At 37.5% G+C, this 72,089-nt stretch overlaps 1 protein-coding gene across 1 annotated transcript; it reads left to right on the top strand.

The window, feature by feature from the left end:
* The first annotated feature begins 31,746 nt into the window (after positions 1-31,746).
* Positions 31,747-49,799, top strand: LOC124172295 (zinc finger protein 271-like). The gene is made up of 7 exons (XM_046551725.1): positions 31,747-31,781; positions 32,506-32,625; positions 33,700-33,831; positions 39,300-39,431; positions 40,872-40,997; positions 42,011-42,083; positions 46,612-49,799. Exons 2-7 carry the CDS (start codon positions 32,557-32,559, stop codon positions 48,723-48,725), a joined length of 2,646 nt encoding a protein of 881 aa, XP_046407681.1. The 5' UTR covers positions 31,747-31,781; positions 32,506-32,556; the 3' UTR covers positions 48,726-49,799.
* Positions 49,800-72,089: the final 22,290 nt, after the last annotated feature.

Here is a 72,089-nt window from a genome sequence, read left to right as displayed (position 1 = left end):
TGGAAATTTGTGGACTATACTGGACAAGGTGATATGGACTACTGAGCATATGATGTCACAAGCTCTCCAAGTCGTGCACATGGCACCAAAGCCAGAGAACAAAGCCCGAACTTTGAACACAGAGGTGTTCACTCTTGACCGAATTTAAGTATGCGGGGACTACCCACCGCAATAACCTAAGCAGGAGTCAACCAGAATGCAAAAATTGTGCGAAAAATCCACAGAGAAAATATTCGCACAGTTTGTGCATTATGGCTTACTACCTGAAATGCTCCTCTGATTGGCATTCAGGTAATGAACTTCACTCACCATGTCTCCTTGTAAGTATCACATACACCTAAATTTCATTATATTAGATGAAAGTCTTGCATACCTTGGCAGCATCTTTCTCCTCTGGGGATGGTTCTTCCTTAGCCCCAACTAGCTTCAAGTCAAAGTCTGTCACGATGGCTCCTGTGCTTTCAGCCATACATTCCAACCCTTCTCCTTGGGAAGGGGTAGAGGCCAAAGGCTGCACAAGAATCCACATATAATGAGTACACAAATAATGAGAGAGTTACAAAAATGAGGAAACACATTGTTGTGTCTGTCACAGAAATAAAATTAGAGGTTGATTTTTATGTATAGTGTTTGTCTAAATCTACAGTCTACTATACAAGCTGCCTCAAGGAAGTAAATGTAAGGAATTTGACTGCTTAAAAATTGGTTTGTATGTTTGCCATTTGATTATCTTTTGCCATACTCATAACGCCTCTTTTCTGCATTTCAAAATTTGTAAAAAAGCCAAAAAATGACCCTCAAAGCAATATTCTGGAGATGTCCACATCCGAAAGTCTTTTGCGGTGGACCCCTCAAAATCTCACTTTCATAGTAAACCCAGCTCTCATCACTCCACCCCCTTCCAACGACCTACTTGTTTTTGCATCTCCTCTTTCGTATACAGACATACTTTCTTATTGTCGTTGAAAGGAAAGGTTAGGAATTTAAAACAATTGACGTATGAAGAGTTTTTTTTACCTTCATAGGCCTTTTATTTCACAAGGGAAGTATTCCTTTAAACAATATATCCGACTAATGGAGCATTGATATCTTGTTTGACCTGCCTTGCTTTCAGAAATATATAATGCATAATTGATTCTGTAGCATTCTTCAAGCCCTCATTTTTCACCAAAAACCAGCCCAAACAATTCAGTGCCAGAGTACTTCCTCTAAAAAATCCATCCCTTTTAGGTTCATTTTACATCCCCATTGATTCCTAATAATTCCTTCCCAAAAGCTATGCACGCTTTTTCATTTATCGTGAACTCAGCGAAAAGATTTCCCTTCATAAATTCCGTCTTTCTGTTATTAGATCCTTTATCCTTGCATCCTACATTCATTATTCCAAACTGCTTTTACTATCAATATCCCAATCTCACTTCTCTGAACTCATCCAAGAGGAAGGTGGCAGAAAGAAGTATTGACGGTGCAAGTATTGCACTATTGCGGTGCAAGCACTCTTCCGCGTAGGAAAGAGACAGCATATATCCACACTGGCTGTTAGGATTCTCCTCCACTCTGTCCCAAGTGCTTTTCTCCCTTTCATAATAAGGCATAAATGGTATCGTATATTTTAGTATTGTATGTTGTAAATAGAATTAGAAATTAAATATGTTGTTATAAAATTTTTGAGTGAGGTACTTTCTGAATTAGTAAAACATACATGACTGTATGTAATTGTATATAATATATATGTCACCAGAAAATAGGATCTGTGTCACAGAGTCAGATACAGTCATCCTTTCGATTGTACTGAATTTTGCGGGTAAATATAATACTTTTTCACGACATGAAATTCCTTTTTTCAATAGACTAGAGCTTGTAACGTTGTCATTAATTTTCCTTCTCTAACTTAACAAATAATTTAATTACACTTTATAAACAACTTTTATAATTTAAAATTCGGGAGCAAAAAATACACATCCACCTGTCATGACTGTTACAATCCCTTTTGTACTACCACTCACTGAGCCACTGCCATGAACTGCACCAGTGGGGATCTTGAGTTCTGCCATATCTCTTCCTCCGGTCTCTCAATACAACACTACGTTAGCTTTTCTCCCGATCTTTTTATAACACGTCTATCTCTTCCTCCTCTCCATACACGACTCCCTTATTTTTCTTTCTGGATCCCTCACTACCATTGTTAATTTTAATTTATTCATTTAAAAAACAACATGGCGGGTTGTTTACGGGATAAACATTTTTACGGTAATCATTGTTCAATGTGGAAATGCTAAATGAGGATAATTTGTACATTGTTCTCTAATGGAATGAACCAAGACCACAGAAAATAAGTATTAAATGCAGAAAAACATTAAATGCGAAGATGTTAAATCAAAATCCGCCTGAGTAGTATTAATTTTATAACTGATAACTTCAGGCTTTATATTTGGAACTCACCAGTGCAACAGCAACCGCACTGCCATCTGCAGGAGCTGCTCTCACATCCATTACTTCATCTAGTTGCCCCTCCTCAGCAGTGTCCTCTTCCATCATTTCCTCATAACCCCCTTCGTAATACTCATCATACGACTCTTCCTTACCAGCCGTCCCTTCAAACGGCCCCTCCTCTGCACCCAATTCCTCCACATACTCTTCCTTCAAGGGGGCATAAAGAGGTAAGCGATTATATTATGTTCCAAACATGCTAGATAAACAATGTACAGTAAAGTTAAGTGAAAATTATCATTGAGGAGCTTGTGGAAGGGAAGAATGGCAAATGTGGGCCTCAAATGAGACACATACAAGGACTGTCCAGATAGTAACAGAAATTTTGAAATAAAAAATATACATTGAAAATAGCAATTTTTATAAAATACGAGGGATATCCAGTAAAGCAATTCCATTTTGGTGTGTAGATCGCTAGGGGTGCTTTTTGACAAAAGGGTGGTTTTCAATTTTTAGAAATTGCTTAAATCAAAAGATTATTTACTCCTGGAGTATGTATTACACTCTTTTAGATTTTTTAATGACGATATTTAATTTTCACGACTGAATGAAAAGTGAAAATTTTCAAGCACCCGAAATCGCGACGGCTAAGTATGAATGCTGAGAAAAGCCCGTGCCACGTCATTCTGGTCTCAGCTGTATGAGGCCACCTTGGTGCAAGGCTATGAATGCTTCTACAATGCAGGATGCTAGCAGGTAGCAGAGTGCCCTGCCTGCAGGTAGCACTTGGGTTGAATAAAGGTTATTAACCCTTTTCTTCCCAATGTTGCGTGAACGAAACGCAGACTTTGCGATTTTTTTCCCCATGTTTGTCGTTGATAAGTAGTTAATATTTTTAACATAGGTAGCTCAATGCTCCCTAAAATGTTATGAATTTTTCAATGGAAGAGTGTTTATAACTTTTGTTTTTACATTGACCTTTTCACTTATATGTAAGTTATTATTTTACATTATCTTCTAAGTTAACATATTATGTAAATTCTGACGCTCTTGATGATTATACCTCTCTGCAAATATAATGATGAATTTGTATTCTAGGCCATTACAACAAATTGAGTGAATTTGACTTAGTGGTTTTCAAATTATTAAAGAATAAAGGAAGTGTTGCGTTCACGCAAAATTGGGAGGACTCCAGTAATCTAGGGAAACGGTGCGCCACGGCAGTAGTCGTTTAGAGTTTTTCTTTTTGGAATGAAAAATAAAAAAGTTATCAAGAAATTGTTACATTTTTAAGGTGACACTATAGTTTCAGGCAATTGTATAATATTTTAGTCCTACATATACATCTTCATAAGTTTTGAAGGGTGTTTAATAGAATGTTTGGCAGGTGGTGGGTTTTCACAGAGTTGTGACTGTTTGATATTTTTAACTTCATGTATCGAGCAAGATTAAATCAGCGTTTACTTACGCTATACTGGGAATTTACTGTGGCTTAAACATAAAAGAAGCATAAAAACTTTGCTATAGAGTTGTCGAGAAAATATAATGATTTCTGTAAGCCTCTGCAATTCCAAGATATGCTGGCATCCTAAGGTAAGAACGATCATTTTACCACAGTTGACAATAATGCTAAAAGAAAGTGAGCACATGAGAGTTAGGAAATATATCGTAAATTCGTATTTACGTGGTGTTGTTGATAAGGATTCAAAGAGAAGGCAGTGGGAGGGAAAAAAGCATAGCTAGGCTGGGTGGGGATATCCCGGCACCAGTGCGTCTCCATGCACAGTGGGGTTTGGCAAGTAAGCAAAAAGAAGGCAGAGTCAGGAGGGATCACATTATCGCAGTATTTTCTGAGAAATTCATGCCCACTGGCCACTGACGATAATGAGCTGGTAAGGCTCCAAATGGCAGTCTCTAATGGGATATTTCAAAATTATGACTAAGAATCCCTTGTAGTGCGAGAGAAAACAGAGTCATAAGGTGCCCTCTTCGCACTCAAAAGGAACTGTCCAAGTGAAAGTAAGGATCTTTTGATCATATGATCGGTAAAAAGAATTCATTATTCTTTGAGTTGTCATGATATGTAACTGAACGTATTACCACATTTTGGTACACTGGATACATTTGCAAATTTGAAGTTGTGATTGGATTAACCATCAGTTACACATTTATGTTAAGAAATAGTGTTGTTACCTAAAGAAAAAAGAAAAAAGTGAAGGAGCAATTACTCTTTATCAATAGCAGACACTAAGTTACTTCCGCGATATAAAAATTTATATTATTTGATCGGTTGCTTTATATTTTCTGTACTTTATAATGGTGTAATAGCCAAAACTGGTCAAATAGTTTAATTTTTTACAAATACTTAGTGGAAGTCACAAAGTCTCTCTTATTGATAACATGGAGACTTCCACCACGTACAAGCTTCAAGTTTTGATTTGAACAACTACCGACATAGTCACTAAAATTGCCATAATATAGGACATAATAGATTAAATAATTTGTGAAATACAGTAAGGAAAGACAGGTTGGCCACAATATTGATCGTGACGAAAAAATTAACAACAAAGATGCCGAGTTCCTAGCAGCCAGAGGATAAGTGATTACCAAAAGTGCAATATTCATCAACATGCTGATTGCTCTTCTAAATTTCAAGAACAATACAAAATTTAATAAATATTTTAGGTTAATTATATATTTTGGTTATAAAAAAAAGAATTATTTGCAAAAATAATTCTTTTTTTTATAACCTAAAAGTTCTGAAAAAAGTGCAACACGGCTCATTTGACACGGGAAATCCCAATGTTGCATATGCGCAATGTTTCACCAACGGCAAACTAAAAACAATAAAAATATATTAATGGATAATTTGCCTTATTTGAGTCTGTTTTATTGCTAATTCATCAAAATATTTGGAATTTTTAAGTTGTTAACATGCTTGGGATTTAATGAGTTAATACCCTATCAAAGGTGGATACTTTCTGACCATAGGCAATTTTATTAGGTGATTATTAAGAGATGTTTCCCTGAGCTCTGTGCCTCATGCATGCATTGCTAATCTCAGATGATGTAAAACTTCTGACACTCGCATAGCATCTAGGCCCCTGTGACGTTACGTGGAGTGGCATTGCATGGGTGCCAATCTGGCCTTTTTAATGTGAGGTTAAAATTGATCATTAACATTGATCTAAGCTGGGATTTCTAAAATCAAACAATTTGTACACCATGAATGCACTAACGGTGGGTAAAAAATCGCAACCAATGCCTTCTGCTTTCTTTGATAAAGGAAATCACCCCATTGGTTAGTGATTTTTGCAGACGAAAACCTTTTCACAACTGGCTGGATACCACGGCTGGTCGCATATGGAGTATAGGAGCACTTGTACGCGAAGAAAGTGGCACTAAGCCCACCCACTCATGTGCCATGTCTAAAAATGTTATTTTCTGGAAAGGCATAGTATAGAAAGGTGTAGAAGGATGTAAAGTAGAAGAGTTATGCTAGTGTTAAAAGGCTAGGTGATACAAGAACAACTAATAGCAGAGCTTCGTCAAACCAATCTTAGAATTATGTGGCACTATGTGGTGGAACAAGATTTGGATGAGGCATGTTTTAAGAGGGATGGGGATTTTAAATACAGCAGTTAGGGAACAGTGGAAGGAGAAAAGAGAAGAGGAAGAATAGGACCGAAGATGGTGGACAAGGTGAGATTAGGATGAAGCGAAAGGGGAACCAAAACAGAGGCCTTGAACAGAATGAGGTGGCGACCTCTTTGGTGTTTGGGAAAACTATGAAAGACAGAAAACCAGCTGATGATGATGTGGTGGAAGTTATTAATTAGAGATAAGTTCTGGTACCTGATTCTTGCCCTGTGGAACTGGTATCGATAAACAATCACACAGTGTCGGTACTTTGGAATCAGCTTAGAACGGTCAAGAGTATTTGAATTTGGTGCTGAGAGTGGAAAAAAATTTAGATGCATGCATTACTTTCTGATTGCGCGGAGATCATATTCTTTTATTTTGAGAGCTGCTGGAGGGAGTACCTGGCATATGATTTCAGTACCCATGCATTAAAACATATTTACAGAAAACAAATATTTTCAATACCAGAGAATTTAGTTAGAGATTTAGTGCATTTCGGGTTATACTTCATTTTATTACCATCAATTTTGGCAAATAAAAATAATACTCATTTTCATCAATCTAAGTCGTAATTTCACAATGGCCATTTAGTAAAATTATAAAAATGGCCTATTTTCTCATCCCAGGGGAAACAGTCAGTTTTCACTTGTTTATAAATTTTGCAAAAGTTACACTATAATGTTGGAAGATTCTTGTAAGAGATCAATTTGTTGTTACTTTCAGGAAATATTATTAAAGAAGTTGAAACTTCAATTAGTTGGGAAATATATACGCTCCAATTGTTTGAAAACCAGAAAAAAGTGCCAACTTCAACATTTTTTAAAGCAATAAAATACTTTTTACTGTTCAGGGCAATGAGTTTCATCAAAATTCATGGTATGTGGGGTAGGTGTGACAAATTCAGCCTTAACTTTGTGGAACCAGAATATTGGAAAAAATCTCATTTTAAAAGATATTCGACCATAATTATTAATATTCAGTGACAATTATTGCCTCAATTTGCATCTCTTAATATGTTAAGCCCCCCTCATTCATCCTACATTTTGACTTTGCTCTTGACCCATCTGAAAAGAAATTCTTGTAGCGAAGATAGCCACTGCGTGCTGCTCTGCAACACTTCTGTCCAAAGTATCTTGGAGTGAATGTGGCATTCATTGGATCGCCCCAGCAATGAGCAAAGTTGAGCGGCAGTACAAACCTATTCTTTTCATTAAAATGCACAGTTCGTTTTGAAGAATGCAGTCACTAATGATACCTCTGTACTCTATGATTCAACTTTCATCAACTTAGGGAAAATGTTGGTTTCCTGCTGAGGGGCATTGGGAATATTCAACCATGGAGTGAATTTGTATGATAGTGCAACTTTACCGACCCATGCAAGAGTACACTCACCAGTTCATCAGTTGCCAATGGATCTGTTACATCTCTTGAAATTTCCAGTGGATTTGGAGTGTACATCACAGGATAATTCCCTTCACTGAGAGGGTCCTCGTTCTCCTTTTTCACATGAAACTAGAATAGAATACTAGGTGTCACTAAATAAAGGCAAAATAATAGTACTAAGACCCTATTTAACACATTCAATGTAGGCCTGATTTTCATTAAAGTCATCATAATTGGCCGATATAATAAGAAAGAACAAAAGCAGGAGGTTTCTGCAACATAATTTCCGTTCAAATACTGCTTTTACAAACGGCGCACATGGTTCGAAAGAGGGAAGCTTGCTGAAGGCCATACACACCATCGGAAGACTCGGAAGTGGATATTAGTTCGTTAGTGGATATTAGGGAGGCGGAGAAAGGGCTCCCGACCCTACCAGCAGAGCACTTCAATTGAGGTGCTCTGCACTGAATGTGTTGAATGATAACTATAAAACTTTCTCTTTCACCTCAAGACCACTCAAGCTGACCAAATGCATGTAATCATGAGATTCTTGTCTCTCCCACTTCAAATTCAGGAACATTTAGTTCAACCTCTGCAATAATTTTACGATCCTTTCCATTATTTGTAATTTCATACAAATAATTATGCCCAATGTCATTTCTTTTTTTGATCTAAATTATGAGATCATAAAAATCCAATGGGTGAGAGAATGAGTTAATGCTTTTCAAATTTTGATACACTTTTTTTATTTAGAGTATGACCTTTAGGAGGAGCTTAAGCATTGTTTCCAATTATTTTAAGAAGAGTTTTTTTATTGGAATTCCATAACAAAGCAAAATATTCAATTCAGGCTCTAACCAGTGCATTTTTCGGTATTTAGGCGTTAAAAACACTTACTGAATATTAATTACTGTTTGATCCAAGCTGCCAATAGATCTGTAAAATAAAGTTAATATTTCTGATGTCATATTCCACCAAATACTTAAGTTTTCTATGATATATCTTAAGAGTTGATCCAACATATACTTAGATCTGTAAAATGAGGTTTACATTCCGGCGGGCAAAATCCACCAAGTTCTTAAGTATTCTATGCTACTTCTTACAAGTGACAATAGATACTTAATATAATGATATCCATCTTCAATCACAGTTTTACACCTGCCTCTTGAAAAACAAAACTTCATTCCATGGTATGTGTAAATTTGAGCTTTCTTACCATAATGAATGAATTAAGTGTGAATAACCCATATATTTATCTTCACCACCCCAAAAACAGTGCCTTTAAAGGAGGGAAATCTAGCAAATGTTAAGAAAAGATGATCATAATCACCAATATCCCGGATATTAACAACTTAACAACAATCACAGGAACCCACGACCTTCAGTTAGTCAGGCAAGTACTTTATTCTGCCGCCACTTCTGAGACCTGCATTTTAGGTAACACTGCAGTAAGTGCAGATTGTAAAATTTCTACTCAATACTGGCAATAGAGTGTTTAAGGTAGCTAGAGAAAGCATGGAAAAGCTATGAATTGAATTACCTTTGAAATGCACCCCGTAGTATTTATAGAGGGCAAAAACCTAACAATCTTCCTCAACCCTCATATGGATTCTCTGCACCTCAGAAGAGCTCATAGTTTTCCTTCTTTCTTACCATCTAAAACCCATACTTTCTTTATCTCCCACCAATCCAGGAGTGAAACCTTATCTGCCACACTACACCACATCACATTTACCCGTCCATCTCTAAGGAAACGTCCTCAGTGAGGGAATGGGGCTCTGCGGTACGAAAAAAATACCAGCTTTTCTAGCTCCACTCCACGGCGGCATTGGGTTATTTGACACGTTGCTTATAATCCCATATTCTTTACATTTCAAAACCCATAAGACCTAATTTTTTTAAATTGCAGGATATAAGCTCCCAGAATATTCATAAGATTTGTCTTGATTGCCAGAATCACTGCAAAAATCACAAAAGTAACACTTGTCTCTTCTCACTTCACCTACACCTGTTCGATTATTAATGTTTAAGATCTTAGCCTTCTATGTACACTGCTAAGATATAACATATAAGGGGACACAGGGAAGCAAAATTACATATCACATGGTCACCTAAGACTTATTCGGTCCTCATTTTCAGCGTAAAAAATAAGACAATGTAAACATTAAAAAGCGGAGTTTTTCCAGCACTGCATATCAGAAAAAGTATTCCAAGCATCCATCACACACAAAATTAACACTTTGCGTGCCATGAACGTAATAATACGTCCTGCTAATCTTTCTGAAGAATGCCATTGATGTAATATTATGTCTGTCTATTTTATTGACTTTGTTTGCGTGAAGCCATAATATTTCCTCGCGGTCCTTTTCCAATTTACTGCTTAGTGGTTCTGTTTTTTTCAAAAATCAACAGCTCGATGGAAAAAGAGTTCACCTCATGTCTTGAGGATGAAAAATCCTCCGTAGCTACTGGCATCCTTATCTTAGGCCACATTGTGCAAAAATTCTTTTGTGGAAAGAACCGTTCGTTGAGGGTGCAGTGACCCTTTCTGTCATCCTGGATTTATAATGCTTTGCTTGGAACAATGCTTTTTTATGATTTCCATGCTTTAAATAGTTCAAGTTGAGCATAGTAAAAAAATACTATGCATGTTATGGCGGTACATCATGTGTTGCAACTTTTTTATTTTTCAAAAACAGTAGGTTTTCATTGTTAAATTATATATATAAAAATTTGAGGTAAATGTTACTCAATTCATTCATAGAGAAAAGTCCATTTTTACTGAAACCCACATTGATGTAAATATATTTTTGATACTAATGTTTTAAAAAATGTACAAATTTAGTAAAAATGGCTGGATTTTTCAGTAGAACTTTAAAATTAGCAGCTGGAACTCAAAGTGTTAAAACTTTCATTCTAAAATAACAGAGAAGGGGAACAAAAATAAGCATTATGGCAACAAATGGATGACAATGCAGCATTCAAGATTTTTTGCTACAACTTCCCCAATAACAGGTTAAATCTAGCAAAACACAATAAGAAATGAAAATAATAGATGTCACTACCATAATGTATCAGACAACATGTAAATTAAGGTTACCTTTAAAAGACACTTTAATAAAAAAAAATAATGCAGTGCTGCTGCAGCCCCCTAAATCCGACAACGTAACTAAATTCCTAAATCCATATAAGGGTTAAAGAGATTTACTGATCACATTCACCTTATGATGTGAGATAGGTACGCATCATTGAGCCCAGGAGGAATATTAGGCACATGTAAAAATGAAAATCAACGAATTTAATTTTTAACTTTAAATTAACGTTAAAAATATTTTATCTTTAATCACCTATGAATGGCCACTTAGCTTCCCTTAGATGATTATACTTGCCACTCACATTGCACACCAATAGTGTATTGTTTGCTAATCTCACAGATGTTATGTGAAGCAATACAACATTACAATTGAGACACTCCAATTGTGCTGGGATCTTGGTAGTATTGTCACCTGTCATATAATTCTATCCTTACTCTTAACAATACGTTTGAGGCTTGGATGGTAGCAATGAATGGGATTTAGAGTAAGATTAACATCAGGACAATTGAAATGAGGACTCAGGATGGGCTTGCGTGGTTACTCTTCCAAAGGCCAGGTCTGTATGCCTTTCCTTTTCACCTGCCCACCGTGGGAGCAGAAGGACAGTGAAGGAAAAAGAATAGGAGGAGCCACCTCGATAAGAGCCTGACAATGCCTCCAGGGAGAGGATAGGGATGGAAGGGAGGGGATGTGGAAACAGAAAACCATCTTAGGGGCAATGAGGCCCTAGGAAAACCATAATTAGCTGTTTCCACAGAAAGGAAATATTTTCCAATGAGGAAGAGAAAACCTTCAATATTCCATAGATAGTCATTAGGAAAGCATAAAGAAAGGCCCCATTCCATCCTGTAAAACCTTGATTTGTTTTCATTAGGATGCCTTTAAAGGGTTTTCAAAATGTGCACAGCATAGCAATAAGTGCAAAGAGCTCAATTTAATCTAAATATTTGCTCATAAGGAAAGGAAACTATGAATTATCCATGCACATTATTGAAGCTGCTTATGAATGGAATTTCAAACAATCTACCATGAAACTGTAATCTACAGTGATGGTAAATGAATCATTTACACACATACTCTCTCTTTTTAATATTTTACCATTTACAAGCAAATGAGGAGATACCCATGAAAAAAATCCCTTGATATTGATTGAAAACGAAGAAAAAGGGAAGAGATGGAAGGAATATCTGGAAGATTTGTACAAAGGATGTCGCCTCAGAACGAATGCAATCGAAAACGAGAGGGAAGTGGATGCCGATGACATGGGAGCCCCAATTTTAAGATCGGAATTTGATGCGGCTGTAAGAGGCCTCAGGATAAATTAAGCGTCTGGCATTGATGACATTCCTGCAGAACTAATCAAAAATTCAGGAAAGAAGATGTTGAACCAGCTATACAAAATCATTAGTGAAATGTATACGACAGGTGAGATACCAAAGGATTTCGAGAGGAACATTATAATTAATGTTTGGAAAGGAAATTGCTTAGCTTTTCTACAAAACACACTCTTTATTGCCGACTAGGTTCGGTGATCGTTGATCAAATCGTTGATCAAATTGATCAAATTGATCAAATTCGAAAGCAAAAAGAGAAAATTCTTACTCAGAGGTATTTACTCTACCACCCCCACGGATCAACAGTCATGGCGACGCATAAAATATTTAGGCCAACCTTCTATTAAATAGGAAAAATTACTCAAAGTAATCAACATAAAACCGGCCTTTTACAATAATTCTAACCTGAAGAGCATGCTACCTTCAGTCAAGGACCCCACTGATTCAGCCCTCAAGAGCGGGGTCTACCAATTAAGGTGTGGTGATTGTGTCTCCAAATACATAGGACAAACAGGAAGAAGTCTGACCGTACGAGCGGAGGAACACCGGCGCGATTACTACAACAACACTGGGATGTCCCAATTCGCTACCCATCTTCGGGAGGAAGGCCACCAAGCGGATTTTACCCCGGAATTGCTTCACCGAGTCAAAAAAGGAACACAGCTGGACATCAGAGAACAGTTGGAAATTTTAAAAATTGTTAAGAGGAAAGAACCCATTGCTAATGACCACCTTTTCCCTTTCCACTCCCCCCTTCTAGACATTCCACTATTACACCCCAAAAAATCCTTGTGACGCCAACCCACGCTCTACTTTGTAACTACCTCTGGTTTTTCTCCCTATCTCTTCCCTCCTTCACCTTCCCCGTCACTTACCTCTCCCCCCTCCCCTTCCCCTCCAATCACCCGACCACAGAGTATATATACCGGCAAATTCTGATGTGTATCACTAGTCTTGATAATGGTACAGTGTAACCGAAACTAGTCGGCAATAAAGAGTGTGTTTTGTAGAAAAGCTAAGCAATTTCCTTTCCAAACATTAAATATGGAATTCTACAAAGTGAAGGCCTCAACAATTGAGTTCGAACATTATAATCCCTATTCCTAAGAAGAAACGAGCGGAGAAGTGCGAAGATTTTAGGACCATAAGCCTTACTACACATGCATCAAAGATACTGACAAGGATCATCTATAGAAGAATAGAACGAAAAGCAGAAGAGTACTTGGATGAGGACCAATTTGGATTCAGAAAAAACAAAGGCACAAGGGAAGCAATATTGGCCCTAAGACTGCTCATAGAAAAGAGAATGGAAAAGAACAAGCCAACATTCGTTGCGTTTGTGGACTTACAGAAAGCATTTGACAACGTGGATTGGAGCACAATGCTTGGAATCCTAAAGGAAATTGGGGTTCTTTATAATGACAGAAGAATCATCCACAGTTTATACAAAAACCAAGTAGCCGTGATTAAATCAGGGCCCAGCTGCGAAGAAGCAAGAATTAAGAAAGGAGTGCGACAAGGCTGTACATTGTCACCCGTAATTTTCAACGTTTACATTGAAAAAGCCATTAAGGAAATCAAAGAAAAGGCATTGGGAGTGAATATCCATGGAGAGAAAATAAGCATGCTAAGATTTGCCGATGACATAGCCGTTATAGCAGAAACAGAGAAGGATTTGAAAAATATTCTGGTTAAAATGGGTAGAGTAATGAGTAGATATCAACTGAAAATAAGCACGAAGAAAACCAAGATCTTAGTATGCAGCAGAAGAGAAGAAGTCAAGACCAACATTAAAATAGGGAGGCAAAAACTGATAGAAGTGGATGAATTCTGTTATTTGGGAAGCAAGATAACTAGTGACGGGAGAAGCAAGAAAGAAATTATCAGCAGAATAGCCCAGGCGAAGAGAGCATTCCACCAAAAGAGAGACCTGCTTACAGCGGGAAACTTAAATATGGATGTAAAGAAACAATTTATAAGAACCTACATCTGGAGTATGCTCCTATACGGAAGTGAGGCATGGACAATGACCGCAGCGGAGAAAGCAAGGATAGAGGCCTTTGAAATGTGGTGCTACAGAAGAATGATGAAAATCAAATGGATCGACCGAGTTAGTAACGAGGAAGTCCTAAGAAGGGTAGGAGAGAAGAGAAGCCTCATGAAAACCTTAATAAGAAGACGGAACAACCTTTTAGGCCACATCTTGAGACATGATGGCCTGATGAAGACAATCGTCGAAGGACGGGTGGAAGGCAAGAATGGAAAAGGAAGACCTCGAACAAAATATATCGAACAAGTAAAGAGAGATGTGAAAGAGAAGAAATACGTAGGAGTGAAAAGATTAGCTGATAGGAGAACTGAGTGGAGAGCTGCGTCAAACCAATCCTAAGATTGTTGACCAGTGATGATGATTATATAGTGTACCTAATACCGGTATCCAACACATAACACAAACATAGCAGTATGACTTACATTTTCTGTGCCATTGGCTGGCTTTTCTGGAGGCTGTTTCACATCCATAGCCATCAATACACTTGTTACGGCACAGTGATTGAAAATCCAAGAGATCATGATATGTTTAGAGCACATCACTTCATAAATACATTTAATTGTGTTCTTCTTACCTTTTTCGTGCTTAAAAAGAGGTGCCATGAGTTTTCGCCAGTTCCTTAGTTGAGGTAAAGCAGGAAGATGAGAAACTACATATCAGTTTTCCTTGATATCACACAATTACTTATACTGCCTATTTTTTACGGAGCGCAACCTGGGTTTCAACAGATTATCATCACCTTCAGGTGCAAATTATGATTTGTTTATCTCATTATTTTTTCCTTGTCACTCGATGAATTTTAAAATTTACACCGGAATAGGGGAAAAGGATGGGTAGGGATTGAATTATATGGAGAATATTACTTCATATCAGTAGATATACATAGAACTGTGTTCCACTTTGCTTTTCCTATGCCTATAAAGAGGTAACATGAGAGTTTAGGCACGTTTCTTAATCAAGGTGAAGCGGGAAGACTGAACAAACAGGCAACTATCTTGAGACCAATCAGTGTTATACATAAGAATATTTAGTAGCTTGCAAGCAGACTCAAGCTATCTCAGTTCAGGCCTACATTGGATAAGCAAAATCTCTGCCATAAGATTAACACTGTTCCGCAACAAACATCGCCACAGGTGTAAATAGATAGTACTGATTAGGCTATTTGACTCGCATAAACTTGCTGTTCCGTACAACTGAGAGTTGTAGAATAGAATTGAGAATAGTATCTATTCATGTCAGGCACACCCATTTTCATTATACAGATGAGAACTTTACACAACACAAGGTCGTAAAACTCAGGTTTTACTGCAGGTGAGAATAAAACTTACCAAAGCATCTGGTCTCGTTTCTTGGCAGTCTGACACAGGAATGTATATTTCAGTAGGTTGGAATGCACATGGGAGCTGTGAAGTGCCTTCATTCGCGCTTTGCAAGCAGTCCTTTGAGTCAGTAGAAGACCGTAAATTGTCATTACATGTCCCCTCTTCTTTGATACTCTGCAGAGAAAGTAATGGAGATAAACAACTCACCTTCTTCAAAGTCAACAAATTAGGGGCACACCTAGATATAATGAAACAGGATTATTGAAATCATACCTCTAATACTAGAAAAGATTATGTTAGATTGAAGGGCCAAGCATGCATTGCTAAGCCACTCCACTTGAACTGCATTTAAGGACAAAAGACCTAGAAAACACTGTCATGAGGCATTGGTGAGGATATTTCAGGGTAACAATAGTACACGTACAGAGGTATGGTTAGAAAGGTGTACTCTTCAGCTAACATTTTATTCTTTGGTTTATTTAAGAATTCTACCCAAATAACTGCTGAAGACGTGAAGCAGAGAAGGGTCATTTTGGCTGAATATCTGAGCCTCTTCCATGAATTACCAAGCAGCAAAGGAAATTTCAACATTGGGAGAGAGAAAGAGATTGAACACTATTTTAGAAAAATAGCTTTTCCCACCGACCGGGTAACAGGATACATATTGGAGAACAACACACTCCCTGAACACTTAATAGGCTAGCAATAAAGAATCTTAATATTTCCCCAATACTACGCACTATTGACTGCCATCAAAATGATCCCTCCCTTCTCAGATGACCTCTCAGCACTAAAATCTGTTAACAAAATGGAGTCTCTTGCGGTAAAATTAGAAACAGTTAAAGAAGGTTATGAAAACAAAATTAAGTCTCCTAACTCTTTAATAACTTGACCACATGTTTTCCACTTAACTTCACTCCCACCTTTTCCCTGGTGCTCTCAACGACTTACCAGGCTGCCTCCAGGATTTGATGCTGCTAGCCACGGTGCATCCATCAGCAATATACATTCTTTGCACTCTACATCAGAACACTGAGCTTCAGTGATGGCCATACTAAGCACAAAATCCATGTCGTCCTGTACTTTTCTAAGACACTGGAAGGCCTCATTGTTCAGTAAGTTGATTGCATGATGACATAAATCAAATCCAAGGAAAGGGTTAATGCAAGACCCTATTATTTTACAACAACAATTTATGTCATCAGGTAACTTGGACATGAAATTCACTGTCACATTCCCACCAGTAGAGTGAGTTAACCTCTGACCAATGACCAAATCTTGGTTTTGTGACGGCAACAAGTTTTTCCCACCAAAGCTGTTCATAAATCGATACTCCTTCCATGTTATAGAGGATGGTAGAGAGGTAATTACACATTCCTGAGATTTTATCAACACTTTCACCGTTTTTTGTTCACTGATCCATTCAGGAAGTCTTCCCAGATGCACTACCACATTATCAGTTTTGGAGTATAATGGTGATTTACATTGATTCATGATATCCTAATTCAAATTTATAAACACTATAGACAAATCAAACAGAACTATCTGCTTTTTAGTCAACAAATAATTTGCATAAAATTTGGGATGATGTTCGAGATCAATCTGGCACTAGTGGCAATGTAAAATATGAACATCAACAGCTGTGCATCAGCTCCCAGGAAGGGTATCATTAAATGTCCATGGCTTGTATTTTAATAGCAGTAGGCCAACAAACCCTGAAAAAATAAACGTTATTATACACATTTAGATCAAATAAATTCACAACAGTAAAAGACACTGCCCAACATAGTAATGGAAACCCATAGAGACACTGTTATCTTATTATGATACATGTTATTATATCTTGCTAATCCATTGCGAACAATTCAAAAATGAAGAAGTGGGAAACCTTCCAATGCAATGAGTGGATATCAAACGACGAGATTTATGACCAAAGTTTACTAGGAAAAAGGTCCTCATTCAAAGAATTGAACATTACATTGTACATACCAATGTGATAAATTTAATTCAAAGTGTATAACTAAACAAGAAAACCAATTCTGAGGAGCTCTTTTGCCTGAACGAAGCAATCAATTTCAATGCCACCAGAAGCATGAGAGAGAGTACACAGTTCCGATAGGTCATAAAAATCCTCTGTTCCATAGTGCTTCATTCATTACATGTTAGTTTATTCTCATTATAATTATTGCACTTAAATTCATGTTACCCAAGTTTGCGTGCCTTAAAGTCCCTTATTTTTCATTCCAATGACTCACAGTTTAGATGCAAGGACGCTAAAATTATTCCCAGCTGTTTTAGAGTGACAAATTTTAAAAACCATGAAAATTGAAGATGATGCTTTAACGATGCAAATATCTGCTAGTTTTAGAACCAATGGCTCAATTGAATACCTATTGGTACTCTTATGCAATGCATAATGTCTTCAATGCAGCTGGTAAGAGTTTATAAAAGAGAGAATCAGTCAACCTTAACCTTCAGTTATTTTAGGTAAAAAAACTAGTGCTGTTGCTGATCACACCATCACCCATGGAATCTCATTTAACATCAGGCATACTAAGGCATAAACAGAGAGACCAAAAATAAACCCCAATGCCTGCTACAGAAAGAATGCTGAAAAATTAAGCCTAACTCATTTGGCTCAATTTCAATGATTCAGGAGCAGACTTAAGCATTTGGTCAATCTAAACTGGAACTGAGCATGTCACCATTTCGTACCATTGAGCATATCATGCTGCGAATGGTGGCTGGTGAAAAGTTGTTTTGTCTGAAAGCTGCTTTAATGTAGTACTGGCTGCATTTCACGCCATAGACGGCACACCATTGGGCCAAACTGAATAAACATACAAGTTTTCTAACAACCAGTACCCAAAGTATTTGCAACCGAGTAATCTCCCAAATATCTGAGTGTGGATTTGAGCTGTAAATGAAAGGAATTTTTAAAAACTCTATCATGAATTATTCTTCAAATTTCATAGCAAAAAATGAAACATTTACAACTAAGTCCGTATTCTCGTTTTAATTTTTTCCCTTCTCATGAATAAATCAGACCATGCAAATGAAAAAATTCCTCCCATAATATTTTTGTTTCTATTTCAGATACACCTCACTTAACTATAAACATGTTGCTAAAGAGTGTCATACAAGCACATTTCATGGTAAGTGAGGTGTTTTTAATGCAGAACAATATAATTTATATCCTGTGCACCAAGAGATGACTTTTCTGGGGCTATTTTAGATTTTAGAGCAAAGTTGCTAATGCACATTGATAACAAAATCCAGGTAATTATTATCTTTTGTAGAACCATTTACTTCATTAATACATTGGATTGTGTTCTCCTTTGCTTTCCCATTCTAATTAAGAGGCGACAGTAGGTTTAGAGTTAGTGCTTTAGCTGATGTAAAGCATGAATTTTGCTTGAACATTTACAGAACAATCTTTCATTCCAGCCATGTTTTACCAATTACTATTGCCTTGAAAATAGAATTGAGATTGTTTACTATTGGCCTACTACATTAGATACAAGACATTTCTCCTAGGAGATTAGCAGTGTTTTAGTGATTTAAAACTAAGAGTGACTTAAATGAAAATAATAATGGTTACGCTTTTTGATCATATCATACAAGTCATACCCCTGAAGTTCGCACAGTTGATAGTGACTTCCCGCAGAAATATTTCCACTAGGCGAACCCACTTCCTTTCTTTCACCAAGAACTTAGTGCATCTGGAGGTTTTTTATCTCAGGTTTCACAATAGATGAGAAAGAAACTAACCAACACATTGGCTCTCAGTAGATTACAGTCCGGTACAGGAATGTGTGTCACAGTTGTAAGGACAAAGCATGTGAGCTGTGAAGTGCCTCCAACCGCATTTCGAATGCAGATGCGATTGAAGGCACTTCACAGCCCCCATGCAGTCCTTTGTCTCTGAAGAAAAATCCAACTCGTCACCAGCCGCCTCATTTCCTTTCCGAGAAAGTACCTGTGATAAGCAACTCACCTCCATCAAAGTAAAAAAAGGAAGAGATGCTCCTAATCTTGATGAAACAGGATTTTTAAATATTCTTTATACACAGTCAACTAAATATTGAGTATTGTCCATCGGTTGCTAAATGGCTTGAAAACTACCAAACCAAATGAAATTAATTTTGGCAGGAAGAAACTCGGTAAACTTGATTCTAATTCAGGCAATGCAATGACCTTTGAGCCTTCAAAGGCCTTAAAGTGGGCCCTTTCACAGAAAAATATATTATGCATATGGATTAGAGTATTAGACGTCATGCAGATGTGGTTTTATTCCCTTAATTTAATTGTAATTATATTCTTAACAACAATGTTTATGAAGGTTGTCATTTTCACATTTAAGTGAATGAAAAGAAACATTTTTTGTTCCTGCACTCAATTAGAAAATCAGGAATTTCTGAGTAAAGAGTTATAAACTATCAATATCACTTAATATATTTTATTTAAGCCCAAGTCTTACCATAGAAACCATTGACATAGCATATGCATTCGATATACTTCTTTCATTCTTGATATCTTCTTTATGTTTAGAGATTATCTCTGGGGCTTGCATCATTATGAAAAACATACTTGCTGGCTTACAGAAATTTATTTTCTACTTTCTATTATGCATGTGAATTGATTAGAGCATAAAAAAATTAAAAGTGGTCAAGCACTAAAACCTTATTTTACGTAGTAAAAAATGTCCAATATTGAATTCTAAAAAATGAAATGAAAATTCTATAAACAAATTAACAAAATATATCTGACATACCTTCATGTACTTGTTCCATTTGTATGCAAGTTGCTAATTTGTGACATCATAATCACGTTTATTATATTAACATCAACTTCGACCATCCAGATTACCATAGATTTTACTTAAACCAGCATTGTGAGTTCTATCATTACAATTTTAGTATGCCTGCATGTAAACAACCCTTTTTTTAAACAGTTGTGATACACTACATCCAGGATAGAAAATTTTAGAGTTTTCATGACCAAAGGTATGGTTTCCACTATTCTTCAACCAAACCATAGAGATGAGTGGTAATATTACCATTAATTACCATCTTAATACAATTGCAGAAACAACACACAAAATCATCTTCTATGGTAAAAATATTTTTTTAACACGATTTTTTTCAAATAACCCTTATAACTGAAAAAAAAACAATAACACAGTAATCATGAGCAAACAAATAACCACCGTTCTTTTCTGGCCTGTGCACACCATGCATACACTTGAACAAGATAATGTGTGGGCGATTATAGTACACCAGAATGGAACAAGTACACATGTATGAACCATATTAGAACGGGTTCTATTTTTTCTTCATGCACTTATACGACTTGGGTGGTCAAACTGTGCATTTTCGTGTCCATTTATGCATTCCTACATGAAGACATTAACTAGTACAGGTAGGTACCATGTAAACAGGCCTTTACCGTTGCACCAAGAACATTATTTTAGAAAAAAGAAACCTCAAAGTCATCTTCTCTTACAAAATTATATCATGAAAAACATTTTAAAAAACCCTGATATTCATATCCTTAAAACTTGCAAAACCAATCATGCAACAATTTTGCATTACCCTCTAAACTTTTCTTACACAGAAAAAAGAAAATAAATATGTTTACATGCACTTGGAACTAAAATTGACAACCGATCAAGTATGGAAGAGCCATGTGTGTGAATTGCCTTGCTAAGTTGATAAAGGGTGAATTCGAATCCCATACTTTCCTGAATATCATTGTCTATTAAACACTAAGTTTTACCAGAACATGAAATGTCTTCAGTCTTTGGCACTGAAAAACCAACTGCAACATAAATAGCATCCTGCCAAGTGCTCAGAGATAATGAAAAACAGTTTATGGGAATTTGGACTTGTTACATTTTTTCCGTAGACCATGGACGAGGACCTTTCATGTGCCCTATTATTGTAGATTACCAAAAGGTATACTAAATTGTCTTTTGACCGTTAATCGAAGCGCCTTTTTAGTTAGTATTCCAATTAATGGCCACCGGTAGTACTACAACATTATATTTCTCCAATTGTGTCACCAAGAATTTAATCGATTACAATATAGAGTTAATCCTCACAACTTTATACGACAAATATTTCAGTCCGCAAAATTTATCTTTCAAGATTCCTCCTGTTGTCGACAAAAACCGAAGAGTGTCACCCTTAACTCTGTCATACTTACACCACGTCAGTCATCAAATAAGAAAAAAGGAAAAGTACTCACCCAGCAGCAACTACTCGGCAAACTTTCTGTCTGAACTGCGTCTGCTGATGATAAAATCTTTTTGAAAACACTGCATTGCGTAAGTTTCTTCAAGCACACTGGTCTGGTAGTGGGCAGGCCATCTCCCACAGCAATCTGAGATATTAATAAACAAATTATTAACGTATCAAAGCGATTAAATTCATGTAAATATCACTAGACACTCTGTTTTATTCTCAATACACTTTATTTACACCCACTTCAAGATGGCTCTCTCATTAACAATTTATTATTTATCTTTTATCACCATAGCATCGTCTCAAACAAAGAAATAAAAATAAAAACAAACATGCTCACAAATAAAAAACACAACTAATGAACTTAAAAACAAAAAATAAACTAAGCATTTACAAAAGTGTGTTTGGTCAGAAAGGCACATGCATCATTATACATCAACAGATCTCGTAATTATCTTGGAAAAAACAAAATGAATGAAGCACCATTGTAGAGAAAATCGATAGTATTTAATATGCCACTCACATATAAGCCGACTGAATCATGTAGGGCATACTTCACAGTTACTATTGCATGCTACATTCGAAGTGAATATGTTGTAATAATAATCATGATTTTTCCTACTAAGTCAGCAATTCCTTCCTGAAGATTCCGTGAAAATCCCGCTGGTGCGACTCATGTTTTCACTTCAAAATCTCATTCACTGTTTAAATCAGGTACATCGTCAAAGACATAATCTACTCACTGACAAAGATCTCAAAATCACACAAGGAAACGTTGATGTTTGAAAATGAAAATACTTATGATTATTATGCTCAACGACGCCAACAACGAACAACAATCGCAACATTTCACGACTCAATAGCAAGGGCTGAGAATATTTTCAACAATTTATGACATGATTGTAAATCTTACGAACACAACATGCACGACCAAGATCGATCCGCAACGTTTACTTGTTAATACAAGAACATGCAATCAAGCCTCAGATTAGAATCGGTGATATCTAGTTCCCATTTTATCCGCAAACAGCACATCTATAGAACAGGCCAAACATCCGCGTTTCAAGACAAATTTCTTTCCATTTGAAAAAATATAGGGACATTTAATATATATTCGTCAATATTCTTTCAATTCTTGGTAGTATTATAATTTATGTTTAATTATTATTCTATGCTTATGCCAGAAACTGAATTTAAGGCCGACTTCAGCTTCCCCACAGTCACAGTTCATTTACGGTCTTTAAATATGAAAAAGGTTACAAAATATCTTGAACGCTGAATTTAAGGAGTTTTAAAATATTAATGTTTAAAAAAATGCAATTTAGCTCAATTAGATATAACTCATCGTAGCAAATACCTCATTTATCGATTGTAGGCCTATTGCGTACGTTTTCTCTAGTGGTCAGAAACGCAACTAAAGTCTGGTTTCTGAACCAAACCTTCTACCTTGGTCTGTTATATCGTAGAACGTCAATAAACATGGAATTTGTTGAAGTATTTGCTGAGTACTCTGCTGCGAAGTGATTTCTTTTTGAGGTCACATTTAAATGTGAGCCTAACACGCCCTTTTTCTTAATAAGTCTCATGTTATTGCATTGTTGTACTTCATGGAAATGATCGTAATTTATTAGGAATTTAGTAATAACTGAGTGCTGTGTGGATGCTTACCTTAAGGAGTGAACTGGTTTAGAGACTGTGACAACATGAATGCTACCACTGGGAATTATTCGGATTCTCTAGACAGGAATTCCGAGGGCACCCCGTGCAGACTTTGCATGAAGAAAAATGATTATTATTATAACATATTCACTTCAATTGTAGCAAGCCAGATAACTGTACAGGATGCCTTATATGATTTAGTCGACTTAAAAGTAAGTGGCGGGTTACATGTTATCGATTTCCTTACCTCTTATTTTATTCCGTTTTATGAGTGCGTATTTTCCTTGGTACGTCTGAAATCTCTTACATATGTTTTCATTCCTTTCTTAGGTTGCTGTGGGAGATGGCCTGCCTGCCACTTTATGTCCACTGTGCTTGAAAAAGATCATCGAATTCTACGATTTCAGAAATATTTGTCATGAATCGGACGCAGAACTGAGAAAATTGTCGTCCAGAAATTACTTCAGGGTGAGTGCTTCTTATTTTTTTTTCATTGGATGCCTCGTGTAACTTCCACATGATGTTAAATCATTCTCGCAAACAGATATTAACTTGCTCGTGATTATGTACCGTGTAGCCCGGTATTAGTAGTTTTAAGTTTATATCAACGAGAATGAAAAATGTAGCAAGATGTTTGTATTTGTTGGTTGAACTGGTTATAACAGTTACTTCAAAAAGTAACTTAATTGTGTATTTGATGAATCACTTGCTACGACGGGGTAAGTATAATGCTTTATGACTGTAGCAAACTGGTACGTGCAACGTTTGTTAAAAATCGCTTTGATTAGGCATCAAAAGTAAATGGGGTATTAAATTTGTTAATGAACAACATAAGATGGTACTAAAGGCCCTTGTGCATGATCGACTGAACAGAGAAAAGAGTACAATGTCCCACGTAGTGTTTCCGAATTAGTTAATCCTGAAGAGGCATTAGTTAACACGCATCTGGTTACTCAATGGTGACGAGTGAAGTCGTTTTTACTTTTTGTATTGTGAATGTGAATGACCAACTCAAAAAAGATATCAATGAACATGAAAATTTTTGTGGAATATGTTTTCGATGTATTTCTTTTGCTTTTTACATCCTGTTTGGTTTTAAATTCCAGCACTTACAGTTTAGATAATTCCCAGAATCGTACTTGCGGACTTTAAGAAGTTTATTAACCATTTTGAAGTCGAAATGCGCGAAGATATATCCAATGAAATTTTTCAACAAATCGATCTAAAATGTTTAGGACAGGTTAAGAAAATGTATTGTACATACCTGGCTATTTAGTGTACTTGTTCGTTGCAATGCTGCAATATTAAGTGTATGCATTTTTTATATTTGTAACATATCTGATTGATTTAATAACAATATTATTTGCTAAAATTATCTTTGTCAGCTGTTTAACAAATGTTTTATGTCTTTGCTTATATATACCGTTAATTCATACAATTCTTCCATAATAATATTTTGTGTACATGATTTTGGTGCTATCAAAAATCATGTACACAAAAGTGTGTTTTTTATTTATTGAGAGTGTGGGTTTTATTTGTTGAGAGTTTGGTTTTTAGTTATTACACTGTAACAATGGGTACATTTCTATAGGTATCCTAATGTTAAGAGATGTTTTTCGTGAAATACTATTTTTTATGTATTGAGATGTTTTTCCCATGTAAGAATCGTAATAATTTTGGCTGGGGATATTAAACACTGTATTGCTTTTTAAATCGGTAGGGGTTGTTGCATTACGGTTCATGGTTAAAGGTCTGTTTACTCCATGAATTTATCTGTGCTAGTTATTGTCTAAATAAATGAATCCAGAAATGTACACAAGAATGCATTGTGTAACACACCCAACTTGCGTGAATGCATGAATAGAAAATAGAACCTGTCTAATTTGGTCCTTGCATTCATTGTCCATGCATTCGCACATTAACTTGCATATGTTATTGTGTGGTGTAAACAGGCCTAAAAAATATGAGGTGATGATTTTGACTCCCATGATATATTTTTTCAGTCTCCATTTTTGAAAATGCTTATTATTTGTACTGATAACTTTTTGGCAAATAGCTTCATGGCATAGGGAATGGGATGTATTTCATTTTATAGATCTATTTTGTTTTATGAATTTGAAGTGCATGGAAAAATTGTTGGAGTAGAGATTGGAATGAACTCCTCGAATGAGGTCTTCTTTTCTTGTATATTTTTGGGATATCGTGCATTTTAATTTTAATGGCTATCTTTCCAAAATCACCACCAGGTTATGACACGCACAATAAAAACTTTAGGAAGCAGCTTTCCTGAGGCCATAATATCATACTCTGTTGTGTATGAGTGTGTTTCTTTGCTTTGTGCAATATTTCTTCAGCAGACGCTCGCTGGCTGACATGTATTTTTGCATTGCACGATTCCTTGTCTCTTCTTGAAAGGTGCAACCCATGAAGCACTGGCTTAGAATTCAAATCCTGGAGATATGTGCTGAAATCACCCTGAAATAGTCCATTCTTGTTAAGTCCACATAATCACCAGTTCATTCCTGTTCCTGGCTTCCACAAAGCGATCGTATACCCATCCGTCGATCATTTCAAGCTTGTCGATTTTCGTTCTCTGATTTTATATCTTTCTCCCTCATGGAACCTGAGTAACTCTTCAAAGACAGTGCAGTGCGTTCAAAAGCTTTTGCTCTGAAAAGAAATTCACTTCATTTTGATGCCAGCACCACAGTTTTACCACTCCTGCTTGGATGAATCTTGGTGACATCAGTGTCAATATAGGGCTTATTCCCAAGAAGCAGTCAAGCAAAAAAAAATAAAACGTGTGAAATCAACTAATCTGAAGAAGATGGAACAGATTACAAAAATGGAGGTGGCAGACTGGAAAAAATTTACTCTCTCCGCGTCTCGAACCCTGGTTTTTCAAAATGAAAGGCCAGGCTACCACTAGGCCAAACTGGCATTGAAACAATAAGCCATATTATTTAATTAAATTCAATGTGATCGTATTTTTAAATTCTAAATGCTTTTTTCCCTCAAACCCTGGCGTATATGGACAAAACCCTTCAACAGTATTCATATCTAAATGTCTACTCTCAAATAAAAAAGGTGTCATCTTCTTTCTTGACAGCACTTGCACAAAGTCTCCATGAGACTGTAAGAGATACTTCATGGTGATATCAGGTTGCCTCAGAGGATCCCATTTTTTATTTGAAATCAATTATCTATGCTTTCCTTAAACAGCCATAGTCGACATTAACATAAAATAATTTTCATAAATCTTCTTTCCTCAAAATAGGGTTGTTCACCATATTTTTTTTATTTAATAAATCGAAAGATCGTGCTTCAGAAGGAGCCATGACAATTATATTATGCTATTTTCTTCATTGTACATGTTTAGAGAAGGCTTTAAACAGTGACAAATTTTACGTTACGCCAAAAAGCCCTACTTCCATCTTGAATTGATGTGTGACGTCACAAGCCTGTAGATGCCCTACTGCAGTGTTGTTTAAGTGGCTCAGCAGGGTTATTCCACTTTTTTTTTAAGATTTCCAGCGTCTGCTGCCAAATCAGTGATTAAAGAAAATCCAAATTTATCCTTTAATAAGAGTAATAATAAGCAAAATTACCATTACTTGTACATATTTATTGCTCATCATATCACAAATAGCACTAGAATGCACACATTTCACAAGATGTCTTTTTTATACTTATAATCAGTATATTCCGAATCAACTGATTCAATGAAAAACTTGGCTCACAATAAATATAAAACACTATTATGTAACACTAATAAAACATGACAATCGGTTTTCCAATCACTCTGCACACACTAGAAGAATTTGCACTCCTTGAAGTTCGAAAGGATTCTCCACACCTCACTTCCAACTCATCACTAACGACTTAGAATCAGTTTACGTTATTTTATATTGACATTGCGAAGACAATGAAATGAATACGCTGAAATAAATTATTAAACTAGCTAAACCAGTTATTTCAACATCAAAAAACTTCGAATTTCACTTTCACTCTTACTGTAACCAAAATATGACCAAAACAAACAACAGCGCACCAAAATTCGTGAAATTTATACACTGGCGAATGCTCAAAATGAATTGGCAATAGGTAATAAAATCAAACAGAACTTAGAAGCGAACAAACGTATGAAAATTAATATGAGTTCAATGTATCCCTAAAGTACAACTAGCCCAAATATGAAACATATCCCCTTCGCAATAGTTAGATACCTTAGATCGAAATGTATAGGGTTGATTGAACCAGCATGGAAGAAATAAATAATTTCGTCGAAGATGTTACATTCACAACTCACTTCACTTGTCGCTTCACTCTTTACTCCATCGTCTATATGCAATCATTCACCTTGGGGTACATAAAGGGCACAAATTGTGTTCACTTACACTAGAGGCACAATGAAAGTTCACTGCACATAGGGTCCTAGCAAATGCAGCTATACAAAACTTTCAATTCCTGTCAACGCTACTTACCTTGCCTGCCTAAATTGAAGAATGGATTTTATGTCGCCTTGATCCATCTGGAAGTTTCATGCACAACATAGGCCATTTCAAAATAATGAATAACCTTGGTCAATGTCCAGTCGGCATGCAGAGTGCTCAGCTTGGCATCGAGGGTACAGGCCAGCATGGCCAGGCGTACAGGCTTTCTACGTCATCAGCTCTATTTCAAGATGGCGGACCGTTTTTGGCGGCGTTGAAATTGTTCGAATTTTGATTGCTAATGATTCCACCATTACTTTTTCAACGCATCTGTAATTAATCCCAATCAAAATGAAATTACACCAGAAGTGATATCCATTCGTTTTTGAGACCGTTCTGATAGGCTTGAACAACCCTATTGTAATCTGCATTTTTATCTCCTATTTATCTCAATGGATTTTAATGATTAACTTCAGTTTTATACAGTTATAAGAAGTGGTTTTACTTGAATGGAGAAAAGTGTATTTGAGTAATGTAAACGAACTCTTACTTGATCCATTTCTTTAGAGAAATCTTGGGAAAAGTAATGCTGTATTCATATAAGAATACATTAGTAACGATTTTTTAAATGAATTAAACGCTCTCATGAGTAGATAAATCTGTGTATGAAACTAAGAACTGGTTTATGGTCTCTATCCAAATCATTATGTTTTTTGGTGGTTTCATTGTTCATTGAAAGAGTTATTGTTGTTTATGATCAATTTTCTTTGCTTTGAAAAGTTTTTTTTACAATGGTACTTAATCCTTGATCAATGTTATGTTGTCAGATTCTTAAGTTTAACAATGTCACTACAATTTTTTTTTTCAAAATTTGAGTTTTTTAATCTTTCTTTACTGTAACTATCACTTGAGACGCGTGAATATAGCAAAAGTGATATGGATGCGATGTGCGCAAAAAAATACAAGATAGATGCGGTGACTGGACTTTTATTACATTTGTACGCAAATTTGCCTTTTAGACGGCAAAATTCATACATTATGTGCCAAGCGCAGTTTCAATGCTCTGCCGACACTCACCACTTAAAACATGTGAGCCACTTTCCAGCTGCTAGTTGGCTGGGACTCTACATGGCCACAAACTACAAGTGGGTACGGGCAAGCTACAACTCAGCCACTTTGTGTCTTGTTCCTTAATTTATTATTGTTTTACTACATAATTATTTAAAATATTCTGTATTTTATCAAATAACTGTTTTTCTCTACATTTTATCATCATCTATCTCATTATGAAAATAAAAAATAGATGCTACAAAATGCGATTAACTGTTATTGAAAGTGTAACAAAATAAAAATTAAACTGCCATTTTCACGTGATATCAGTTTTAAGTACAATAATAGTATAATAATTATTTGAAGAATATCCTGTTTTTTAAAAATAGTTTAGGCATATGAGATAATTTTTTTGCTTTCAAATTTTATTAATTTGGTCATTGGTAAATAAAATAAATAGAGTTTAGGACATAAGATGCACTGACCTAGAAAAGTAGTACTCTTAAGTAGTAGGTAATATTTCAGATGCTGCATTATATCTATCAAAATCATTATTTGTAAATGTATTTTACATGTAAACAAAAAATTGTAATAATTGGTTAGACAAAAGTAGTTTTACCAAACTTTATACCAGTCTAGTTCATCAAAAGTGAAGCAAATATAAAACATTGTATTATAATATTACAACATTTAATGAAGTAACTAACAAACTAAACGACCTTAGTTTTAGTTCCCATATAACTATATGCAAGAGTTAATGAAATGTAAGGAAAACTTATTCCACATCAATGATCCTATTCAAAGACACCATAGGTGAAAATAGAGAATTTGGTGGTTTTGAGGCAAGAGATCTTTGCAGTTTGCGGGCTGTGTACTAATGACTAAAACATACATTCCTGTGACAGATTGCGAACTACCCAAAGTCTATATCTTGGTAAGTCAGTTGCTCTTCTACATTAAAAACAGAGGTGAATGACCTTCAGTTGTGATAGTGTAAATTTATGTGTTCTAATGGGTAGTCTCTCTAAATTGTGTATCCTTCATTTTGGCAACTTAAGTAATTCTACAATACTAGGCCATGCTTTTTGCCTAGTATTGTAGAATTACTATTGCTATTCTCATTTAAGCAAATCCTAGCTTCACAAAACTGCTTATCTTCTCTCAGAAATATCACACGCCACATGGAGCAAGCCTATGTTGATCGGTGCCTATTCTATAAAGAAGCTAAATGTCTTCATTTTGGACCCCATATTTACTTCAGTATGACATTTTTAGATATATATCCAGGTCATCAACAAAATAAATACATTCCTCTTCAGTTTCTAAGACACCACTGTGTAAAATTATTAGTTAGTGATTTTATCCTTATAAACGCAACTTCTCTGACTATTATTGCATAAGCAAATTCAGCATTAAAAAATTTAGTTTTTTTTGTTCATTTAACAATGATAATTGTTACCCTAAATCTCTATTTTAAGTGCAAGCTTGTAACTTAAAAAAAAGGAAGTTAGGATACTTCGCATGAACATGATATTCCAGGGGTAACATGAATTTTCTTTGAATGGGACGATTTGAAGGCCTTCTCCTGGCTCCAAGGCTTTTGTGATAAAGCCATAATATGAACTGAGTTTCAGCAAGCTTTAGCCTTAGCTCCATATGGCAAGGTCACCAGGAGCCACACTTTGTTACACTTAAAGAACTGCATTTCCTGATCCAGTGCCCTTTTCCAGTAGGACCTTTCTGGGCCAGCTAAGGCCTCATCGACTGAAATAGGATCCTTGCCACTAAAAAAACTACCCGAAGCTAAAATGAAGGTGCAAAGTCAGGGTAAAGTTTAGGGGTCCTATTTCTTAAAGGGCATTTTCTCTTCCTCTCAATACTGGATTCCCAGACTTCAATAGATTCACCACAATTTTCAATACCAATGACATCGTTATTGGAGTCTACTTCCCCATCCAAAACACAACCTTGACTTTCTGTCATTGGTCCTTGCATTCTACTCTCATCAAATCCAATTGACTTAACATTATTTAGAGGAAAACTAGATTCATTCCTTGGAAAAAATGATAAAAAATGGTACACTGCATCATTCTTACTCTTATTGGGTACACTTTCATCCCTTACATTAGGCCTCGCATAATTTTCTAAGAAATCATTTCTTGCCTTAATGACTTTTGAGGTATTATTTGGATCAATTTGTATGTAACCTTTTCTTGTTTCACAATACCCAACAAAATTAACCTTTTCCCCTTAGCATCCCACTTACTTCTTTTCTGATTGGGAACATGATCATATGTAGGACACGGAAAAACCCTTAAATGTTTCAATGATGACATTATTTCCTCCCCACAAGTCTTGTGGAGTCTAACCTTGAATAGTTCTATGTGGTGCACGGTTTTTAATGCAGACTGCAGTGTTACAGGTCTCTGCCCAATAACCCTTTGGTAAGCCTGAATCAAACAACGTGCATCTAGTCTGTAAACATATTGTGCGATTAGCACATTCTGCCACACCATTCTGTTCAGGGGTATATGGGGTGCTAGTCTGATGACCTATTCCATGTACCCTTAAAAAGAATCAAACATTTGATTAGTTAATTCAAGACCATTGTCAGATCTTTCAACCTTAATCCTTTTATCTAACCTGTTCTCAGCCCAAGCTTTAAATTAACTTAATATATCAAGTGTTTCACTTTTGAATTTCAAAAAAATAGCAAAATGGCTTCCTGGAATAATCATCAACAAGCACAAACATGTATATTGCCCCACCAACTTAGACATCACTTATTCGACCAAAGAGATCCATATTTACCAGACCCAAAACTTGATTAACAGGCATGCTGACACCACTCCATTTTTATATGGAAGCATAGAAAATATGTTGAACATCCTTTTTCGTATTGCTTTAGAGCATCCCATATATGTATTTTTTAAGGAGATGAGTGTTTTTTCTCTCTTTCTTTTTCTGCAGAGTATTGAAGGAGGAGGGGCTGCTGATGACAAATCAGGGCCTTCTGTGGAGACTAAGGGCTGCATTCAAGATGTGATTAAAAACAACTCACAGCCCACATGCTCAGCCCAAACCACTGAAATATACCTTCCTGTGCCAGACTTGGTACTGCCCAGGGACAATGAGTTGGTAAGTTATGTTCTAGTACACAGTAAAACCTGATTTAAACCACCTTCAGTTATGAAAATTTCTCGGTAGCAATAAGGAAGATGGTGTGTCTGTCATAAATATAAGTATATTAATGGGAAGTCACTTACAGTAATGCCACCGTCAGTTGAGGGCTTTTCCAGTTGTAAGGTATGAGGCCGAAAGCTGAACAACACTAATCTTTTAATAGTCAATATCACTTGTACAACAATGGAAATCTTCTGATGGAAATTACTTGTATCTGATGGAGTAGCCTTGTGGATAACAGTGCAAAATGTCTGTTTAAGCCATTTGGCTTGGCTATAACTGGGCTGTGTCTCATTATAGCCCTCTCATTGTTTTTGCCATCTTCCTCCTTAGTTTCAATGAAGGATCCAGCTATAACTGTTGTGACACCTCATTACAAGCCTGGGTAAAGAAAATATTGAGACAATTCATTGTACAGTGGAACCTCAATCTACCGTTCCAGCTGTTTTGCCTCTGATGTAAGTTGCCAAAACTCTCATTCAAACCACACGCCCTTTGTGACATAACTCTCCTTCCATAGTTGAACGTTGATATTCAGGAGTTTGATCCGGAAGTCACAAAAATATCATGAGTACATTGGCCAGCTGGAGTGATCTAAAGGAAATGAGGATTTTTTATCATTTAATGAGCTTATTATGGTTTTTTCTTTAATTGAGTGAAGCCCATTGCTATCTTCCAGTTTCAAGTGAAAGACGAGAATGAAGGTAACCTCAGTGAAGGGATTTATCCTATGCTGTACACATCAGATCCAGCAGGAATTTCAACTGATGTGTCAGACCCATTGGCCACTGATGAATTGGTGAGTTTACATCTGCCTTGTATAGTTATATTTTTCTACCGCACAATGTCATTCCTTAGTGGAATATTCCCAGCACCTCTTAGAACAAACGTAAAGCATTCTCCTACTCCTGATCAATAATGACCAGCTACAGAATACATTTAATGAATGAATCATTTTAAATGAATTATTTATTGTAATGAACCTTTTTTTTTGCCTTTTTTATGCGGAACTGACGGCACAAATGAATTTACTGAGCAAGTGAGAGCACTGTCATCACATCACTGAGCAGTTATTAATGTTTTGATAGTATAACACAGTATTTAAATCTGGTTTTGACCGAGTGGAAGGGTGATTAGGAATTGAGAGTTAAGATGAGTACTGTTGAGTTTGGAACAGTTTAATAGCATGACCATGACATCATGATGCAGCTGCTAGCCCGGTCAAACTACATAGCTCGTTCCTTATGACAGATTGATATCCACAGGAATCAGATCAGATATGGAGTTCATTATGAAAGTGAATGGGAATATATAACAAGGACTAGGGATTTGTCCTTTACCATTTTTGAATGGGGTGTTGCACGTTGGCAATGCAAATCGATTACCAAAAGACATCAAATTTTAGTGAGGTGAACTGATTTTTATTTACTTTGACTCAATTTTCTGCTGTTGTTGTTCATAGTCTTGAAACTCTTCCACTATTAATATAATATTAATATTTTGCTTATTCTTAGATTTATATTATTTTCTTAGAAATCAGTGCTCTTTGCCTTGCTCATTTTTGAAAATTAATTATAATGCATGGGGAAGTCCACAATTTTAAGAACTATTTACTCTCAAGATTTTCCCAATAAAGGGGTTCCTTCTTCTCACCAAGAATTTCATTAGATTATATTGAAACAATAAGTACTTTATTGGCCAAATGTTGTTGGTTGATTAAGTAAATCTATTTCTACTAAGAGGCAAGAATCGTTCATTGGGAATAATTTATTTTGTACTGACATCCTGTAATTAAAGCATTCTTCATGATCACTTTTGCTTCTTGTACCAATTGATTAAAATATGTATCAATGAAGGTTCCTCTTTCCAATAGAGTAATCCGGTAACATACAAGTGCCCTTCTGTTAAAGAAGATCATATTAGCGATGACGAAGATGGATATAGACTCAATGATTGCACTGATGGTGCCTCAAGCAAACTGATACATCAAAATGTTTCTGGTCAGGTAATACTATTTATGAACTATCTATTGTCTGTTGACCTTGAGTTACCTACAAACTGTATCAGCATCTTCCTAAAATTGGTTTTTCTTATTTTTTATATATTTACTGTCTTTTTCTGTTTTAAATCCTTATTAATCTAACTAATGATATATTTACATCTAGAAGCAATCTTTTCCCTTCTTCCCATCCATTTCTCTTTTTGACTAATGTCTTTATAAGTCTATCATATCTCACGCTGTGGCTGATCAAGTTTTGTTTATTAGAAGACTTCTCCATCTATTTTCGGTACTTCCTCATTCGATCCCTTTTATCTTCTTTATTCTTCACAAGCAATGTTTTTCCAACGCTTCCCCTTATGCGTTTTATACAGCCATCGATATTAAAACCTTGCTTTTAATTTAAAATATGCTCGAAATGTAGTGTCAGATGTATTATTTCTATATTTATGTAATAGTACTCTCAGCTGTATGAAGATTCCTGATTTCTTTTGAGTTCTCTTTGTGGTAAAACTATTCTATTCACTATTTCTTTCTTGCTTCATCCATCACTGATAACTAGGCCTCATGTAGCTTGTCTGCTTTTAAGGTTATGAGGCATGAAAATGACATTGTGTTGAAACCATGGTCAGGAGTGGAGATATATGTAAAAGTGTGGAAGTTGTCATTTGTTGTTTGTATTTTATCATAGATAATAATTGCATTTACACCTGAAGCAATTTCATACGGTTGAAAGCACTGTTGTATAGCTTTTGAGCAAATAAGTATGTAAAGGTTTCAGTTATTTTTGTGCAAGATAATGACATTCTTCTCAAAAGCTCAGTGCTCTTTGCTTTGCTCCTTTTTGGAAGTTAACTACAATGAAAGGGGAAGTCCCCACTTGTCATGTTCTCATGGATGTTTATTGTTTGTTTATGTTACATGAATACAGGGAGCTGTAGACAGCCTTCAAACAAATGACATACACGAAGCACAGTATCATGACATCTCCCTTTTCCATTTACAAATTCAACCCAAAGTACCATTTCAACGTTAACATCAGATTTCAAAATTTTTTTTTCACAAAAGTAATGCACTTTAACATCACACAATTTACAAATAATCAATCAAATACAAAATTAATATTCAAGTAATAATCATGACACTTTTTATTAATCACAGTACCTCTTTGGTTTTCTCACAATCCTGCCTGATCTAGTTTTGTAGTCACTATTAATTACATTGTTACCATTTGTTTTTATAGGGGTTATAGATTGTCTCAAATGGAATGAATTCCTTCGCAACAACCGATCCTCATGATTTTTTATTATGTAAGACCTTGGTGTTCTATCTTTGGCCACTATCACACCAGGTAGCCAGACTCTCTTATTTTTAATTACAATATTATCACCTGGCTGAAAGTTTTGCCTGGTTACCGCACCTCTGTCATAATATTGCTTATTTTTGAGCTGGTTGGACCTCAGTTTATTACGTACATCTTTCTGAATCAGTGGCTTTAACAATTTGCTTCTAACAGGCAATTTGGACCTTAGTCTTCGACTCATTAGTAACTGAGCTGGTGATGCACCTAGGCCAGAGAGAGGAGTGTTTCTTTATTCCAACAGTGAGAGATGAACATCATCTCCACTTTCATTACATTTTCTTAGCATCATCTTACAGATTTGAACTCCTCTTTCAGCTAGTCCATTTGATTTAGGGTAAAGTGGCGAGCTTGTTCTTAACCCTATTCCCCAATCATTAGCAAACTTTCTGAAGAATAGTGAATTAAAAGGCATATTGTCACAAGTAATTACTCTTGGAATACCATGGGTTGCAAAAAGTGGTTACAAATTTCTTACAATTGTATCTGCTGTACATGATCCTAGCAATAATAATTCAATCCAGTTTGAAAAATAATCAATTACAACTAGATAAGTCTTCCCAGCAAAATTCATTAAATCCATACCAATCTTTTCAAAAGGAAATTCTGGTATTTCATGACCAATCATTGGCTCTTTTATATTTGGAGATCTAAACTTTTCACAGACACTACACTGTTTCACATATTGTGCTGTCTCTGTTAATGTTAGGCCAGTACAACACTTGTCTATCCCTAGCTTTGGTTTTTTCGATTCCCATATGACCCTGATGAAGTAATTCCAGCATGTATCGTCTTAATTTTGTTGGCACTATTAACTTGTTATCAAAGAACAATAATCCATTATCCTCATGAATGTTAGTTCTAATCTTATAATAGCTTAGTTCACCATCAAGATCTTGCCTTCTGGGCCAACCAGCTTCACAGAAATTCATAACCCTTTTTAAGCTCACATCCACTGCAGTTTCTGCTTTACATTCCATCTTTCTTTTTTCACTCATTTGCAATTGATCACTTACACCAACTACATGTATTAACTCCGCTTAACAAGGTTCTTCATGGACATCGTCTTTACAATATGACCTTGACAGAGGGTCCGCTATGTACATTAACTTGCCTGGTAAATACCTTACATCCAAGTCATATTTCAATAATTTAATTCTCATTCGTTTAAGTCGAGGTGACCCAATTTTAGCTATGTTCATTTTTATTATTGAAACCAAGGGTTTATGATCAGTGTATATTACAACTGGTCTACCATATATATAATAGTGAAATTTTGATGTGGCAAAAATGACACTCAGAAATTCCTTTTCTATCTGTGAGTATGATTTTTGAGTTTCAGTGAGAGCACAGGAAGCAAAACTAACTGGTCGATTTCCACTTAGGAGGCAACACCCTAGCCCATCTTTAGAGGCATCACATTGTATTGCCAGTGGCTTATCTTTAACATCATTACTTATGATTGGTGCTTTTGTAACAATCGATTTTAAATCATTCAATACTTTCTCATGAACTGGCAGCCAACACCAAATACTCGTTTCTTTTAATAACACTCTTAGGGGAGTTGTTATTGCTGCCATGTTAGGGATAAATTTTCTCATATAACCAAATAATCCCAAAACTCTTTTAAGCTCTAACTTATTCCTTGGCGATTCAATACTCAAGATTGCTTTAATCCTAGTTGGATCCAATTTCATACCATTCTTACAAAAAATGTTACCTAGATACTTTACTTCCCTCACTTTAAATTGAATTTTCTCTGCATTAAACTTGATATTCAATAACCTTGCCCGACTTACTACTTTGGACAATATTACATCATGCTCTTTTTCATCTTTAGCTGCTAATAGCAAGTCATCAAAATAAACTATTACTCCTGGAATATCACCAAAGTTCTTTTCATTCAGCCTTTGAAAAAGTTCTGGGGCATTTTTCAAGCCTTTTAAACTGATAGCAACCAAATGGTGAGCTAAAAGTGCAGAGTTCAGATGCATTTTTATCTAATCTAACTTGATAGAAACCATCTTTTAGATCAAGTACTGTAAATACTGATTTATTTTGTAACTTTGAACTTATATATTCAAGAGTAGGAATTTGGAAATAGCTCCGCTTTATGCACCTATTAAGATCGTGGGGATCCAAACACAATCTCATTGTTTTATTACTCTTCTCAATTACCACTAAATTGCTCACCCATCCCTGTGGATTTTCTACTTTCTTAATTATATTATCACGTTCAAGCTTTTCCAGCTTATCTTTTAGTCTTTCCCTTAATGCCAATGGCACTCTCCTAGGTGGATTAGCAACAGGGACTGAATTCTCATTTAACACAATGGAACAAGTTTCAGGGAAACATCCTACACCTGAGAACAAATCTTTACTATCATTAACAAACTTATCCTTTCCACAACATTTTACAATATTCACCCATTTTCGGTGAATTAATTCTAGTTCAACACAGCCACATAAGCCCAATAATGGCTTGGTTTTAGAGTCATTGTCTTCAACAACCACAAAATTTAGTACATAATCTTTTCCACTCTTCAATACCCTACACTTTAAGTCTATCACTCCAAGTGGCTTCACTTTATGACCATTAAATGATTCTAATATTAATGACGTGGGTTTCAATCCCACCTTCATCAAATTACCACTTTCACACTGTTTCAGTATTCTGTAAGGCAGAACATTCACTTGAGCACCTGTGTCTAGTTTAAATTTGACATTAACACCATTCACATTAATAATCTCAGACCGGATATTTGAATTATCAGTACTCAAACTGCTCACAATACTTTCAATTACAAAATCATTAAGCTCATGTTCAACTTGATCAGACAAGTCAACTGACTTTACTTTATAATTATTATACAATTTTCCACTTTTACATGCAATTGCAAAATGATTTGGCTTTCCGCACTTTTTGCAAATTTTACCAAATGTTCTACATTCTCCTTTTCTATGCTTATAAATGCATTTTTTGCACAAATAGATATCATTTACTATCGTCTTGGGTAAGTACTTATCAGTATCCTTCAATTCTTCCTGCCGGGGTCGCCATCTCGTCCCTTTCCTGATGACTGCTTCCACGGGCTTGGCTCTATGCAGGGTCTCGGCCTGTAATTTCCCCATTTCGGCTGCCTTGCTGACCTCGATGCACTTATCAAGAGATAATTCTGGTATACGCAGAAGTCTCTCTTGTTCCGCCAAGTCATGTATTCCGAGAACAATTCTGTCTCTCAGAACACTCTCTGTCTGATTGCCGTACTCACAGGTTTTGACTAACTTTTTCAAGTCAGTGACAAAAAAGTCAAAGGGCTCACCTTCCTGCTGTTTGCGAGTGTTAAACAGGAAACGTTCAACCACCACGTTTTTTCTAGGATTCGCGTATTTTTCGAATTCATTGAGAACTTTATCAAAATCCGACTTATCTTCTTCTACTAGGTCAAACGTATTAAAGAGCTCAACTCCATCCTCACCAATTACATTCAGTAAAATGCCAGTCTTAACTTCCTTCGGTTTCGTTTTCAGTCCAGAAGCTAACATATATATCTCCAAGTTTTGCTTAAACTTCCGGAAATTATCACTTATATTGCCCGTTAAGAATAACGGATTTGGTGGTCTCGCTTGTTGCATTCTCGAGAATTTTTCTTTTTCACTTAGCTTTGACCCTGTCTGACTACGTACTAGCAATCACGTGGTCCTAACCGAGCACTGCCGACTGCACCATGTCATGTTCTCATGGATGTTTATTCAATACTGCGTTACATGAATACAGGGAGCTGTAGACAGCCTTCAAACAAATGACATACACGAAGCACAGTATCATGACACCACTTTTAAAAGATATTCATTCTCATGATGTGCCCAATGAAGTTGTACCTCCCTTTTCTCAAGGATTTTATGAGATTGTATGAGAAGGAAGAATAAGTTAACTGGCTGAATCTTGTTAGTCAATTAAGTTACTCTGTTTTTTACAAATAGGCCAGAATACTTCATCAGGGATTAGTTGTTTACTACAGACACCCCGTAATTGAAGCTTCGTTCATGATCACTTTTGCTTGTGCACCAATTGATTAAAATGTTCATCAAAGTGTGTTCCTCTTTCCAATAGAGTGATCCGGTAACGTACGACTGCTCTTCTGTTAAAAATGATCAGATTAGCGATGATGAAGAAGAAAATGTGGTGAATGATTCCTCTGATGGTTTCACAAGCAAACAGGTGCATCAAGACTCTTCTAATCAGGTATTACTATTTATGAACTGTTTATTTTTCATTGAACTTGAATTGCATATGAACTATGTTGCCATCATAAACCCACGTTCCTAAAATTGATTTCATAGAGTCCTCAAATCTTAACTGACATCTGGGTATCTTTTCATGTTATTGCTCTTCTTTTTGTTTATCCTTAATAATCTGACTTGTTAAAACATATTGAGCCATTTTTTCCCTACTTTCAGTCCACCTGTCCTTCTCTTTGTCTGTCAATTTTCTCATTACAAGGCCATCATATCTCATGATGTAGCCGATAAAGTTAAGATTTTTAGAAAACATCTTATCTCCCACTCTTCTTTTGACTTTTCTGCAGCTGTCAATTTTGAAACCTTAATACCATTTATAAATATGTTCCATATGTAGTGTTTGATGAATTGTTTCCTGACATCTGTATTTTAATTCTCAGCTGTGAGTAGAATCTTCTTTTTTTAGAATGCTCTCTGTACCTGTGCTATTCTACTTACTATTTCTTGCCCACTTCATCTATCACTGGTTATTCTGCTTCCATTAGTATTACATGTCAGTCAGTTTTTAAGGCTATGTGAAGTGAAACTGAGATAGTAATGAAACCATGGTCAGTAGTGGAGATATACATTTCCAGTTGTCATTTGTTGTTTATAATTATCACGGATATATTGCATTTATACCAGAAAAAAATTTCACATCCTTGAAAGCACTGTCGTATACCTTTTGAGCAAATAAGTTGTTAAGTATTTAGTTATTTCTGTGAAAACTAATGACATTCCATTTCAATATACATTATAAAATTTTTATTTAGTCCCTAGAACAGCTCAATACACACCACTCATCAATTGTTTGTGCAGGGTAAAATAAACCTTCATATTTTCCCATTAAAGTTAAGCATCTCTTGTTCTATAAGGAGTTCAGGTATGGATAACTTTTTCCATCAACTTGGAATTGCCTCCTGTTATATCTGGACTGAGTAACTTATTTTTATTAATCAAAATGTGTGACAAAGTGACTTATAAAGCAAAGCACAATAAATTATACTCCTTTATTGACCCTATTGATTTTCCATGAATGTGTGTTGTTACATTTGTGCTTTGGACTCTCATGGACATTTCTCCCATAAAATAGGTTTCTATTAAGAATAGGATTACATCTGGAGTTTTACATTTCCAGAAACCATTGCCCTGAGGATCATGGCATGGCTTTTGAAGGGATTTTGCAATGCAAATAAGGGGTTTTTAGTGTGTATTAAAGTGGTAAATTTAATAAACATAAACATTATAAAATTCTGACAGTATTTACTTTGAGGATGCTTGCAGGGTAGCATGAAGAATTTATCCATCTTGAATGAACTTTAATTTTATTCGTGACAAATTCTCAACAGCATTTCTTTTTTTTGTATCTCAATCATGTATGATGATGATTGGCATTATGTTGCAGCCCATAGCCTTAACTGCTTCCCAAGGTGAAAAGGTAGAAACTCAGGGCACAGGAGCCATGATAGAAGACCTGGAGTGGATGCTGATTGGTGTAAAAAAGGAACCATCTCTGGAAGAGAATACCCAGGTATTTAAGGAATTATTGTTATGGAATTTAATTAATTGATGACGGCGACATGTAGTAGGTAAAAATGTAAACATTTATCATTGTCAATGGTAGGATGTTTTGCTTTCTGCACAGCTGTTAAGGTTACCCATTAGATTCAAAGTTTCTTATTCCTGAAGTAGTATTCATATCTGAAAAGAAGCCGTTTTCATTCCTCTTTATGTTTTATTTATGTGTTATAGTATGCCTTCCTTATATTTAGCGAAAGCTAATGCTGGTCGTAATAAATCATCTCATTCAATATATCAGGTCTTACATTCAAATCAAACTTTTTAGTGATAGAATATGTGGGAAGCTGTCCACAAATCACCCAAATGTAGGTTTACATAACCAATGGTTAAAACAAGAAAAGTGGGTCAACATTTACAGGTATATTTTACTCCCTTATAAATGGTCTGCCTTCATGTAGGAGCGATAGCCCGGTGGTTATGGTGTGTGGCTACTACCTGGAACTTCTAAGCACAATTTTCGCATGAAGCTCTTTTCATAATTAGTTTCTACTTTTCATTTTACAAATGCCAGCTGTTCATCATTATTTTCATGATTTTCACTGAAAAATTTAGTTTTCAGTGTCGATATCTTCTTCTGCAATGTGGCTGCGTCAGGTTTTATCCCATTTTTTGACATGGATGCCTAATTTCAAATATGTTATTTTGGTTCTGTGATTACCAAAGAAACTTTGATTCTCTTATGTTATCCTATGAAAATAAAATGACATCAATTGCAGAGTTAACTAATAAAGATAATATTACAACGCGGGTGTAACATAAATCAAAGACCACTTTAGTGAAAGAAATGCGAAACTATTCCATTCGCTGAGAGTGTTGAAAAAGGATTTATATTGAGTGGAAAATATTTGTTAGGAATACCAACTTTTGATGCAATGTGGTGTATGAAGTAGTTCTAGGTAATCCATTAAAAAATTCCTGAATCCTTTGTGCATACATGATTCATATGTTGATTATTACTTACAGCTTACGTTAGGCAAGGATGGGGAGCCAGTTGAGAGTTTTACGATTGCACAGGATTCCACTACTAAGGCATTTGGTGAGTACTCTTAATGGTTGAAAGTAACTCTATACACGGAGGAAATGATGCTAATGTGGAGGATGTGGATCCATAATGTGGAGTTAATGCTTTTATTTAGCCAACTTTTACTGTTACAAGGGACGTAGTTGAGCATACGACAGTGGCCTATGCGTCCGCAATAGAATCAGTGGGTTATTGCTCTCAAGGGCTACAAATAGCGGTATATAGATAAGGCATAGGCTGCTTTCTGATGGGATGCCTTTTTACAGGCCACCATCCCCAGCGTGCTGGCGTGCTTTCAAATAACCATCTTTATGGATGCCTTCAGATGAGTCTAATCACACCATGGTCTCCGCAGCACCCATTTCATTCCAGACTTGAGCCGTGCCATCGACACCATCAATGGGCCACAAAATTCAGGCCAATTCCGGATGAGACGACTTACTAGATTTCATGATGCCATGTCATGAATGGTGGATGGTACTGTGAAGTCAGCTCTTCTGAAAGTGGCCTTATTGTGACTGATTAGTCATCCATCCATATTTTCTGTTTTCTTTAGTGCCAAATGGATAAGAGAGAAGAGTTATATTTACTTGCTTTTTTGTGGTCATCTGTATCATTTTTAATGCCTTACTAAAATGTTAGTTGTATTAAAATTTTTAATATTTAACTAGCCATGTTTTGAGACCAGATAATTGAAAAAATAGTAACAAATCAACAGTAAGAAGCACTTGGTCTGAGATTCGAGTATCGAAAAGTCTTGATAGAAAATGTGAATATGGAAACTGGCCATGTGAATGGAAAAATTATCTTTGCTTATGGCCCATTTTAAGTTAGTGGAAAAATTATGGAAAATATTTTAAAAGAGTGCATTCCTTTTCGCCCTTCTTTCTCTATAATAGGCTATGGTACTTTTTAGGTTAAACGGAGAGCCAAGCATGAAGCTGTCTTGGTGGAGAAAATACTGTTGACATAATATAAAATCGATAGTAGTACACCAGTAGTGAAATCAGTATAGCTAAGAACAACCAAACTTGATTTTAATCCCTTAATTGTAGGATTTTGGTGTTATAAAACAGTGTAGTATTGATAGTGGGTGTCATGGTAACTTTACTTATAAGGTGTTGATTCTAGCTGTAAGTTTTATCCACCTAACTGCAGGATGTAAATTCAGGGGCAGTCACTTTCCCATTTCAACTTTTTCAAGCTGAACGTGGGTCGGAGCCGACGGGCATTTTCATGTCATACACCTAACGTCAGGTATAGCTGCCATGGATTTTTTTGTACTACGAGAAGCATTATGACATTTTAAACATTTCTGTACGGAGCTCTATTTTGGGGGGAGTTGCATGGGTATTTTAGTCCCTTAGAATTCAGACCCAGCTCATCTGGGTATCTGTCCCTCACCCCAGTCACTAATCCAGTCATGGCATAAATCCACAGCCAACTTATTGCATTACCAATGTTTTTTCAACTAAACATTGTATTTCAACTTTTTCAAGCTGAACGTGGGTCGGAGCCGACGGGCATTTTCATGTCATACACCTAACGTCAGGTATAGCTGCCATGGATTTTTTTGTCTAAGTTTTTTGTCTGATTTTGAGCTGGGTCTGAATTCTAAGGGACTAAAATACCCATGCAACTCCCCCCAAAATAGAGCTCCGTACAGAAATGTTTAAAATGTCATAATGCTTCTCGTAGTACAAAAAAATCCATGGCAGCTATACCTGACGTTAGGTGTATGACATGAAAATGCCCGTCGGCTCCGACCCACGTTCAGCTTGAAAAAGTTGAAACATTTTATTTTCATAATTTACTCCTTTAAAAGAATTCCTGCGGTGAGGATGATCATAAATGAGTAAGGGTTCTTGTCTTCTATGTATGAAAATGTCCATCGCATCCACCCGACATCCGGCACGAAAGGGTTTAGCCTGACCTACCCACTCATTTATATCCTCACCCCAGTACTCCGTTGTGAAGTGGTTTCGCTGTCAATGGATTTGCAATGATATGTTTTGTATGATTTGTTGCATACTACATACTGTTGAAATATTTATGCTTTGAAATGATTTCTCCATTTTTTCTCGTACATAAGTAATTTTTAAAACGAAATTGTAGCATTAAAAATCACGAATTTCTGAAGTTATAGTCTTAGTACCTTGTGTTCACTAACTTTGTTGTCACAATTCCGTTTAAAATTCCAAAATGCTTAAAAGAGGTTAGTAATTTTTTGGAAGGTTAAATTATTGAAATCAAGTACTATATTTGGTTTAAAAAATACTGGTAACACAATTGGCTGTCCATGGACATGTGTTAAGATAGAGATAGAGGCTCAAGTGCAGTAGCAGGCTTAAAGGAAGGGCACACCGTTGAGTTGTCTCCCAAATCTGAGTAATGAAAAAACTAACGGTGACTCTACTCTACAATAAAGCTACACACAGATAGACTCCAAACATTCTCATGCTGTTCATAGCGTGGAAAATGTTTTCCTAGTGTAGGCGCTTGCAGGAGAGGGTTCTAGTGACTGCCCATAATGTTGCATCCCAACCCTTTAACTCTTCAGTAGGCATGTGGGGCACAAAAGTGGGCGATAGTGTTTCATCAGGTGTGCCATTTATCATATGATGGCATATTATGCACCTGGTTTACAGTAGTTGTACATTATTAAGTCCTCACACAGTTGTATGTTAGTAATGGAACTTAGTTAGCACAAATAGAGTATGAAAGGAAGCTAGCGTGACTTTGCCTCATGCCAGTTAAAAAATTTTCTATCAGGAACGCTTATAAATATGGAACAAACTTTGTGTGAAATTTTTCTACATTGATGAAGACACAGTGTTTCACACATCTAAGTTACTGCTATGGGTTCCTTGTCAAGTGGCCTGCTTTATTGCCTCCTCTGCAGGGAAGGGTAGTGGGGGTGCAAGCGACCTTAAGCTGGTGCTTTACAAGGGACAAAGTTCAACCGTTTTCGCTGCAGTAAGTTACAGAAATCCGCACTCCTAAAATACAAAGCAGTGATTCGCAGCTGTACGATTTATTGAAGGTACCCTTCTTCTGGGTTCATTATCTCTTATCTTAGCTGATATGGGAGTATTTATTGTGGTTGTCACTCCCCTGTCGCGTTTAGATGTAGCATATCTTCTTCTTAGCAGAATTGCTAAATAGTCAACTGAATGGGAAGTGATTCGCAGTTTCCTTTTCATTTTCTATTATAAACTGTGAATAAGCGGTCCTGTTTTTGCAACAGTTTTTCATGGTAACTTTCTTTAATAGAACTTATTTTACATATTTTTACAGCCCAAAGGACCGTACTGAAGTAGTAATTCAGCTGTTGATATTGTTATTCTGTTAGTTGAAGGATTTGTGGGTGCAAAAAGGTACATGTGATAACTAGTTCACTATTGTTTCCCTGGCCCAAATATTTGCAGGAAAAAAGGCTTTCATACATTGGTACGATCAAAAGTAGTTAAATGTAAATTAAGAAAAGATTTTTACCCAGCAAGAGCAGAGCATTGAATTCATCTCTCTTTAATTTCCAAAAGAATTATATGTTCATGTCGTACTTCCCAAAGACCATATATCAGTTCTTGTTCTTTTCACAATGCTTCACGATACATACTGCCATTGATGTTGAAAGTGGTAGCGAGAAGAAATCTGATGTGTGTGCATCCTACAACAAAACTAAAAATGGCGTCGACCAACTGTGTGAAAAATGTAATGTGCCTCAGTGATTATGTAGTGATTATCTGCAGAAGATAGCAGGGATAGCAATAAGGACGATAATTATGATAAAGAGTGGAATCACTACTATCCCAACGCAAATAATAGCTGAGGCGTGCTTGCAATCCTGAAATATGTAACCCTGATACGCCACCAAACGATTGTTTATCTTGATACAGTTAAGGATATTTGGTTACCAGATAGTTGTTTTGGTTATTTTATGGCTTTAAGCTTTAAATGTTTAATAGTTTTATGAAAACTAATTCAGGAATAATTTAAAAAATATTTACGAGATGTTCGTCTGTAGTGCCACAGAATTTACGATTTTAATTTTTAATTGGTTGATTGAATGATGTTTTAATTCACAAAATATTTGCCAATCATAAGATATTGAATTGAATAGTAAATTAATTTATATTTTTAAAATATCTACCTTAGGACAATTTAAAATAAAGAAAATAGGTTTAAATCACAGTCTGCCATAGAAAGGACAAATTCTGAAAGTGGCCTGATTTTATTCTTCTTCATCAATTGTAGGTCAGATGTGTGGTGTGCATGTGTTTTGACTTATGTATTAATACGATGGATTATAACGATTCCTGTTGCCCTAGACGTTTTTGGGTTATGTGTTTCTTTCCCCATTTTTTCCCATCTATTCATTTTCTGTTTCTTTTTGTTAATGGTTTCAAGTCCAAGCCAGGCTAGATTTTAACTCAGTGAATGATGACTTTTTTCATCCATTAAATCACTTTTGAGTGGTAGGTTTAGGAATCTTAGTTTTCATGTTTAACTATGATAGTTGTCATTTGAAATTCTTTTCTAGGAGTCCAAACAACCGATGGAATGCCCATTCAAACAACATCAACATCATATCTGCCTGCGGAAGGAAATGTAAGGAGTTATTCAAATGAGGAATGCACTGGTCCCACAGCTTTGGTGACACAAAGTGATTTCAATGCTGGAGCATCCCTAGTAAAGACAGAAAGAAACCTGATGGAGGAAGACTTGGAAAAGTGTGGTGCTCCAGATACTGACATGAAAACAAATCGCTCAATTCCTGATGATAGACAATGCAATGTGAGAAACAACAAATCACATAAACTCAGTGGAACCGGAGGCGCAAAGACTTTTTTTGGGGAGAAAGGTGGTTTTGATGCACCAAATACTATGAATAGCCTTAGGAATATCAGAATTAATAGAATTGAAAGAAACGGCTGTGAGACCCTCGTGGGAGACAAGGAGGAGATGCCTAATTGCTCGATCAAAAATCCTAGGAGCAGTAACAGGTCAAACAAAAATTCATTTCACTGCAGAGATGCATTGAACGACAAAAATGAGCTAATCAAACACACAAAAAGTAATTCTGTTGCTCATAATTTTGATGTTGTAGCAGAATCATCAATCGCAGAGAAATCTTATTCGTGTTCAGTCTGCAAAAAGTCTTTCTCTCTGCGTAATGACCTTGTTTCCCACTTGCGTTCACACACAGGAAAGAGACATTTTTCATGCAACGAGTGTGAAAAGTCTTTCTCGAATAAGTCCCACTTAGTTCAACATATTCGAACCCACACGGGAGAGAAACCTTTTACCTGCAACTTGCGTGAAAAGACTTTCTCGGATGAGAGCGCTTTGGTTAGACACGTACGCTCGCACACGGGGGAGAAACCTTATTTGTGTTCAGTCTGCAACAAGTCCTTCCCGCGGTCTTATGACCTTGTTTCCCACATGCGTTCACACACGGGAGAAAAATCTTTTTCATGTAATGAGTGTGAAAAGTCTTTCTTGAATAAGTACTGCTTAGTTCGTCATATTCGTATACACACGGGAGAGAAACCTTTTACTTGCAACTTGTGTGAAAAGTCTTTCTCCGATCAGAGCGCCTTTGTTAGACACTTACGCACGCACACAGGGGAGAAACCTTATTCGTGTTCAGACTGCAACAAGTCTTTCTCGCGGTCTTATGACCTTGTTTCACACATGCGTTCACACACGGGAGAAAAATCTTTTTCATGTAATGAGTGTGAAAAGTCTTTCTCGGATGTGAGCAACTTAGTTAAACATGTACGTGAGTACACGGGATGCAAGCTTTATTCTTGTAGCATATGCTCCGAGTCCTTTACTCTGAAACGCATCCTCAATGCACATATCCGTACACACAAGGGAGATAGATCTTTTTCTTGTAGCGAGTGTGAAAAGTCTTTCTCGAGCAAGTACCACTTAGTTCGTCATATTCGTACGCACACGGGAGAGAAGCCTTTTCCATGCAACGATTGTAAAAAGTCTTTCTCGGATGAGGGCGCCTTGGTTAGACACGTACGCATGCACACGGGGGAGAAACCTTATTCTTGTAGCATATGCTCCAAGTCTTTTACTGAGAGAGGCAGGCTCAATGCACACATCCGTACGCACACGGGAGAGAGACCTCATTCTTGCAACTATTGTGAAAAGTCTTTCTGGTATAAGAGCTACTTAGTTGCACATATTCGTACACACACGGGAGAGAAGCCTTATTCTTGTACAATTTGCTCCAAGTCTTTTACTGAGAAAGGCAGGCTCAATTCACACATCCGTACGCACACGGGAGAGAAACCTTATTCTTGTAGCATATGCTCCAAGTCTTTTACTGAGAGAGGCAGCCTCAATGCACACATCCGTACGCACACGGGAGAGAGACCTCATTCTTGCAATTATTGTGAAAAGGCTTTTTCGAAAAAGAGCCACTTAGTTACACATATTCGTACACACACGGGAGAGAAACCTTATTCCTGTACAATTTGCTCCAAGTCTTTTACCCAGAGAGGCAGCCTCAATGCACACATTAGTTCACACGCGGGAGAGAGACCTTATACTTGCAACTTGTGTGAAAAGTCTTTCTCGAATAAGAGCCACTTAGTTAGACATGTACGTACGCATTCGGGAAAGAAACCTTTTTCATGAAACGAGTGTGAAAAGTCTTTCTCGAGAAAGGGCGACATAGCGACACTTTTTCGTACACACGCGGGAGATAGACCTTATACTTGCAACTTGTGTGAAAAGTCTTTCTCGAATAAGTACCGCTTAGTTAGACATGTACGTACGCACTCGGGAAAGAAGCCTTTTCCATGAAACGTATGTGAAAAGTCTTTCTCGAGAAAGGGCGACGTAGCGACACTTTTTCATGCACAATCGGGGGAGAATCCTTATTCGTGCAGAAGGTGCGAAAATTCTTTTCCTGTGAGCAACTTTCTGGTCGGACACATTCGAACGTATGCCGGAGGTAGACCTTGTTCATGCAGAATTTGCAAAAACAACATTGACTCAGAGGTGATCTCTCAACAGTCACATGCGAAACAACACGGAGGAGAAATGTTATTCATGCGGTGACAAAGAGCCTATGGACATGTGTGCACACCCAATAGGATATTTATTTTTGCAACATCTGCAGCAACTATTTCACTCGTTAATACGACCTAGTTACACCATCGTACACAAAGAGAAGATAAAACTTTTCAATTTAACATTTGTTGTAGATATTTTGATGTGAGTGCTTACCTTCACAGTCACATGCATGCTCACATGTGAGAGCAGCTATTTTTATGCATAACCTGCATCAATCCATCACTGCGAGGAAAGGCCTTGACCACCACATGTGTACATGAAAAGCTTTGAAACGTTATTCATGCTGAGTTTGTGCTTTGTATTTCACTTTTTGTTTCAACCTCTACTGCCACATTGACACGCAAGTGAGAGACACTATTCATGTTGTGTATGCTGTGATTATTTCACTCGGCTAAGTCACCTTTGTGCATGCAACATGTTTGCTTGGGGACAGGATAATTCATATAAATGTTACAAATGTTTCTAATTCAATCTCATGCAAATAGGCACCTAAGAGCCCAATAGTTAATTCTTGCCTGCACATTGAGGAACGAATGATAGTTAAGTGCCAACAGGGATTATTGGCAATTTATGTAAATGCATGAAGAATGTACCAAGTCATGTATTTTTAGATTTTCAAAGTGAATATTGGAGAAGAGCAGTTGCAGAAAAGGGCAGGACCAGACTGGCAGATTGGGATGAAGAAGGCTGAATTCCACATTTTTGATTGAAGACGCCCACAATATTCACTCCAACGTGTATTGCTCAAAGTCCAGCCTTTTTTTGTCATCTCATAAATGGATCTGAATTTTCATGGAATATATCATGTGTCCTTTGGATATGCTAGGTTGAAATAATCATTTGTTTCCCCATGCTATAAATAATGTGATATTATTGCATAACAATAGGCTCATGTCAGAGTTTGCTTATTAAATGAATGTAGTATGTTATTTATTTTCATTCTTTAAATATTTGCAACTATATTCCTACATTTTTTTAAATTTCAGTCAAGGCTGAGCTTTAAGCCACCGAGTACATCCGATGTGTTGCGGATGTTGGGTAAAACTTAAGATATAAAGTTTATCGGCCATATAAGCGACTTTACTTGTCGAATAATCAGTCATGGACAAATTGCGACATTACCCTGAGCTGATATGTGTCTGTCCCCGTCCAAGATAGGCCATCTCAATGATACATAAACCCTGCGAAGATGCTGTGATTTGGCGATGCGAGGCTTCCCCTAATTGTGATTCATATCACCCGGGGGAGAGTGCAGCAGCTATTATTCATATGAGTGAGGGTGCAGACCACAGTGGTCTGTACGGCGACACTCATTTCACTGCAGGCATGAGAACATGTACTTAAACAGCTCTAGTACTGCAATGTGGAAGGCAATTGAAACCACCACATTATTGTCCGACCAGTATTACTTCTTTCACTTTTTTCACATTTAACCTTTACTATACACCTGTGAACGTTTCCTGACCCGGAAGACGACGGCCATATAATTACGTGTGAGATTTTCCCAGCCAGGATAACGAAAGCCGTATATATACGTTTTCTAGCTCTCCCCCTTTTAGGACGGTCGCGGGTTTACGTCGCCTTTGTCTTGGGAACCAACCCTGCTGGGTTTAGGATTTACCCTCGGAATCCGGGAGCAGGTACCCGGACCCCTCGTTTTTTTAATCCCTCTTAGGGATAAGGGACCGCGGTCATACAATTGTTTATCCAGTCAGGTTTCAAGGAAAATATTTGTTCATTTCTCAAGAAAAATAAATTAAGAATTAAATTCTTTGTCTTTTGAGCTCCGTTTTAATTTTTTAAACGAAATTCTACGGTAAATATTAACTTATATCTCGAGTTATGTGTAAACATCAACATGGAAATTGTTGCTGCATTAACCCTTTCACTGCTGTGGACTGTAATGGTACAGGCCCCATTACAGTGCATTTTACTCGGCGCATTTCTTCCCTACCATTTTACCCGCTCCATTCCACAGAACTTTCCCAATCCCCCCCCCCCCAGACCACGGCCCGTGGAGGAAAGTATGAATGAGTAAGTGGAATGAATGTGGTTACGCCGATTATGTGAGGTTGTGTTTGAGTGTGTGGGAGGAGGGGAACTCGGGTTTTTCCCGTGAATGGCGTGTTACTCCTACCTTTTCATTGTGCGTTACCCTCACCCCAAGTTGAGGGATAATAAAAAGGTGGTGCGCGAAGAAGAAGCAAGAGAATTTTGAAGTGACTGTCGGGCGGAGCCCATGCCCGAATTGTGGGTGCGACACATGGCAGAGAGAAGACGAGGGGCCCAAACAGATCATTTCAGACTGAATGGTCTGAAAGAAGAGACCCCCCCTGTCCGAAGGAGCAAGGACCAGCTGAAGAGGACGCATTACCTCCGTTCCGGATGCAGCTTCCTCCAACAAGGGAGAAAGGAGTGCAGTAAATGGAACGAGAGTTTGTTGGATCCAACCTGGTCTAACCTCGGACAACGATAAAGTAAGATTGCAACTATCGCCCCCCCCCCCCAAAGCCCCCTCTTGTCTCCTGCCAAGTGTTAAGACAGACAGTCACGGAACGCACCCGTTACTCAGTGAAAGTGAAATTAATCACCAAGTAAAATTAACATTTGCACCAAAATTTACATTCGTTGGGATGGACTTTCATTTTTCCTCCCCCGTCAAGAAATCATTGAAACTGTATCATTATTTACGTGTTCACAACCGAACTTCATTTTGTTGTTATCATTTGCTATTCTGATTTTCATCTCCAAACCAAGTTATATTGTTGTGTTTTTTTATCATTGATGTTTCATAAATTGCTCTCACCAATTCATACTTCATTAGTGTATAAGAGGGTTTCTTTTGTTTTTGTAATATGCAACCTTATTTGTTTGAATTATATTTTGTTTCGCTGAAAGTGTTGAGTAAGTGTTTTGTTTTAACTCCATCACGGGTCACCCCAAGGAAAAATATCCCTCGCCCTTCCTTTCGCCCCGTTAGTTTTTCTTTCCGTTAATGCGTTGTGGAAGTGCATAAGTGCCCGAACGTCACCCATCAGGTTGAATCGGGAACCCCCCACCCGCAAATATTTCCAAAGAAGGAAAATATTTTTAATATATGTGAATTGTACGAAGAGAGTGGCATAAGTTTGTCCCGTAGGTCCCATGCGGGAGGGATCCACGCGGATTTGTATATTTTCTTTTGTTTTGTGCGACGTCTCCCGCCGGTTCTATTCAGGTATCCGGGCGAGCCAGGGGTGAGATGCCACAGGACGTACCTAGTACGTCCGCACGGCAGACTGCTGTGGACGTACTTTTTCTGCCTCCCTGCCATGCGGTCAGCACTTTCGCCGAAGCACTTCTAAGGGACCCACTAATCAAGGACCCTTTCCTCGACGAACTCACCCACGCAGGACCGTCTCCTCGACCCTACGAGCAGGCAGCCTACCTCCCGAAAAGTGACCGCTCTGACTGCAATTTGAAAATCAATTACTCAATACGATCATCAAAAACTTATTGTTTTCATCGCACCCCTGCCAATCATGCAATCAAGTACGTCTTTGAACCGTGTTTCTGCGATGAAAAATAACGGTTTTGTTAACTTTGCTAAAATGGCCATTTTTCCTGTTGTCCGCAGCCACGTTTCTAGAAAAGTTAACAAAATTGTTATTTTTCATCGTAGAAACACGGTTGAAAGACGTGCTTGATTGCTTGATTGGCAGGATTGCGATGAAAACAATAATTTTTTGATGATTGGATTGAGTGATTGATTTTCAAATTGCAGTCAGAGTGGTCCCTATTCGGGAGGTAGGCCCCCCGCTGGTATGATCGAAGAGACCGTCCTACGTGGGTGAGCTCGTCAAGGATAGGGCCGCGGATTAGCGACCCTTTGGAGGGTGTACCACACCCATCTTGGAAGTTCCTGCTCCATGGGCCCAGGAAACGCATTTTAACATTTTCGCCGCATGTGAGGAGTAGGTTTTCGGAGATTGAACAGCAGCGAAAGGGTTAAATGCGTTGATTTTGGCCTTAGAGCTTCGTTTAAAATTTGACTATGCTCAGAAAAAAAATAGGAATTCAATTCAAAGTCTGCAGTTTACGTGCAAGCAACAATTATCTATTTGCTAAATACATATGAGCAATACATAAGTTGACCGCGAACCAATGCCGCAGGTATGGTCGTAAACCAGGAAAGGAGGGAGCACAACTACTCTCGGAGTCCTAGATAATGCGAAATCCTAGCGTGGAGGGCTCGAAAAAAGTTCAGCGAGACCCTTCTTAACGAATACCCTCCAAAAATGCTCCGTACCACGAGAAAATAATCTCTTGGGGCTCAGTACAGCAGTCATGCTAAGACGAAAACTCTGCCGTCTCGAAAGGGTTAAGTGAATGAAGAATTTCCTTCATTCACTTAACTGTGAAAATTATAACCCTTAATATCATTTTAAGGTTATTTAAAAAGGAGATTGAGAAACATCTGCGTGGCCTTCATATTGTATATCAATAACGTCATGTATCTTTCAGTATAAGGGCACACTTGCATCCCTTTCAGGGCTCCAGGGACTTTGCCTAAATGTGAACCCCAGATACCAAGTATCTTCCTGCCAAATTTCGTTTCAGTTGGTTTTATAGTTTTTGAGTGATTGAGTAACAGATGTACACTACTCAATATTTATGTATGTACTCGTGTAGATGAGATGGTAAAAATCCTGTTTCATCAATGTTAGGAGCTTTCACTTTAATGTGTTGATTTTGATGGAGGGGTAGTGGTCAAGTGTTACTTTCTCTGTAAAATTGAGGGAGAGGGGAATGACAGGTTTGGGTCTCCTGCAGAGACAATGGACTGCATGAGGGCTCTGAAGTGCTTTCAATGCATCTGCACTTGAAATGCAATTAAAGGCACTTCGCAGCTTGCAGACTGTGTACGAATCACTGAAACATACATTCCTTTCTATGGGTAGTAACTCTAATTTTTATGACCTTCCGTTGGGCTACTTAACTAATTGTACGATACTAGGCAAAAAGCATAGCCATGCTTATCTATTTTCATGTTGGCAAATTCAAGTTCTACAAAACCGCTTATCTGCTGACAGAAATATCACACTCCATATTGAGTAAGCCTATAGTGATCTGCGTCTATTACTGAGAAGCTATTAGTCTTTATGTTGGACCCCATATTTTCTTCCATATTTCTTATTTAGATACATAAAGAGGTCATTAACAAAATAAACATATTCCACATCAATCAATGAGACACCACTGTGTAAAATTATTATTTAGTGATTATGTCATTTTAAATGTAACTACTCTAAAAATTATTATTGCAGAAGCAAATTCAGCAATAGAATAAAAATATAATTATTTGTTCATTTATCAGTGAAGATTCTTACCCTCAATCTCTGTTTTAAGAACCAAGCTCTTAAAATGAAAAGAAGGGAATTAAGATACTTTGCATGACCTTGATATTCCAGGAGTAACATAAATTTGCTGTGAAAGGGAAGATTTGAATGCCTTATCGTGGCCCCAAGGATGGTGTAATTATTATTATAGTATTCTATCAATTAAGGTAGGTTTCTATGGAGTGTTCAAGAAGTGATCTGGAAGCCTCCCTTTCCTCCCAGTACTGCCTTCTTCAATTCAATGTTAGGCCTAATCCCTTTCACTCTGTCTAAAAATCCTATTCTTTTCCTTCCCCTCCCTCGTTTTCCTAACCTCGTTTCTACCCTCTAACACCATTTTCAACATCCACTCCCCGCTAAGCGCTAACTCCATCCATACCTTCTGTGTCCTCCGTATCTCATCTAAAAGCTGCCTCTCCTCACCCACCATGTCCAGCACTTCGTCGTTCCTTTTCCTCTCCGCCCATTTCACCCTCTCCATTCTTCTCCATACCCACATCTCGAATGCCTCCAATCTTCTCTGATGTTGTAATAGAGCCATAATATGAACTGAGTCTTTCCAAGAATATTCTTGCCTAATTTTGTTTCTAACGGCCATTTAGTTTTTTGAGAGATTGATTTACAGACACCTTTATATTTTTATGTAATGGCATTGACGAGATTTTAAAAATCATGTTTAATCAAAGAAAAATTTCTCGGGATTCCCACCGGGTGTGGTATTGGGTTAATTCTCCCAACGCTCCGACGGCTAAGTCTACCATCGTCTTCAGAGGTTCACTTTTAATGGTACTTTTTACGGTACTTATTTATTTATTGATATCCCTGGTTGCCGTTTATTGATTTGGTTGATTATGGCATTCTAGGCACTAAATCAATAGGTAAGTACCGTAAAAAGTACCAATACAAGTGAAGACGATGGCAGACTTAGCCGTCGAAACGTTGGAAGAATTAACCCAATATAACACCCGGAGGGAATCCCGAGAAATTTTTCTTTGATTAAACATGATTTTTAAAATCTCGTCAATGCCATTACATAAAAATATAAAGGTGTCTGTAAATCAATAGATAGAATTGTAATAGACATTCTTACAGAGTCACTCATGAATCAGGATTTACTGCGATTGCTTACAAGACTTAATCTATAGTCAATTCAATCTGGAATACATGCTCCGCTAGTGAAACCGGAAGATGTTAGGTGGCCCTAGGATGGAGTTGGGAAGTAGTGTGGGGGAAGGCTACTGATGAGTTACGAATTGTATAGTTTTTCCAATGCAGTTCCTCTTTGCATGGAAAGCCTTTTATTAAAATTGTGGTAGTATTGTGCATTTTGTCTTAACATTCTCTCTAACTAGTCTGTTCTTATTGCTTTATATCTGATGAAGGGTAATATCCGCGGATATTTTGATATGAGGCATTGGATCTTTTCATCCTTAATGTTAACCTATGTATGAGATCATTTATACACCATGCCTTTGTACTTGAAATTTTTTTTTATAATATTGCAAGGTAAAGTGGTTGCAAAAGTTTCTTCTGACATAGTGCGATCCGCCCCTAAGAAAATGTGGTGTTCACTTAATGCTTTTGTTGTCGTTGGTTATCCAACACAAAAATTTCTTTTTTTAGTAATTGTTGTTCTTGAAGATGATTATATATAGTAAACCATATATTTGTGGCCATTTATTTTCCCCCAAAGATTAATTAAGCTGGAAATGATTTGTTTGTTAGCTTCAATTACCTTATGGCCTCCGTTGTTCCTGTGACTATGTATTTTGCATATTTTAAGCCTTGCAATTCGAGGAAGTTGTTGTGTTTGATAATAATGATAATTTTCAATTCAATGTTATGTGTATGCATGCCATTGGTAAATTGAGTTTATGATTACTTCTGTTCATGTAAAATTACACTGAGTTGTTTTCTGGAGTAGATACTTGTGGTTAACATGCGAAACTTGCCACATTTTCTCTGAGGAGAAGTACCACTCAATTTGTGAAGAATCATTTGGAAACCACCTTAAAATAAACTAACGCCTTAAAAGCACCTAACCTAAAGGTCAGTCAAAGAGGCTACCTTGATATCTGTCTAATGTCTGTTATAAATAAGGGTAAAGAGTTACAGATTTCATCTCTTACTTATTTTTCATGTGAATTTCTTTTCTAGAGCTCCCTGCTCCTGAAAGAGCCTCAGCCTTTTTTGCACTCCTTGAACCAAAAATTGGAGCATCACGTTCAAGGAAAGGAAAGAAGGTGAAGAAAGAAACTTTGTCAATTGGAAAAGATGTGCCCCTCAAAAGTCTTGCTCCAAAAAAGGAGACTGTTAGTTCTAGCCAGCCCACCTCCTCCAAGAGTTTAAATCAGCTTTTATGTAAAAGACAAGTGGTGGGGCAAAAGGGAAATAGGATTCTTAAGGAAAACTTAGGAGGAACTAGGCAGAAGAAAAATGTGAGGCAAGCGAGGACAAGGTTCATTTTAGATGGGAAATCATGCACAGGTAGTCGAAACATAGCTAAGAAGTCTTATTCCTGCCATGGATATGAAAAGTCTTTCTCTCAAAAGAGTGACCTCGTCCGTCACATTCGGTGTCATACGAAGGAGAAAACTTATTCGTGCAATGAATGTGACAAGTGTTTCTCTCGAAAGGACAACTTAGTATGTCACATTCGGACTCATGCAAAGGGGAAGCCTTATCCATGCAATGAATGTGGTAAGTCTTTCTCTACAAAGGGCAGCCTTGTCATCCACATTCGGACTAATACGAAGGAAAAACCGTATTCATGCAATGAATGCGAAAAGTCTTTCTCTCTAAGGTGCAACCTTGTCCATCACATTCGGACTCATACAAATGAGAAACCTTTTCCATGCAATGAATGTGGAAAGTCATTCTCTATTAAGGGCAACCTTGTCCATCACATTCGGACTCATACAAATGAGAAACCGTATTCATGCAATGAATGTGATAAGTCTTTCTCTCATAAGAGCACCCTTGTCAATCACATGTGGACTCATACGAAGGAAAAACCTTATTCATGCAATGAATGTGATAAGTCTTTCTCTCTAAAGAGCACCCTTGTCAATCACATGTGGACTCATACGAAGGAAAAACCTTATCCATGCAATGAATGTGAAAAGTCTTTCTCCCGAAAGTGTGACCTTGTGTATCACGTTCGGACTCACACGGAGGAGATATCCTATTCCTGCGGAGAATGTGAAAAGTCTTTCTCTCGAAAGAGCAGCCTTGTCATCCACATTCGGACTCATACAAAGGAGAAACCTTCTCATGCAAGGAATGTGATAAGTTTTCCTCTGTCAAGAGCAACATTGTCCAAATCATGATGATTCATACGAAGGAGAAACCTTATTTCTACGGATAATGTTAAAAACCTTTCTATCAAAAGAACAGACTTGTCGTTCACATTCGGACTCATGCAAAGGAGAAACCTCATTCCTGCCGTGACTAAGCAGTCTCTTTCTCAAAAGAGAAGCCTTTTCGTTCATATCCGCACTCATAAAAAGGTAAAACCTTACACATTCAAGGAATGTGAAGTCTACTTCTTCCAAAAAAACCTTCTTTTACACATTCGGGAACACAGGAAAGAAGCCTCATTCTTGCAATGAATGTAAAAAGACTCTCTCAGTAGATCCAACTTTTCTTTATTTGCAAGCCCTCAGTGTTAGGTCTTAGTAATCTAATTGACTTTCTTAAGCCATCAAGGTAAATAATTCTTATTAATACGATTACTGATTTTTTAATGGAAAAATTGTACTATGATGTTGAAAATAATATAACAATGTTCAGTTGGGTCTGCGACCTAATTTCATAAATGTTTGAGTAAATTTACTCTACCATATTTTCAAGGATTAAATAATTTATTTTTGTGTTTTTTACTGCTAATTTTTTACTGGTAGAAATTTATTTACATTTAAATGTAGGCCATATATTTCAACACTTTCGACAAAAGTTTGAGGCATCTTGTCCTAATAATAACTTTTTGTGTAATATCTATGTTCAATGTTTTATTAATCAATGTTAATTTGTCTTATTGACGTTAGTTAATGTATTGCCTCTGTGTAATTTCTATGAAAATATTAAGTTGGTGATATTTTACGATTGATAAAGAGAGTGTTAAACTGAGTGACTCGTCTGTTTTACTTGTTCCTGTAAGCCCTTTCCTGTCAATTATTACATCAATAATGGGTCTTTTTTTTAATTCGCCAGCCACAATCACTAAGCAATTATTTGCTTAAATGACAATAAAAGTCGTCCTCTTGAAAACATTGCCAGCCATGGTTAAGGCTTAAATGATGAATTCAGGGAATTTCCTTCTCATGTAAGTGGCCATAAATTTACTGGCAACTGTGTCCCATCTATAGGCATGAACAAATTAACTTCCCTGCTGTGTACAAATAGATTATATTTTAGGAAAACATCGTATTACACGCTTGGACTTCCGTTTTTTCGGTATTTGGATCAATCATTAATCGGCCAGACTTCCTATTTATTCAGTGATTGATTCAAAGTTCCTACTCTTGGTGTGAAAATATTTATGTTGTGCGTTGTGAACCCAATTGATTATTTCATCCGTTTACTTTCATATAATCGCTTTTTTCGCCCATTACGCAATGTATTTTTTATATCCGTGCTGTATTAGCAGGTAATTTCATTAATGTTAATTGACATACGACAGATAATTTAAACACATAATTAAGCCGTAATTACCCTGACTGTACATGCGACTTTCATCTTCTTTTTCTCGTATTTTCCGGATTGCTTAAGCCTACTTAAGATGAATTTTCGGAAGTAATGGTGATATTCATCCCTTAATATGATTTACAAAATGTTGACATATTGCGTTTCCGCAATTCATTGGGAAAAATATGGTAACTAAAAGAACAATATTTAAAAACTTTGATTTCATCTTTTATTTTTCATCGTCACTTCTGATGAAATGTGTGAAAAACATTCTGCATGAAATTATCTAATTGCACTTGGCACATCTATGATTTGCACCCTCGAAAATTTTAGTATAGCAATGAGTATCGGTGTTGGGTGATTCAAGAGCAACATTAGACTTTAATGAGAGAAGATCAATTGGATTTAGCATGCTTAATCCGAGATCGGATTTCTTTTATTTCAGACATGCTTTTACAAATGCGTGCATGATTGTTTTCATGAAACATCTTTCCCTCAAAATTCGTAAATCTCTCCAAGAATGTATCTATGCAAAAATATTTCTCCGTATCTTCAAATACGGTATCGCTATTAGCACTTTATTACAGGAGATGATTCATTTAAAATTAGCAGTTGACTATAGTTTTCATATTGCGTTTATTGAAATAAGTTTCTTCAATATCTCGATCATAATTCATTTAAGTCACGCGATTCATTTCAATGGATAGGTTTTTATCCGTCTATCATCGGTGTTCATTGGTTGAATTGTTTCAATCTTCTCCTTCCTTGATTCAATCAATTCCAGGTCATCAATCAAAATGATTGAGTGATCAAAATGATTGAATGATCGAAATGACTGAATCAGTTGTTGGAATCACCCCAATGACTTGAATCATAAAGATGGAATCTTTGAAAAGAACGACCTCGCACATCTCACGTTGAGACATTCGTTATTCAATTATTTCCCTTAGTTCCTCTTGATTTCAATGTCGCTACATTCGTCTGCGTAATCAACCTAGTCCAAAATGAATGTGGCAACATATCTCCCACCAATTTGGAGTAGTGAGGTTTCTGGATATAGCAGTCAACAGAGCGCGCCGTTGCAAGTTGAATCACCGTTTCTGAATACGGCCTTTAAATAAGTACTCATATTATGCATCAATATTTAAGTTTTATTAAGTGCTTATAATTTTTTGAGTGCCTTATTTATTATAACAACGCTGTGTTAATAATTCTATGGACTTGGTGGGCAGTTAGTCTATACCCTTGCCCGGTATGAAACAAGTTAGGTTGCTGTGGACTTTTATGATAATTGATGAGATTTCATGTCTACTCGATTTTTTATGAATATTTGCCGTGTGTATGGCAAATTGAAATAAAGGTACGAAATGGAAAGTTTGTTTGAATCTTCAGCTGTGGCTGACACCAATTCCAATTTTTTTTCTGAAACAGCAAAAATAAATACATAACCATAGAGTAAGTATATTCTAGAGGACTCACGGCATAGGCGGAAGTCGTATCGACAGTTTTAATTCTCAAAGAGCTAATTGATGTCCCTGGAGTGGCGAGCAAGAGGCGAGAGATTCACCTTTCAAGGTCATTACCTGTCCCTCGCTTCTCCCCTTTCCTTCCCGCCATCCCCTCTTCCTTATTCTCCGTCAGTCTCCCAAGCATCGAAGGAAGGGAAGACGATGCTTGCCACGGGCTGATTGTGAGAGAATAAATGCAGACCCTTCAGGGATATCTTTCCCGCCTGGTGAGCTGCATCTTCCACGAATCCTTCCCTCTTCCCTCTGCTTGGCTTTCTCCATTACTACTGGAAACATTTGTACAACATGCAGCTGTGAATAAGTGTTTAAACTGCCTCATGCAGCTCAAACATTGCAGTCCGAAAGCCGAGAGGAGGGAGAGGAAATTTTCAGGGGGGCTAAACGAATAGGCTATCAGTTAGATACGGTCACGGAAGTATTCACGACCAACACAGATTTTGATGGAACTGTGAGAGAGATATGCTCGAATATCGAATGGACGTTGGAGGGATTAACCGGGATAGGCGGACGTTAGTTTTGGCTGGATCAAACCATAGAAAAAATTTTCACAGTATTATGGCAGGAGATGCACTTTTTGCACAATTGATTGGTGCTGTGTTGTTACGCTCTGAGTCATATTTTCATCTGCAATACCTCCTAGAAATTTTATTGTGTTTTTCCTCGCCTGGTTCTATAGGAGCCATTGTAAATGAGGAATCAGGTAGAGCCTTTATTCTTCCTTGTAAACTGCATCTCCTTAATTTTTTAGTTTTAAGTTGAGGCTTTCTGGTGGTAATCCAGTCTTCCACTTAGTGCAAGTGATCCGGGATGAAGTCCACATCACTGATTTGATTGAAGGACGTGGAAATAATTGCCAAGTCGTCAGCTTGAGGCCGAATGGTCATCCGAGTGGGTAGATCATTAATGAAGACGTTTTGACTACATTACCGTTGCTGTAGAATCGGGACAGGATTTATCGTTTTGGAGAAATGTAAATGAAAGGGTACACGTAAATGCTTTACGGGGTAGAATGTCGTTCGAGCCTGCTCAAGCAAAAATTTTTCCCTTGAAATAGAGCTGATTCTGGGCTGAAACTCCGCTGAATTTGTGGAAACTGTCTTGAAACAACCTTGTAACTGCACTGCACTGCATTGTCCTCAACAAGAAAAAGGGCACTTAACTGAAACTCTGATGCCATTCTCCCTTGCAAGTCCATTGCATTTGAACTGCTTCTCCCTTGCTGCATGTGTGCCCCACTGATACTGAACTGGGTAATAGCCTCAGGCCAGGCCAACTTTATGACACCACTGCATCTCTTGTCGCATGTCTTTACTGCCTTGCCACAGATCAGCTGCAACATTTGGGTATCCCCTCACCCTCATAAATTTGAACTGCTTCTCCCTTGCTGCGTGTGTGCTACCCATCGTAAGTTTTTCCAACATAAAGAACCCATCTACCGGACATATAAGCGACCCCGGTTTTCAGCGGCAATGTATTTTTTAAAGTTAGCTTTTGGCAACACGTACATCTTTTCCCGCGCGTAAATCTGTCGATTGCCGTTATTTCTCTCAAATTGCTAGGAGCGACAGACGAGTGGTGAGCGTGGGTTTTGGCATGAAATCATTGATGGCATAATTATTTTCCCGGCACTTTGATGGTTGTTAACGGCAAGAATTAATCGAAATTAAGGTGAAGGGGAGAACGAGGTCGGTGGTGGTGACTGCAGTCATAATTGAAGGTAAGCGTTTTAACTTCTCTGATGGCATAATTATTCCTTCCATGTTTAGCCATGAGAACGTTGACATAGAATTTGTGTTTTAATCCAGGCAGGTTTAAGGATTTCGAGCTCATTTTTCGGGGTTCATGCCGCCAATAACGAATTCTTCTTTCAACGCCTTGGAGACTGCCATCCACTTTTCCTGGCTCATGGATACCTCGGACGAGGAGGATAATACACCCACGAATATTACAATAGTAATGTAGTCCCCTTGAATACACCGACCGGTCATCAATGCCGTGCCGTCCGTAAGTCATCCTGCGGAGGATCGGACGCGGTGAGCTCGAGCGGGCTTTCGAAGAAATAAGGAATGCAGGTGGGTTTCGCTATAGTGCAATGTATATTTACTGCTTATTATTTACTGCTGAATGTTTTGAAATCTTGCGTAGTTTTCGTTTAGAATTCACACATAGCCTAAGTAACGAGTCATCTCTTCGTTTTTCATTGAACTATGATGCAAAGCGCATGCTTCCCCAGTGATAATTTAAGTTTTGCTTTCTATAATTTGAATGCATCACATTAATGCACCATATAACTAATAAGTTTTTGACTAATAAGAGTTTTTTATGTGCAATTTTGCTAATTTGATTTTGAGTTAAGTCGTTTGTGATTCTCATCAGTCATGTTTCTTCTCTATTGCAGGAGCATCTAACTTCCATGACTTCTTTCATTTGGAATGTTTTTGTATGTCCTTTTGACAGTTATTAATTTATTGATGTATTTTCATGTTCTAATAAATTGTGTGTTGAAAAATGTTGTGGTCATTGCAGTTACAACTATTGTTGATCGCAATCACCTGTCCACCATTAATCTTTTATCATGAATGCAAAATTGTGGGAGAAATCTGTTATGTGATCACCCACTGTTGGCTGAGTTGCGCAAGTTGTTAATTTGCAGTGTTTCATATGATTTGACAAGGGAGTTTTAATGGATTGGGTAGGGGAAATGTATTCAGCCAAACAAGGGAGTTTCAGCCTACCTATCCAATGGAGTTTCAGTCTAGCTGGCCAAGGGAGTTTCAGTCTAGCTGGTAGCCAAGGGAGTTTCAGTCTAGTTAGTGGCCAAGGGAGTTTCAGTGTAGCTAGCCAGGGGAGTTTCAGTTTAGTCGGCCAAGGGAGTTTCATTGGATTAGCTGGAGTTCTTTATTGCACTGCTACTGCACTGCCATCCCTCTCCCAAACTCCACTGGTTTGTTTCAATTTCAATGCAGTTTCAGCATAGAAGCAAGGCAGTGAGTTTCAAGGTAGTTTCAGCCCAGTTTCAGTCAAGTTGCAAGGGAGAAATTTTTACCTGAGTAGCGGGTTACATCACCTTCCGTTCACTATGTGCAGGTGTTCTTCTCTCAAGGGGGGGGGGTTTGGGTAAACTTGCTGCTAGTCCCGTACACATAGGAAAATTCCGTTCTTGAACTAGGCGGATGAATTGTGGGAGGGGGGATGGAAAAACACAGCACGTTCACTTCACATACACACGCACACATTCACACAAAATTACATAAGCCTTCCCTACCTCGTAAACGCCAATTTAGACGCCCATGAACCGCGCCCAGCGGCTTCGGTGACAAACAATAATACTACATATTGCGACGGTACGCGCCCGGTTGCCGTGCACCGTCGAACTGGGATCACGATCCGAGTTCTTAATTTTTCGTAGGTTCTGGGGCTCGCGGTGAAGAGGGGAACTCACGGCATTGAACGCAATGGCACAGCAAGAGGATGAATGACCTCGTACACAGCGAATAACTGTCATACAAAAATTTATTCAGAGAAAATAAAACGAACACTTTTGTCCTTAAACACTAATGAGGGATGAAAGGTGATGCTGACTTGGGTTAGACATCAATGATACACTTGCAAAAAAGAAAAACGAAGCAAATATACCAGACACAAAAAGAAAGAAATCTTACATCTAATAAATGAGGGATGAGATGACTATTGGGGTAAATGAACAAAAATGGACAAAAATAACACTGAATATCTCAATGATTGCTATGACACGGGCACTCGTTATCTTGCTCGAGTTGCGACAAAAACCACTGCACTTCATAGGCAATTATGGGTAATGTTCGTTGTTCTACTTTCAAATGTTACACGCTCCACGTTCCGTTCAATCAAAAATGAGTCTGACGTCAACCAGATGGGATGACGCGAACGGGAGAATAGTGATACAATTTAAAATGGTCTTTAGACCGAGAAAGAGTGACGTGAGTTTATGCCAGGAACCACATGGTTATTAGGATGACACACGTGCACACTGGGGACTTTATTCGCTCAGGGCGCGTGGGCTGGCTGGAGCGGGGGAGGATCGGGATTATTTCACCGTCCCGGGAGAGGGTTTAGAGTACTTAAGTGTCAAAGACGGCGGGTCCGAATCCTGGTCGCCGGGTCACGATGCGTCGATCGCGGGGAACTACATCCCGCGAATCCTTGGACGATGTCGTGATGTCCTGACGGAAAATCGAGGACACTTTTCTCGTGCCTCGCTGTACTCCACGCTTTCCTCTCCGGCACGCCTTCCCCTGGTTGCGTTGCCCGACCTCCAGAATGCCGTAGCCCTCTTCTGCCGCGGCCCCGTCTTATTGCCCCACCTCGGCACGGTCACAGCTGGCCTCCGTCCTCTCTAGCGGATCAACCACCGCTTTCTCCGGAATCGACCACCGAGTTCCCACAATACCGGGCCTTATATACCCATTAAAAAACAAAACACATGCTAAATGATAGCAGACGACACAAGAAAAAAAAAGAAGGTCGCTCATCGCTTGCTGTTGCCGCGCGCCAACATGAATAGGGAAAAAGACGCGGACGCAGAATGAGCCGTGACGAGGCTTTTCGTCACAATATATTTATTTTAACGGGCACAAGTCCTTTTACAAATTAAAATACAGGAATTGCACAATTATCCGTACAAAAAATGTATATACTGTAAAAAGCGTACAAGGGATATTAGACATGCCTATTAAGAAGTACGATACGAATATTAATCTTCATTTGCAACAATGATGGAAACACGAATAAAAGAAAATGAAGAGTAAAACTAGATAAACACATTTTAAATTAAAACAAAATAGTTACAAATAGACAGGCAATAAATTATATAGTTATACATATACTGAAATTTGTTCTTAAGCATGAAACAGACTAAGAAGGTAGGTAATAAATATGGGTTTGTAAGGAATTTTAAAATGAAAATTTTAATTGATGAAAAATATCAACATCTGAGCATATATTATTAAAATCTCTTACTATCATGTAACCTAAGCCTGAGCTAACATTATCCTGTAAGCTAGGACTATGCTTGTAATTTAGCAGGCAACCCCCACAGAACACTATAGATATGGTCCCAAAAAGTGTTATGGTGAGAGATGCAATTGCTTTCCCATGCTCGTAATTACGGAAGTTCCCATACTGAAGTTAAAAAGATTGCTTTAACGAATAGAAACCAATCGTGAGAACAAGCCGAGTTACAGCTAAGGCTACTGGCTTTTTGAGTAGAATTTAGACAGTTTACCATATACTTACTACATAGGATGTCCGAAATTTAATACAGAACATTGGAGGTATGGAACAAGTTTTGAATTACGAGTAAATGGATAAGCGTGATTAGACAATTTGTCTTCTATGAATCAGCTAAAGGTTTTACTTTAAAAGAAGACACCCGATAGAAATGCATATACTAATGCTAGACAAACCCATTTTAGTCTCACGAATAGCATATTATATATTAATGCAACTAAAATTAAAGGAACGGAACTTTCAACTCAGATTTAACGTATGTGAGAATATATCTTACCAACATATTGTTTGTGGGCAGTTGGAGGTTTGGCACAGGAATTAATATTTCAGTTGGTTGGATTGAACGTGCTATCTGCAGTGGCACCGACTCCATGGAGCTTGAGGGGGCCCGAGCCCCCTAAAAATTCGTTATAGGTGTGAGGAAAAAATGTATCAGACCTGTCAATTTTCCCCGAATGGTCCAGATATCGAGATTCGAGTTATCAGGGTTCTAATTTTGATCATATGAATCTTCTAAAATGCTTAAAAAACTTAAAACTAACTACTTATTAAATTTCCCGCGGCAAAATCCCCTGTTTGGGCCCCCCCAATATTTTTTGTAAGTCGGCGTCACTGGCTATCTGTGAAGTGACTACAATCGCATCTCGAATGCAGGCCTCTGTTTCAGTAGAAGACCTCAAGTTGTCATCAGCTGACCCCTCTCCTTCAATACTCTGTAGAGGGAGTTACAATTATAAACAACTCACCTCCTTCTTAATCAACAAATAAGAAATGCTGTCAGTCTTCGTGAAACATGATTTTTAAAATCTCGTCAATGCCGTTACAAAAAAATATAGGGGTGCCTGCAAATCAACCGCTAAAAAAATAAATGGCTGTCAGAAACAAAATTGGATAAGAAGGGTCTTGATAGACTCAGTTCATATTATGGCTCCATTACAACATCAAAGAAGATTGGAGGCATTCGAGATGTGGGTATGGAAAAGAATGGAGAGGGTGAAATGGACGGAGAGGAAAAGGAACGACGAACTGCTGGACATGGTGGGTGAGTGATAATGTAAGTTTTGCTTTCTATAATTTGAATGATTCACATTAATGCACCATATAACTAATAAGGCAAGGAAAGGAGATATTTTTATGTACAATTTTGCTAATTTGATTACGAGTTTAGTCGTTTGAGACTCATCAGTCATGTTTCTTCTCTATTGCAGGAGCATTTAACTTCCATGAATTCTTTCATTGGGAATTTTTTTGTATGTGCTTTTAACAGCTACTAATTTATTGATGTATTTTCATGTTCTAATAAATTGTGTCTTGAAAAATGTTGTGGTCATCAGTTATAACTATTGTTGATCGCAATCACCTGTCCACCCTTTATCTTTTATTATGCATGCAAAATTGTGGGAGAAATCTGTTATGTGATCATCCACTGTGGGCTGGGTTGCACAAGTTGTCAATTTACTGTGATTCATACGATTTGACAAGGGAATTTTAATGGATTGGGTAGGGGAAATTTATTCAGCCAAACAAGGGAGTTTCAGCCTGACAAACAAGTGAGAGTCAGCCTAGCTATCCAATGGATTGTCAGTCTAGCTGGCCAAGGCAGTTTGTCTAGCTGGTAACCAAGGAAGTTTCAGTGTAGTTAGTAGCCAAGGGAGTTTCATTGGAGTAGCTGGAGTTCTTAATTGCACTGCTTCTGCACTGCCATCTCTCTTCCAAACTCCACTGGTTTTGGTTCAGTTTCAATGCAGTTTCAGCATAGAAGCAAGGCAGTGAGTTTCAAGGGAGAAATTTTTACTTGAGTGTTCTTAAAACAGAGATTGAGGGTAAGAATCTTCACTGCTAAATGAAAAAATCATAATATTTTTATTCTTTTGCTGTATTCTTCTTCAATAATAATTTTCATAGTAGTGTAAGAGACAGAAACAGCAGAGTCACTTCCGTTCCCACCCTTTTCACGCCCCAACCCATCACCTACACTCTCTTTCATATTCCTTCCCAAGTTTCTGTCTTTGCGAAGGGTTGGATCGCTTTACCTCCGCGTATCCAGTGGCTGCTCCAACCTCCCGTGGGAAACTGCAGAGCTTGGTGAAAGAAACACGATGGCTGAGGAGGGAGGAGGAGGAGGAGGGGAGGTCAGCGAAGGCGGGCTGTTGAGAGGCGTTCGTCGGTAGTCGGACGCGTGACGGCGGAGTATGTAACCGAGGACAATAATAAAATCATCTCTCCGTAATCTATGAGTTTCCTTTCAAAAATCCCTGTCAATTGATCGGCGACACCCCTTAGAGAATCGGGGGTCTTACAGTAGTTTCATTTAAAAGGACATAATCACTAAATAATAATTTTACACAGTGGTGTCTCATTAACTGATGTGGAATGTGTTTATTTTGCTAATGGGATCTTTACATTGTGACGGAGCATGAAACGCCACATATTTTATTGGGTGGGGAGGGCATCAATAGTCCCGAGTACGGAATGATCGAACCATTGTTGATTAATTTGAGACACAAAAAAATATATATTCCACTTGCAAACATACACACACATTTATCGAAATTAAATACCCTGATGAAGATGAGGTGAACGAAAAATGCACAATATGATATGATTCAATTATCCCCCTCCAAAAAACAAAAAGAACAATTCGTGATTTATAGAATGTGGGCTGAGTTTACAATATGCCCTAATCAAGTCTTTAGTCTGCTTTCGTGATCACACTGAATCAGATTTTTGACAATGAGTCAACAGTTTGTTGATGGATACGGCGCACAGGGATTGAGAGAGAGAACCAATATTCTGGCTACACAATTTGGGAAGTAACTCGGGTCTGGGCGAACAAGCACGAGGACGGGTCGCTAACTGCGACGTTCTTACGGTTTTGTGGGAGCCTGAGCAGTAGGAGCCGTCAATGATGCGACGCGTTCGACCCAAGTGTCCGCGGGATCGAGGGCTGTCTTCCTCCCGACCTCTGGGCGTTGGTCCCGTCTGTCGCTCGTCTGCCATCTCGCTCTGCTTCTGGCTATCTCCGTAGAACAATCTCGTCCTCCAACAGCACTCTCTGGTCACCCCCAGAAATGACGACCATCAGGCACGTCACCAATCCCGTTCTCTCCCCGTGGACCGGGCTAGCATTTCTCGCCTTTAGGCTCTCTCTCTTCGCGGATTTATACTCATGTGGAGGGGAATGATACACAAGGGATGGGTTTTTTTTAGGTAAGAGGAGTTTCACTTGTGCCTCTCCGTCGAGTGGGGCAACCATCGGTCCGTGCTGACAAACACAAAACACTGGTGAATCACATATACCTCATGCCCGGGGCATGACAATCTATCCACACACACACAGTCATACGCACGCTCACCCACACATATGCGATCATCCCCTACTCGGGTTATTACTCAGCGAGGGAAATACCGGACATATGGTCGGTATGTCACAATATACCTAAATATGGAGTACGGAAGAAAATATGGGGTCCAGCATAAAGACTAATAGCTTCTAAGTAGAATAGACGCAGATCACTATAAGATTACTCCATAAGGAGTGTGATAATTCTGTCAGAAGGTAAGCGGTTTTATAGAATTTGATTTGTTAACATGAAAATAGATAAGCATGGCTAGGCTTTTTGCCTAGTGTCGTGTCTTCGAGGATTCGCCAGCTTACAGGGGATCAATCACTAACTCCAGGGGACAACGCGGTTCTTTTTCAGCACCTTTTATTGCGACTGACTTCTCATTCAAAACAACTGACAAATATATTTCGCAAAACGAGAGAGCAACCTGTGCCGCCAACACATATTGGCTTAGGGATACCACACTTCCCCCCCCCTCAGCAATATAAAAAATTAACACATTAAACAAATACATAATGAGGAACTTGCATGGGTCGTAGATTGCTCTAAAAACTATTTTGAATACGTAAAATGGATACATTAGCTCCCAAAAATACCTTCAAATTCTCCATTCAACATCAAAAGAAATTAAAAAAATTGCATTTAAAATCGAGAAAAATTTCTCTGAGCCGACCACTGCGCGAAGACACCCGAGCGTTGCCGAGGCCAGGCGTGACATCATAGGTGCCTAAACAACCGTAGGGAGTTAGGAAATACGCTGAGCGCATGGTGTAAAATTTGTTTTGAGGGAGTATTTAGCCGCTCATCGTCACTTTATTTTGTTCTGTTATTCTTGGGCAAGTTTTCCTATTGCTATTATGCCTAGATTATTACTTGGGATATTAATAATGAGGCATCGGGATGATGAAGTACAAGCGTTTCACTTCGTTTGTTTTAGTTATCAGAAAAATGGATGATAACGTTGCCACTCGTTCAAATAGTACACCTGAAATTCATCTACATCTACATAATACCCCGCAAGCCGCCTAAAAGGCGTGTGGCATGGGGTGTTAGGACACCAGCCTTTTTTAAGGACACCAAAAATTGATGCCGCAACCCTCATGGAATTTGTTAAGACAAATTATTGCTATACGTCGGCGGCAAATCGAGATGTAAAAGAAACTTATAATACTGGAGGATAACGATCGTAAGCTGTGCTGTTGACATTAGAGTAAGCTGTGCTGTTGAATTTGGCAACGCCGAATTAGCGGAGAAGGTAGTCCTATCTGTCCTACGGTACAAATTCACAGCAAAACAGTCTGCACACAATCCACGTATGATATCGCGAATCGGTTCCGCTGCCAACACACACACAAGCTACAACCCATTTCAATGATATAGGTAAATCCATAAACAATACACTAGCATATACCATAAAAAGATAGTGGGAAATAGGCAAATACTCTTATCAAAAACTGGAAGTCACTGTCACATTCTTATATTCATCACCTACAACTTACAATGACAGAACTCGTTATGATGAAAACAACTATTTATTCACTGATTTAAACCCTAAAATTAGCCCACACAAGTGACTTTTCTCTCTACTATTCGTTGAAATAATGGAATCACAAACTTCACTCAGTTTTTATTTCAATAGCGTGATCGTGAAATGTCATATCTACGGTGAACAACGGAGATTAGCACGCCACTGACAATTTTTAAACTACTGTTAGACATTTATCGATAGCGTAATAGCACTTTTTACAATGCAATCACGATGGAACACTGATAACTCTTGGCCGATATTTTTCAACCTAGTCAAACTTTGTGCATTACAACCACTGGCACTGTGATTATTAGCAGTAGCTTAACGGGATATGTCAAGTTGAAAATAACACTATTTTGGCACAAAAATGTTCCTAGATGTCTCCAATCAGCGAGCAAAAGTTGCGTTGACTGGAATTCACCCCATAATACAAGTACAGACAGTCCTAAACGACGAATTCTCCGGTACCTACGAATAAACGGATGAAGTTATTGTATATAAAAGGTAAGTGGACATTAGTAAATATCAAAATCGTTCTAATTACATACTTAAATGAATGATATGCCGTCGATAACATCAACTTGCAATTAACGTATCCCCCTTCCAATGGCCGTGGCTCAGACTCCTACAACGATGTTATTTAGGTATTATAAAATTTTTGGTTTAACTGCTCCAGTTTTATATTTTATGCCCTTACTCAGATATTAATATTATAAATGTTGCAAAATATGAGGGCTTCCAATCCTCTATCGTCGGACATTTATCTTTAAATATAAAATAATCAACACATCTAACAAACGAAGCTCTCACAACTGCTGGCAACTATTACAAACAATCAAAACAATAGCTTCGCGTGATGTTTAGGCACCTTTGACGTCATCGAGGCTTCGTCGGCAGTGGCTTTGGGGGTGAGGGAGTTTTTCCCGCGCTTTAAAATTCGTCATATCTATCATTGAATATCTCGCAAAGGAAAACTCAGATATACATGCGGTTTTCTTTGTTGTATTCAGAAAATAATTTTCTGTCCGCCTGTGAAATAAAAAAATTTAATGCAAGTTCCCCATTATCCTTCTTTGACACAATAAACAACAGAATAAAAACATTACAGGACAAAAGAAATAAGGCACACATAAAAACTTTGCATTACTTATTTAACAGGGAATCACCCATTCTGAGTTTGACAGGCA

Source organism: Ischnura elegans, assembly GCF_921293095.1.
Source record: "Ischnura elegans chromosome 13 unlocalized genomic scaffold, ioIscEleg1.1 SUPER_13_unloc_1, whole genome shotgun sequence".
NCBI classification, from domain to species: domain Eukaryota; kingdom Metazoa; phylum Arthropoda; class Insecta; order Odonata; family Coenagrionidae; genus Ischnura; species Ischnura elegans.
Note: the sequence above shows the minus strand (reverse complement) of the source record. Positions and strands in the feature narration are given on the sequence as shown.

What these genes read in the sequence shown, in the direction of transcription:
- LOC124172295 (XM_046551725.1), top strand. Translation starts at nt 32,557, where the DNA reads ATGCTGTACACATCAGATCCAGCAGGAATTTCAACTGATGTGTCAGAC. An exon ending in CATTGGCCACTGATGAATTG is followed by an intron (nt 32,626 to 33,699) that starts GTGAGTTTACAT and finishes TCTTTCCAATAG; the next exon opens with AGTAATCCGGTAACATACAA. An exon ending in ATCAAAATGTTTCTGGTCAG is followed by an intron (nt 33,832 to 39,299) that starts GTAATACTATTT and finishes TCTTTCCAATAG; the next exon opens with AGTGATCCGGTAACGTACGA.